At 44.3% G+C, this 71,371-nt stretch overlaps 3 protein-coding genes across 4 annotated transcripts; all 3 read left to right on the forward strand.

The window, feature by feature from the left end:
- Window positions 1-734: 734 nt before the first annotated feature.
- Window positions 735-5,538, forward strand: Ap5s1 (adaptor related protein complex 5 subunit sigma 1). The gene is made up of 3 exons (XM_004661485.2): window positions 735-976; window positions 2,122-2,313; window positions 4,962-5,538. The coding sequence occupies exons 2-3, from the start codon at window positions 2,138-2,140 to the stop codon at window positions 5,386-5,388; spliced, it is 603 nt and encodes a 200-aa protein (XP_004661542.2). The 5' UTR covers window positions 735-976; window positions 2,122-2,137; the 3' UTR covers window positions 5,389-5,538.
- Window positions 5,539-12,374: 6,836 nt separating this feature from the next.
- LOC123462914 (non-histone chromosomal protein HMG-14-like) lies at window positions 12,375-13,559 on the forward strand. The gene has a single exon (XM_045157210.1). It carries the CDS (start codon window positions 12,463-12,465, stop codon window positions 12,766-12,768), a length of 306 nt encoding a protein of 101 aa, XP_045013145.1. The 5' UTR covers window positions 12,375-12,462; the 3' UTR covers window positions 12,769-13,559.
- Window positions 13,560-22,000: 8,441 nt separating this feature from the next.
- Mavs (mitochondrial antiviral signaling protein) lies at window positions 22,001-41,435 on the forward strand. Of its 2 annotated transcripts, XM_004661444.2 has the most exons (7): window positions 22,001-22,058; window positions 27,952-28,120; window positions 29,901-30,078; window positions 31,516-31,685; window positions 32,359-32,515; window positions 36,736-37,244; window positions 38,003-41,435. In XM_004661444.2, the coding sequence occupies exons 2-7, from the start codon at window positions 28,004-28,006 to the stop codon at window positions 38,429-38,431; spliced, it is 1,560 nt and encodes a 519-aa protein (XP_004661501.1). In that variant the 5' UTR covers window positions 22,001-22,058; window positions 27,952-28,003; the 3' UTR covers window positions 38,432-41,435. The 2 variants fall into 2 exon arrangements, with proteins under 2 accessions (XP_004661501.1, XP_045012888.1); XM_045156953.1 differs by lacking the exon at window positions 22,001-22,058 and having other exon boundaries at window positions 31,537-31,685.
- Window positions 41,436-71,371: the final 29,936 nt, after the last annotated feature.

The raw sequence follows: 71,371 nt of genomic DNA on the forward strand, positions 1-71,371 counted from the left end.
CGAACACCTTTGGGCCATGCCTCCAAGTTAGGTCTTGACCTGGACCGCTGGTGCTGAGCACTTCCTCGTTCCAATTTGTTATAAATCCTTTCACTGCACCTTTAGTGCCTGCCCTGCAAGGAGTCATGCAGGAACCTTGGAAGCCAAAAACAGCCTAAACATTTGCCCAGGTTGTCATTCTGTGGGGCTTCACTGGGCTCCAGCAAAGTTGACTGACCTATGTCATGGACATACAGATATAACGGGTGGAACCAGAGCTGGATTCCTATGTCAAAACCGGGTCAAGCTTTATCCTGCTGAAGAAATGCAGTTGAACAGTTCAGAAACTACGTAAGACTGCCTTCATAGGCACAGTCTTCATTTCCGGAGGTAAAGCTATTAATGTGCATTTTTAGCAGGCGGGCTGGAGCTACTCGTGCTCTGTGATTAGTCTGCGAAGTTAGGCCAGCACCCTTGCGCCCCCTCGTAGCTGTTCCACCCGAGCCGAGCCTGCCAGGATGTTGGCAGGAGAAGCGGAGAGTCTGAACCCTGCACTCTTGCGACACTCGGCTAAGGGCCCCTTCCGGAACGGCCTGGCAGGTTGGCGTCGGGCCGCTGCGCCTCCTGGAGGCCTCCAGGGAAAGTGATGGGGCGTCTAGTCCAAGGCTGGGAGCGGGAGCTCCGCCCACGAGCACGTGGAGCTCGGTCGCCCGGCTCCGAGCAGCGCCTCGCATGGATTGCCGTGCAGCTCCCGGAGCCGTACGCCGCGGGATCCCGGAGAACCGCGCGAGACTCCGCGCGCCGCCATAGCTCTTCCGCAGCCGAGTGAGTCCGCAGTGGTCGGAGTCTGCGGGAGGGAGCCAAGGTGGAGTGCGACGTCGGACGACGGCTGCGGGTGCGGCTCACGGAACCGCGGACCCGTTACGCCCGGCTGACCGGCACCAGGAACTACAACTCCCAGAGTTCATTGCGCCGCGGAGCTGTGTTAGACAGTGACGTAAGAGGCTTTGGCCGCTACCATTTTTCTAGTGGGGAGTGGACCTGCGGCCGGGTTATGATGAGCTTTGTTTGTGGCTGAAGGGTTAACGGAGAGCAGTTCCTGTTAACCAGCGTTCCGTTCTCCCAGCGCCTTTGCGAGCCTTCCTGTTGTATAACTTTGAATTCACGCTCTGTTTACCTTTAACCATGGCTACCTGCTGACTGGGTACAGAACCTTTAAACCCGCAGCCGCTACTCAGTCAGCCAGATACCACTAACATTTCGTCGTCTTTTGTTGTTTTTAATATTTTTAATTTATTTGCAAGCAGAGAGACAGAGAGAAGGGGCACTCAGGGCAAACGAACTCCTGATACATCTGGTTTTATGTAGGTCCCCGAGAATCGAACCTGGATTCGCAGGCAAACGCCTTAACCGCTAAGCCATCTCTCCAGCCCCGCTTTTTGACATACGGTCTCATGTAGCCCAGGCTGGCGCTCTACTTCCACCTCCCATATGCCGGGATTATGGGTGTGTGCACCGCCATCTTTATTTTGAAATAATTTCAGTCTACTTTTGGTTCCATTTGGATAAATTTCATCAGCAAACATCTTTTGCCCAATTTGATGTATCATCTCACTTCTCTACCTCACACACTATTAGAATCAGTTGCAGATAAGTATTTCCTTGCTTCTATATTTACAGATATATCATTGTGTATTTTCCAAGACACTTTTCTACGTTCAAAATCAAGTAACATTGATCATGACTTTTCTGTCCCGTAATCCATATTTAAGCTTATCCAGTTGTTCTAATGATGCCCTAAATGGAGACTTTCTCTCTGTCCAGGAGCAGGCCTTGTGTTCAGCTGTGGTCTTTAGTTTCCCTGGAACATCTCCTCAATCTTTCTTTCACTTTCATGACACTGACACTTTTGGAGACTTCTGGCCAGTTGTTTTGCAGAACTGTTTATACTGAACCTTGTCTGTCATGTAGATCAGCCACTATATTATTTAGAGGAATCTAGGTGGATGGGAGTACCAGTGTCTAGCCACAGCCAGCCTCTGACATACTGTCAGACCCTTACCTAGACCACACCCTTCCTGTGGGTTCCTCTTTTGCAGGGCTTTTCATTGTCTTCCCTCTGGGTCTCTTGCTTCTCTGTAGCACCCATCCTGGAGCCATGGTCCATGCCTTTCTAATCCATACTTTGAAGCCCCCAAATCTGGAGGATGCAGGCCCTTGCCGAGTGCTTTACTCCTGTGTCTTTGGCACTGAGAAGTCACCGGATGATCCACGGCCACATGGTGCAGAGAGGGACAGGCTCCTTCGCAAGGAGCAGATGTTGGCAGTAGCCAGGTAAACACATAGCCCAGCCTGACGCTTTGACAGACACAGGGCTGGTTATGATGGGCATTGGAGTTGGACAGGAAAGCAGAAATTATGATAGTTATTATAGTTGGTATTTATTGGGCCTGTGAGTATATTTTGGACATTTCATATATATGAAATCACTTAATCCTCACACAGTCTTTTGAGGTAGCTATAGTTATTATTCTCATGTTATGGATGAGTAAACTGAGGCACAAAGTGTTTAAGAAACTTAATCTACCCAAGGCTATGCAACTAGAAAATAGCATAATTGAGAGTTGAGTGTAGAAAGGCCAGCCCCAAGGAAGAAACATATTTTACATTTCAGGACTTCTGTGGGCCTTTAGTATGCATCTCTAAGGAAGAGTGAGAATGCAGTGTAGACGAACTATTTACACTCATCACTTTCTGAATGCCTGGGACTCAGAGCAGTTTCCAAAATACTGTATAAGTCTGGGGGTGGTGGCACACACCTTTAATCCCAGCACTTGGGAGGCAGTGGTAGGAGGATCGCAGTGTGTTGAAGGCCACCCTGAGACTACATAGTGAATTCCAGGTCAGCCAGGGCTAGAGAGAGACTGTACCTCAAAAAATAAATAAATAAAAGGTGGTGGCTGTACAAGCTTAATGACCTCTCTCTGAGTTCAGAACCCAGAACCCATTAAAGCATAGTACTAAGCACCTGATCCCAGCCCTTCTGTGACAAAATGGGAGGTGGAGACAAGAGGATCCCTGGAAACTCACTGGCAAATGCAGTGGTGAACAACAACAAAGGCCCTGCCTCAAATGAGGAAGGTCAGGACCTGCCCCGGCCAGCGGGGAGTCGAACAAGGAAATGAGGGGAAAATTAACCTGAATGAAAAAAGGCAAACAGACACAAGGAGACCATGCTAGATGTTTGTCAAGGCCTCCAGCGTTTATTCTTACATGTAGGTTTATATATGGTTTTAGGGGGAAGGGGACATGGCCAGGGCAAGGAGTTGTCAGGAAACCTAGAGGGGATGTAATTAGGTGTTCATCTAATCTTGCCTCACTGGCTTAACATCCTGACTGTACCAGGCTTCATATCCTGACCATAAACTGGCCTTTTGCAAAAGATAAGATTCTGTAAGCAGTCTGCTGACCAGTTCCAGAAGTACCTAACAGAAAGCTGGATGGACCAGCTTTCTGAGTAATGAGTCAGCTTATGAGCAGGCCCAGGCAAAATGGAGAGGCTTTTGCTCTATGGCTCCCGACATCTCCTCCTTTCTCTTATACCAAAGAGGGGGAGGCCTGCTATTCAGTGGTGGGCTGCAATGCCTTTGTTTCTTCATCAGCTACTGATAGCATGGGGGAGTATTCAGCCAAGCATACGATCCCCTGGTAGTTGAATATTAGGTGAGGAAGTAGAAACTTAACTTGTTATATGGCGGTTTCTGTTAACATGGCCTAGGTTTGAGTCATAGCTCCCAACAAGGACAAATACCTGAAATTATTCTCTGACCTTCATACACACCCTATAGTAATGTGAGCCCACACTCGAGAACATGCTCACCTGCCTGCACCCTCCCCCCAACAAATATATATTTTTTAATTAAAAAAATTTTATTTTTTAGAGTCAGAGGGGCGGGGGGGAGGTTGGAAGCGAGAGTGAGAATGGGCACGCCAGGGCTTCCAGCCACTGCAAATGAACTCCAGACGTATGTGCCCCTTTGAGCATCTGGCTAACATGGGTCCTGGGGACTCAAACCTGGGTCCTTTGGTTTTGTAAGCAAGTGCATTAACAGCTAAGCCATCCCTCCAGCCCCTATTCCAAATTGTTAAAAAATATATTTTATTTTCGAGAGAGAGAGAGAAAGAGGCAGGGTCTTCAGCCACAGCAAACAAACTCCAGATGCGTGTGCACCCTTGTACATCTGGCTAACATGGGTCCTGAGGAATCGAACCTGGGTCCCTTGGCTTTGCAGGCAAGCACCTTAACTGCTAAGCCATCCCTCCAGTCCAACAAATATTCGTTAAAAATTTGTAAAAGTAGCCGGGCGTGGTGGCGCACGCCTTTAATCCCAGCACTCGGGAGGCAGAGGTAGGAGGATTGCTGTGAGTTCGAGGCCACCCTGAAACTCCATCGTGAATTCCAGGTCAGCCTGGGCTAGAGTGAGACCCTACCTCAAAAAAAAAAAAAAAAAAAAAAATTTGTAAAAGTAGTCTTGCATGGCCTAAACTGAAAGGGGACTCAGGAAGGAACAGAGGGAGCTTACAAATTCCTTGATAGTCACATGTAAGGTGACTTGGAGAGGGTTGCAGGAGGAACAAGGGTAGAAAGTCACCAGATTGGGTATCATTGTTCTCCTCATGGCTTACTTCTGTGAAGCAAGAGAGGTAGGGTCTTCTGCTCCTGAGGAGCTTTGTTCAGACCCTGCCTTCTCTTGGCCATGTAGAAAGTGCTTGAGAGCCTACAAGTTGGATCCATATTTCTATATATCACTTAATCTCTGAGCCTGTTTCATCACCTGAGATACAGAAATAACGAAGCTTCTAGCTCTCAGGGTGGCCTTGAAGTCATGGTTATCAGGTTAACAGGATAGCAGAAGTTTATGGGTTGCCCTGATAGCCTGGCCAGGCCTGTCAGCTGCTAATCTGACCTCCCCTTCTCTCAGACAGGTGGAGTCCCTGTGTCAGCTACAGCAGCAGGCATCTGGCCAGCCTTCTGTGGACCTGCAGTCCCAGTCCTCAGATGAGCCTGTACCTCTGCATGAGGCTCCACATGGGGCCTTCTGCTTGGCTGCCGGAGACCCTTTCCAGGAGCCTCAGACAGTGGTGTGGCTGGGCACACTCTCACTTGGCTTTGCCCTGGTGCTAGATGCCCATGAGAACTTGCTGCTGGCTGAGAGCACACTTCGGCTGTTGGTCCACCTCCTCCTGGACCACCTCCGGCTGCTGATACCTGGCACCAACTTCCTGTTGCGGGCCGACCGCATGGAGGGTATCCTTGCCCGCTTCCTGCCTCATGGTCAGTTGCTCTTCCTCAACGATCAGTTCATCCAGGGTCTGGAGAAGGAGTTCAGTGCCACCTGGCCCCGCTGACCCCCACTGGAATGGACTTCCAGAGAGGACAGGAAAGGAGGGTAGAGGTTGCACACTGCCAGGAGAAGCATGGCGTCTGCCTCCTGCCCAGCCTGCTCCCCACTTTTTGTTTTGCTTTGTTTTTTCGAGGTAGGGTCTCGCTGTAGCCCAGGCTGACCTAAAATTTAGTCTGTATTATCAGGGTGGCCTCAAACTCACAGTGATCCTCCTACCTCAGCCTCCTGAGTGCTGGGATTAAAGGCATACATCCCTACATCCAGCTATGCTCCTCACTTTGATGTGCTACCACACCTAAGACAAATGGGTGGGACAAGCTGATTGGAAGGGCACTGGGTAGAGGGGGGTACCTGTTCTCAGGTCAGTGGAATTGCAGAACATCCTGAGCCTAGACTTGCCATGTGATCTCTTGTACTGCTGTACCCTATCAGCCACATTTGCCCTTGGCCCTCCCTACCTTTTTTAGTCCTTACCAGCTGCCAGTGTTGGAGAAGTGAGGAGGGTGTGCCAGGGCCTTAGCCCACCTCTGTCCTAAGCTCCTGTTATGTTAACACAAAGGACATCTCTTGGGACTCCCTGCACAGTGGAGGGGGGAACCCTGGTCTCTGCCTTTGCATGATATCACCAAGGATTTTGTCAGCAAGGCCCACTCTGCAAGCAGTTCCACTGGAGTTGAGCTACCATGCAGCAGAGGGATTCTGTAGTTCCTTGGGTACCCTGCCCATGTGTGTACCAGCCAGGCTGAGATAAGATAACCAGGGCTTCCTTCATCTGATGTTTTGTGAAAACAAGAGGTCTGCTCCAGGCGACTCTGTCCTTCTCATTTTGAATTTAAAATGCTGGCCATGTGACTTTGGCCTCTCTTTGTATGAGTTTGATGAACACAGTCTGCCCCTATGATGTGGAGTACCTGTCTGAATATCTCCCAAGCAGGATAATACTGCTGTTCAAATATCCTCCTTGCAAGGCCTCCCTTCCTCCTCCTCCAAGTGTTTCCCTGTGAGCTGCTTCTGGGTAGTGGCACTTGCATTCTCTACTAAAGTATGTGTGTTCTGAGAAGTAGAGTTCAAGGCAAGGATTAGGTGCAAGTGGCTTAAGTGAGAGGAGTTTCTAGAAAGTAGGGAGGGGAGGAGCTCATACTGGTGTGTTGTTAAGCCCATTGTAACAGGAAGGGGAAGTTCAGTATTTAGTCTAGAGACCAATGCACAAATGAATTATCCCAACTAAGAGATGAGGGACTGTGGCAGCTTGCCCATTTTCTTCAGTCTGTGGTTGCCATCCCAGGATGCATACATTCCTGTATTTTTCTGCCTCTAGAAAAAAACCTCAGGCTCTCTAGCAAATAAGTAAATAAATAAATATCAAATATTAAAAAAAAAGAAGCCAGGCATGATGGCACAAACCTTTAATGCCGCACTCAAGAGGCAGAGGTAGGAGGATTGCCATGAGTTTGAGGCCATCCTGATATTACATAGTGAATTCCAGGTCAGCTTGGGCTAAAGCAAGACCCTACCTCCAAAATAAATAAATAAATAAAGGGTTGGAGAAATGGCTTAGCAGTTAAGGCTCTTGCCTGCAAAGCCCAAGGACCCAGGTTCAATTCCCCAGTACCCACATAAGCCAGATGCACAAGGTGGCGCATGTGTCTGGAGTTTGCAGTGGCTAGAGGCTCTGGCATGCCCATACTCTCTTGGTCTCTTCCTCCCTCCTCCCTCAAATTAAATAAATAAGATATATATAAAGGGAAGAGAAAGGAAGGGAAGAGGATACTTAATAGGTTGATATTGTATATATATAATTACAATGAATGTAATGGGGAGGTAATATGATGGAGAATGGAATTTCAAATGGTAAAGTGTGGGGGTGGGGAGGGAGGGAATTACCATGGGATATATTTTGTAATCATGGAAAATGTTAATAAAAATTAAAAAAAAATTAAAAAAATAAGATATATATATGTGTGTGTGTGTGTGTGTGTGTGTGTATGTATGTATGTATGTTTGTTTGTTTGTTTGTTTGAGATAGGGTCTCACTCTAGCCCAAAGCTAACCTGGAAGTCACTCTGTATTCTTAGGGTGGCCTTGAAGTCATGGTCATCCTCCTACCTCTTCCTCCCAAGTGCTGGGATTAAAGGCATGTACTGCCATGCCCTGCATAAATAATATTTAAAGAAAACCTTGTTTACATAAATTTTCATGATTTGCCTGCCACAGCTACTCCCATAGGTGAAGCTTTCTCTGCAGGGGTGGAGGAGGCTTCCCAGGTGGTCAGGTACAGATGTTGGCTCATTGCATGGCTGTCATGGGTCATTTGCCCTTAGACACCAGTACATACTCTTCCACACCCATTTAGGAGGCAGCAAGACCAGCCCTTCTATGTCTGAAGGCCTCCAGCCATGTTGCTCTACCATCAAGTGGTAGTAGTGGTGGAGTCACACTATTCTCGATAGATAGGCCCCTGGCTTCAGTGGAAGAGCCCAAACTTGTCTGCTATGAATTCTTTCTGCCTCTTTCAAACTTAACTTGAAGAGCTTGGGTCCATGCTTTCCTGCGAGTTGTGGGTAGGCATGGTTGGTGGTCTTAGTTCCCATCAGAAGAAACAAACTGATGCAGAGAGAATGGGTCTCTGCTTGTGCCATGATGGCTGCAGAGGTGCCCCCAGATCCTGGCAAGATGGAGTGAGACCAGGTGGCTGCCTAGCAGCAGGATTCAAGCACTCAACTTTAGATTTGAAAGCTGGGTGTGGTGTGTGTTTGTGTGTGTGTCTGTAATCCCAGCACTTGTGAGGTAGAGACAGGAGTTCAAGGTTAGATACCAAGTGTTATATACCTGTCTCAAAAAAAAAAAAAAAATTATCTACAGAAAAATTTGCTTGTACTTTGATGACTTTCCTAGGGACCTTGACCAAGGCCCCTACCCCTTGGGTTTCCTAGAACTGGAAAAGTTGAGCAGCTGATATTAAAACTCACTCCCTGAATGAATGGTAATGGAAGATGATAGGAAGGGAGGTGGTCTACCTCCTCCCAAGTCAGAGGCCTCACCTAGGGGGAGGAGGAAGTCACAGGTTTTGGACCCAGGCACTGATGTCTCTAAATGGTGTGTGTCCCTGGATTGTGGAAAGTCCTGGGAAATAAGCTAGGTCATATCATTCCTTCAGGACAGTTTTTAATTTTAGTCCTGTGGTACACTGCTATCCAGCATCCCCTGGGGCTCCATCATTCCTTTAGACAAATACTCATTTTATTGTAAACACAATTGACAAATGTTTGTTGGATGGAGCATCAAAGCTCTGTATGTTTGTGAATTAAAGTGGCCTTGGGGATTGGAGAGATATCTTAGTGGTTAAAGTACTTACCTGTGAAGACTAATCACCCAGATTTGATTCCACAGTACCTATATAGGCCAGATACACAAGGTGGCCCATACATCTGGAGTTCTTTGCAGTGGCTGGAGGCCCTTGCACATCCATTCTCTCTCTCTCTCTCTCTCTCTGTCTCTTTCTCTCACTCAAATAAATAAAATAGTTTAAGTAGCCTTGACTTTATTTTTTTTTTATTTTAATTAATTAATTAATTAATTTTGGTTTTTCAAGGTGGGATTTAACTCTAGCCCAGGCTGACCTGGAATTCACTATGTAGTCTCAGGGTGGCCTTGAACTCACAGTGATCCTCCTACCTCTGCCTCCTGAGTGCCACATTTTTTTTTTAAATTTATTTATTTTTGGTTTTTTGAGGTAGGGTATCACTCTGGCTCAGGCTGACCTGGAATTCACTATGTAGTCTCAGGGTGGCCTTGAACTCACAGTGATCCTCCTACCTCTGCCTCCTGAGTGCCACATTTTTTTTTTAAATTTATTTATTTTTGGTTTTTTGAGGTAGGGTATCACTCTGGCTCAGGCTGACCTGGAATTCACTATGTAGTCTCAGGGTGGCCTCAAACTCAAGGCAGTCCTCCTACTTCTGCCTCCCGAGTGCTGGGATTAAAGGCGTATGCCACCACGCCCGGCACATTTTATTTTTTTTAAATTGACAAAAACAAACAAAATTTGCACGTGTGTATTTGTGTAGTGTAAATGTATGTGGTATGTATCCATATGTTTATGTATGTTTAAATGTCTTGGGCATACACGTGTGCAGGGGAGATTCCCTCAAGTGCCTTTCACATAATTTACTGAAGCAGTTTTCCACCAAATCCAGAGCTCATGGATTCAGCTAGTCTAGCTAGCCAGCTTGCCCTGGGAGTCCACCTGTTGCCACCTCCCTAGTGCTGGGATTACAGGCCCACACCACATACCACATTAGGCATTTATGTGAGTGCTGGGGTTCCAAGTTTAGGTATTCATGCTTGTGTGGCAGTGACTTTACCTTCTGAGCCATCGGCCTCTTTCCTGTCTTTTTTTTTTTTTTTTTTTTTTTAATTTTTGTAAGGTCTTGCTCTAGCCCAGGCTCTAACCTGGAAATCATTATGTAGTCTCAGACTGGCCCCGATCTTATGGAGATCCTCCTATCTCTGCCTCCCAAGTGCAGGGATTAAAGGGCATGCACCACCATGCCCAGCTTCCTTCCACCTTTTGACCCAGGATTTCTTTGGTTACCACTGCTTCTTGCAAGCTTCTAGATCCCCCCAGCTCCATCTCCTACTGTCATAGGTACCTTAGGGTCACATATACATGTGCTGTTTGTCATCTGGCCATATGTGGGTGCTGAGGAAGATCAAACTTGGGTGGTCAGGCTTACAAGCAAGGGCTTTTAACCACTAAGCTATCTCCCCAGCTCCCTCCTTTTTTTTTTTTCTTTTTTTTTCTTTTTTTTTCTTTTTTTGAGAGAGAGAGAATCTTTCCATTATAGCCTGGGCTGGCTGAAACTCACTGCTTAAACTTGGAATCCTTCTGCCTCAAGTTCCCACATCCTAGATGACTGGTTTCTTACTCTGTGTGTGTTACTGGGGGTTGCACTTAGGGCCTTGCACATGCTAGACAAGTCCCTGAACACTAAGTTGTATTCCCAGGTCTCTCTCTCTCTCTTTTAAATATTTTGTTTCTTTAATTTTTTTTAATTAATTATTTATTTATTTATTTATTTGAGAGCGACAGACAGAGAGAGAAAGACAGATAGAGGGAGAGAGAGAGAATGGGCACACCAGGGCTTCCAGCCTCTGCAAACGAACTCCAGACGCGTGCGCCCCCTTGTGCATCTGGCTAACGTGGGACCTGGGGAACCGAGCCTCGAACCGGGGTCCTTAGGCTTCACAGGCAAGCGCTTAACCGCTAAGCCATCTCTCCAGCCCTATTTTGTTTCTTTATTTGAGAGAGAGAATGGAGAATGGGTGTGCCAGGGCCTCTGGCCACTGCAAATGAACTTCAGATGCATGTACAAACTTGTGCATCTGGCTCTGTGTGGGTACTGGGGAATCAAACCTGGGTTCTTTGGCTTTGCCAGCAAGTGCCTTCACCACTAAGCCAGTGAAGGTGTTTATGCATGGAGCCACAGAAAAAGAAACAGACATAGAGGAGTTGGTGCAGAGGATCTTAAAGTCATGAGCACTCAGATGCTCTAGACTTACCAGAGTTTGCTTTTGTTCACTTCATAACATCATATCAGAACAATCATACTGTGTCACAAACCCAGTTGTAAGACAATATGCTTTGATTAGTTAGCCTGTTGAAATAGAGAACACTCTACAAGAATACTAACTGAATGATTATACTTACAGTGACCTCACTTCCAACGTGCTGTTCTCAAGAATGAGCAAGAACAGGTTTCCTAGGAGGTAGGCCTTTTGCTTACATTGTGTGCAGTGCTTCTTCTGTGCCTTGTTTTCTCGGTGAACTCAAGCTTGGAGGCTGAGAACATATATCATTTATTGGCTGACTACAAGCCATCTCTCTCCAGCCCCGCAGGTCTCTATGTTCTTACTTTGAGACAGGGAGGATCTCATTAGGTTGCCTAGGCTGGATTTAAACTCACTCTGTCCTCAGGCCTTGGAACCAATCCATAATACCAAAAAACCCTTTTATTTAATTTCCATTTATTTATTTATTTATTTTATGGGGGACATAATGACACACACTTGGAATCCTAGCGATGGAAGATGGGTTAGGAAAAGCACAAGCTTGAGACTAGGCTACATAATGATTTCCAAGCTAGCCTGAGCTTTATAACCAGAACCTAGCTTTATTTTTTTTTATTTTTGAGTTTTTGAGGTAGGGTCTCACTCTTGCTCAAGATGACCTGGAATTCACTATGTAGTCTCAGGGTGGCCTCAAACTCATGACGATCCTCCTACCTCTGTCTCCTGAAGACCATATCTTTAAAAAAAAAAATGATATTTTTTTGTTTTTCTTTTTTTGTGTGCCAAGAATCAAGCCCATGGCTTCATGAATGTCAGGCAAGTACTCTATCACTGAGCTACATCCCCAGCCCCATGTTTTTTTTTTTTAATTTTTTGTTTATTTTTTATTTATTTATTTGACAGCAACAGAGAAAGAGACAAAGAGAGAGAGAGAGAGAACGGGCATGCCAGGGCCTCCAGCCACTGCAAACGAACTCCAGATGTGTGTGCCCTCTTGTGCATCTGGCTAATGTGGGTCCTGGCGAATCGAGCCTCGAACTGGGGTCCTTAGGCTTCACTGGCAAGCCCTTAACTGCTAAGCCATCTCTCCAGTCCTCCAGCCCCATGTTTTAAACTTTTCAGGGGCTGGTGAGAGGACTTAGCAGTTAAAGGTGCTTCTTGCAAAGACTGCTTGCCCAGGTTTCAATTTCCCAGCACCCACATAAAGCCAAATATAATAATGTGGTACAAGCACCTGTTGTTCTTTGAAGAAGCAAGAGACCTTGTCGTGCGTGCGTGTACACACACACACACACACACACACACACACACACACAAACACAAAATTTAAAGCTGAGAACAATTCCATTTAAAAAAAAAAAAAAAAAGGCCCCCCGCCCTGGGTCCTAGCAGTTCGGGCGGCGGGAGGCGGAGCGGCGGGAGGCGGAGCGGCGGCGGCGGGCAGGCAGCGTAGCTTCGGGAAGGTTCTCGCGCGCCCCGGCCCGCAGCATCCGCACGCGCCGCCAAGATGCCCAAGAGGAAGGTGAGCTCGGCCGACGGCGCAGCGAAGGACGAGCCCAAGCGCAGGTCGGCCAGGCTGTCCGCGAAACCGGCTCCTGCGAAAGTGGAAGCGAAGCCAAAAAAAGCAGCGGGAAAGGATAAACCTTCAGACAAAAAAGTGCAAGCAAAAGGGAAGAGGGGAGCAAAGGGCAAGCAGGCTGAAGTGACTAAGCCAGAGACTAATGGAGACCTACCCGCGGAGAAGGGAGAGGCAAAGAGCGAGGAGAGTCCAGCCTCTGAGGAAGCGGGAGAGGAAGAAGCCAAGGCTGAGTAGTCATCCACCGTGTCCATCAGCATCCCTGTCTCCTTCTTGTACAATCCAGAGGAATATTTTTTAATCAACTATTTTGTAAATGCAAGTTTTTTAGTAGCTCTAGAAACATTTTTTAAAAGGAGGGAATCCCACCTCATCCCATTTTTTAAGTGTAAATGATTTTTTTTAAGAGGTGAAATCATTTGCTGGTTGTTTATTTTTTGGTACAACCAGAAAATAGTGGGATATTGAATTATGAGAAGCTTTGACTGTCTTGGGTGTCAGCTTAACATTCCATAGGTGGGGGGTTAGTTTTATATCCTACAATACAAAGCATACTAAATGGCAATTTGGAGTCACATTTGTGCATTTAATATGTCTTGAATATTTTCAATTACTCCTAGTCTGTGTTTTTAGTAGAGCCGTTTCCTAAGAAAAAAAACCAAAAACCACTCCTTGGTCACTGCCCTGTTGTCAGCACTGTGTGCCTCTGTGACATCTGTAGTCGTGGTAGTCCAGTGTTCTTAATAATTTTGATAACGTACTGTGAAAGATGAAAAATTTGCATTTGCAGTGTGTATGATACTAAAATTGTGAACCAGTGGGAGTTGAGTAGAGATTGTGAGCATTTGAAGATGTTTGTACACGAGAGCCTAATAAGGAAAAATGCCTCTAAGATTGAAGCTGGGTGTCACTGGAATAACTTCTAAAGAAACAATACATGCTCTTTAGATTTTTGGTACGTGTGTTAAGACTTGTGTACAATTGAAATGTTTGTGTACTGTTCCTCAGCACCAATAAAAGTATGAAAATATTAAAAAAAAAAAAAAAGAGCTAGCCGGATGCGGTGGTGCCTGCCTTTAATCCCAGCACTCAGGAGGCAGAGGTAGGAGGATAGGCATGAGTTCAAGGCCACAGTGAGACTACATAGTGAATTCCAGGTCAGCCTGGGCTAGAGTGAAACCCTACCTTGAAAAAACAAAGATAAAATTAAAAATTTTTTAAAAAAAAAAGCTGGTTGGAGAGATGGCTCAGCAGTTAAGTTGCTTGCCTGAGAAGCCAAAGGACCACATAAGCCAGATGCACAAGGTGGCACATGCATCTGGAGTTCATTTGTGGTGGCTGGAGACCCTGGTGTGCCTGTTCTATCTGCTTCTTTCTCTCAAATAAATAAAAAAAATATTTTTTAAAATGGAAATTTCATACTTAGGCAATAACCATCCACATTTCTTCCTTTGCTCTCTAATCTCAAGGACCCTCATTTCACATCAGACTATTATATTTTCCTTCCATCTTGATTCCAGATCCATCATTTGGTACCATGCCCACTAAAAAAGAGAAAGGAAGACTGCTCTGGACCTCCCTTTAGCAGCTTAAAACACGCTTTGAAGTATGCTTTGAAATCACAAATTCCCATGGAATGTGGTTAAAAGTCAAAAGCCAGGCAAGACATCCTTCCTGGCTGCTGAAGGAGATGGTAGAAAGATGAGTCCTTCCAGAAATGGATTCTATATCTTCTGAAGAGGCAGATCTACCATACTCACTTTCCTTTTTTGCATGTGCTTATTTGAGTGTTGTTTAGGTTAGCGTTTCTTTTTCATCAGGCTATAATCTCCTAGAGACTGCATATGGTATCCTGGTTTGTATTCTGTATTATACTCAATACTGGACACATACCAAACACCTAATATATATTGAACAAATGAATGAATAACTTTGAAATATCACCATATAACAACACTTTTTAAAAAATAATTTTTATTTATTTATTTTATTTGAGAGAGAGAGAGAGAGAGAGAGAGAGAATGGGCACTTCAGGCCTTTAGCTGCTGTAAACGAATTCCAGATGCATGAACCATTTTGTGCACCTGGCTTACATGGATCCTGGGTCCTTTGGCTCCAAGCAAGTGCCTTAACCGTTAAGCCATCTCTCCAGCCCCATATAACAACTTTTGTTCTTTATTCAGTGTGAAGATGGAACCCAGGGCCTTGTTTGTTTGTGCTATGCTAGCTCTACCAGTAAGCTATACCCCAACATAGCTGCTATGCCCTTCTGGGATTCGGGTAGAAACAATAGGCCCTCTTATCTCTCAAGGATGGAACTCCCAGGAATGCAAGTTTCTTTCACAAAAGATAGCCCAAGTTATAGCAAAGGAGATGATATGTACTTACCCTGTAACCTAAAGTGAGTGTTTCTCTATCAGAAGTTACATTGGCTTGCTTTCTGCAGGCTCCTAATGAAAAGGTCCATCATTGTTTTGAATGAGCTCAGAGCTATAATTGGGTTTTGCAACAGGCTCATGATTTCTGCCCTGCAAGAAGGCAGGTAAAAAAGTGGCCAGAAAACTCCTCCCCACTCAGAAACAGTCACCTGATTTAGCATGGCAAGGTCAGAGCCACACTTTCTTTGTTCATCCTAATTATAACCTGACCTCGCCAGCTTTGAGGTCTGCAAGCGTTTAAAGCAACATAGACTCCACCTTCATCTGGAGAGTGAAGGCAAAGTGTCTGAGGATATTGCTTGGGGCTGATACTTAGTGGGAAATAAAAGGACACTAAAGCCCTTTGGCAGGTCTCTCTATTGTGTGGTTCTGGAATGTTCATGTAATGAAAACAAATTAAGTTCTGGCCAACAGAGCAAACTTCTCAGACTCAGACATAAGACAGGGTGTTGATAGCAAAGGGGTTAGCAACAATCAACAATTTCCTATGTCCAAGTGAGCAAACAGAATGAAGGGAAGGATCCCAACTCAGATAAAGACCAAAATATAAATACCTAGAAGGTTGGGGAGATGCCTCTGTTGGTAACATGCAGATTTATGCAAGCATGAGGACCTGCATTCAGATCACCAGCACCCATGTCAATGCCAAGCACAGAAGCATGCCTATAATCCCAGTACTAGGGAGGGAGAGAGGGAGGGAAGTAAGGAGGGAGGGAGGAGGGAGGGAGAATATGGGTGCATCAGGGCCTTCTGCTTCTGCAAACAAACTCCAGATGCATGCACCACTTTGTGCATCTGGCTTTATGTGGGCACTGGGGAATCAAACCCAGATTGTAGGCTTTGTAAGCAAGAGCCTTTAACTGCTGACTCATCTCTCCAGCCCTTGTATCTCTTTCTCTTTGGAGTCTTACTATAGAGCCCCCATTGCCCTTGAATTTGAGATCTTCCTGCCTCAACCTCCCATGTGCTGGAATTATAGATTTAGGCCACCACACCCAGGTATAAAATATGCCTTATTCTCCTAATTTCTTTCCCTTCCCTCCCTTGTCTTTCCCTCCCTTTTCTTCTTTTCTTTGCAATCTTGGGGATTGAATTCAGCACATTGTGTACAGTAGGCTCTACCAATGAGCCTCAGCTCTTATCACCTCTTGATATCTCCCTTTGAAGACATTCCCTGCCTATGTGACCATTTCCTTGCTACCCCTGTAAATCCCTGGTAATCCCTGATTTCAGGTAGCATATGCCAGTGCTTCTCAAGAAGGAAAGATGGAGTGGCAGATCTAACACAAGGCTTTGAGGTTGGATGAGGAGTCCAGGCTGACCATAGGAGCCTGTGGGGATTCAAATGGTAGTGGATGAGACCCTTGAGAAGTAAGAAAGGTTCCTTCTACTTCTGCTAGCTTGAGGTTCTTCAGTATACATTTCTATTTTTTTCCTACATCAGCTACATAAAGCACACACACACACACACACACACAAGTTGTGGGAGTGCCTTAGTGGTAGAACGCTTGCTAGTGTATGAATTAGGATCTGCCCGTAATACTACAAATTAGTTAAATACTTAATAAATAACGCCATTTAATCTCAGCACATGGGAGGCAGAGGTAGGAGGATTGCCTTGAGTTTGAGGCAACATAGTGAATTCCAGGTCAACCTGTGCTAGGGTGAGACCCCCACCTTGAAAAGCCAAAACCAAACAAAACAAAAAAAGCCTTAACAAATAAATACATCCATTTGAAACATTATTTGGAATGAAGTTATAAAGGCAGACATTTTAATGTTTCAGTCTGGGGAAGTTCCCTGAAGGACTTAGCCATGAGAGCATGGTCCATTTTGAGGCCCACTGCCACTATCTTTGGGCCTGACTTCTGTTCTCTGGGGAGAAACATGAGCTAGTTGGTGACTGTTAAGTCATCAAGGTAGTCACAGCCTCTGGAGCCCTGATCTGGAGACACAGGGGTAAGCTTTACTGGGGAGGTTATACTCCAAGCCTCACAGAGGGTGCAGCCTGTGGCATATATCAGTCTTTCCACTAATAAATAGGGAACAATCAATGGATTATATCCAGGAAATAAAATGGGATGTGACAAACAATAAAAGATTAGACTAGAGCAAGGTGTGGTGATGCACGCCTTTAATTCTAGCACTTGGGAGGCAGAAGTTGGAAGATCACTGTGAGTTTGAGGCCAGTGAAGTACTACAAAGTGAGTCACGTCAGCCTGGGCTAGAGCAAGACCCTACCTCGAAACAAACAAACAAAATAAAGTAATATAAGTAGCCAGACATAAATCAAAGGTTATTTCTTCTTTTTCTTTATGGTTTTGAAATAATTTGATTCACAACATGGTTGTAAAAATAATACAAATGTGTCTTATATAATTGCCATCAAAACCAGTACAGAAGCCAGGTAAGGTGGCATATGCCTTTGATCCTAGTACTGAAGAAGCTGAGGAAGGAGGATCACCATGTGTTTGAGGCCAGCATGTGCTACTCAGTGAGTTCCATGTCAGTCTGGGCAGAATGAGACTCCACAGTGACTTGCTCACCAAAAATTTACCAAAGTGCTAAGAAGTAACAGCAGTGTGTTCAGTACTAAGTGAGACATCTTTATGACAGTCTCCAAAATTCAGAGACCATTGCAGAAGAGGTGGTGGAAAGAATGTAAGAGCCAATGGAAGGGAAGAAGTGTTTTGCAATACTGTCTTGCAGACACAAAATGGCCATGGTACTCATGACCTCATGGTGGCTGATGCTACCTACATAAGACCTGCATAGTTGGAAGGGAAAAATGATGACATCAAAATAGAAGAGAGCTGGTCATGGTGGCACCTGCCTTTAATCTCAGTACTTGGAAGGCAGAGGTAGGAGGATAGCTGTGAGTTTGATGTCACCCTGAGACTACACAGTGAATTCTAGTTCAACCCATGCTAGAACAAGACCTTACCTCAAAAAAAAAAAAAAAAAAAAAAAGAAAGAAAGAAAGAAAGAAAGAAAGAAAGGGCTGGAGGGATGGCTTAGCAGTTAAGTCATTTGCCTGCAAAGCCAAAAGACCCAGGTTCGATTCTCCAGGACCCACGTTAGCCAGATGCACAAGGGGACATACACATCTGGAATTCATTTGCAGTGGCTGGAGGCCCTGGCACGCCCATTCATTCTCTCTCTCTCTCCTCTGTCCCTCTTTCTCTGTCAAATAAATAAATAAAATATTTTTTAAAAAATTAAAAAGAAAAGAGAAGGAAGGGAGGTAGGGAGGAAGGAAGGAAAGAAGAAAAAGGGGCGGCCAGTAGGAAAGAAGGGATTTAGTGTGTGGCAGGGGTGGGGGGGTGAAGGGAGGGGATTATCGTCTGGTATACTGTCTATATGTCCAAAGGTTGTCAATAAAAAGTTAAGCCAGGCATGGTGGCACATGCCTTTAATCACAGAACTTGGGAGGCTGAGGTAGGAAGATTGCTTTGAGTTTGAGGCTAGTGTGGGAGTACTTAGTGAATTCCAGGTCAGCCTGGGCTAGAACGAGACCCAGCCTGGGATAGAGCCAGACCCTACCTTGAAAAAAAAGTTAAAGCCCCACCACTACCATAAAAATGCTGGGGGAATCTGGGGAGACACTTGGCAGTTAAAGGCACTTGCTTGCATAGACTGCTGGCCTGAAGTTCAATTCCCCAGTCACTTACATAAAGCTGGATGGGCAGCAGTGGTGCAGCAGCAAGTGACCCTGGCACAGCCATACACATGTGCAAATTAATTAAAAATAAAACACACCCCCTACAAAACTAGAACAGTAGCACTGATAAAATCATTAACATCAAAAGTCTTAATTCAGATGATTTCACCATTTGATCCACTAATGTCTCTTGCTTGTTATTTGATTCAAGATCCAGCACAGGATCCCACACTGCGTTCAGATGTCATGGCACTTTGGTCTCTTTTAACAGGCTTTCCATGTCTTTCATGATCTTGACTTTTTTCTTTCTTCCTCTCCTCTTTCTTTCCCTCCTCCCCTCTTCTCTCCTCTTTTCAATTTTTTTTTTTTGAGGAAGTGTCTCACTGTAGCTCAGGCTGACCTGGAATTTGCTATGTACTTTCAGGCTGGCCTTGATCTCATGCTAATCCTCCTACCTCTGCCTCCCAAGTGTTGGGATTAAAGGTGTGAGCCACCATGCCTGGCATCTAATTTTTTAAATTTATTTTATTTATTTGGGTGGGGGGAGGGAAGAGACAGGCACGCATATAGGGAGAATGGGTGCACCAGGGCCTCAGCCTATGCAAATGAACTCTAGACGCATGCACAACCTTGTGCACCTGGCTTATGTAGGTCCTGAGGAATCAAACCTTAAACCTGGGTCCTTTGGCTTTGCAGACAAGCATCTTAACTGCTAAACCATCTCTCCAGCCCTTTTTGACTTATTCTACCCTCCCCTTCCCTCCCCTCCCGTTCCTTTCTTTGCTATGCTGGGAATTGGACTTGGCATGTTGTGCATACTAGGTAAGTGTTCTACCATTGAGAACCAGCCTTGATATCTACCTTGATATCACCCTCCCCTCCCTTTACCTTCCTGTTGAATGATCCTCTAAATGATCCAAGGCTCCAGGAACATTGTGAAAGAGGACAACCCAAAGAATATAAGAGCCAGAGGATGTGAGGAGTGTTGTAAAGGCTGTTTTCCAGACATGACGTGGCTGTCACTCATGAACTCACAGCAGCTGTGGTCACCTGTGCAAGATTGGGCCCATGAGCATTCCATCATGAATGATGGAAGGGATTATGAGGCCCCAACCTCTCTCTGAGGAGTTCTTGGCAGTTAATATTTGCTTGGTGAGAGGGAGACATTTTCTTCCATGGTGTAGCCAAATGTATGCCAATGCTGGAGCTGGAGAGATGGTTCAGTGCTTAAGAGCACTTCCTGCACAAGCATGAGGGCCTCAGAAAGCCTGAGGCTGCCTGAGTTTAATTCCCCAGCACCCAGGTAAATAGCTGGGTATGGTCACACACACCTATAACCCCAGTCCTGTGGGGAGCAGAAACTGGAGAACGATTCCCCAAAATGGTAAACTCCAGAATAAGTGAGACTCTGCCTCAAGGAAACAAGCAGGTAAGTGATGGAAGAGGGAAACCTGCCATTCTCCTTTGCTTCTGTCTGTACATGCAAGGGGCATGTGCATCTGCACACACATACCACACACACACAAGTTCCCCATGCTCGGGTAAATAAACTCCCATCCATGCATATCCAGGTAACTCTAAACTCAATGGTAGGGGTTCTGAAGGGACGAGAAAAGATAGTGGGGTGAATATGATCAAAATACATTATATAGGGCTGGAGATACAAAATACATTATATATGGTTCAGTAGTTAGGTGCTTACCTGCAAAGCCTAACAGCCCAAGGTTTGATTTCCTAGGGCCCAGGTAAAGGCAGATGCACAAAGTGGCACATGTGTCTAGAGTTTATTTTCTCCAACTAGAGGCCCTTGCACACCCATTCTGTGTGTGTGTGTGTGACTCTCTGTCTCTCTCTGCTTGTAAATAAATAAGTTAAACATTAAAATATATTATATACATGTATGAAAACTATCAAAAATAAAAAAGAGGTTGTAACCGTAAATAGCTGTATAGCCTTCCATCATCTGAACACATCACAGGTCTGTCCATTCATTTTAAAGATTTTAAAAATTTTTTAATTTTGTATAATTAACAACTTCCATGATTATAAACAATATCCCATGGTAATTTTCTCCCTCCTTCCATTTTCCCCTTTGAAACTCCAGTCTCCATCATACCCTCTCTCCATCTCAATCAGTCTCTTATTTTGATGTCATGGTCTTTTCCTCTTCTTATGATGGTCTTGTGGAGGTAGTGTCAGGCACTGTGAGGTCATGGATATCCAGGCCATTTTGTGTCTGGAGGAGCACATTGTAAGGATCCTACCCTTCCTTTGGCTCTTACATTCTTTCTGCCACCTCTTCCACAATAGACCCTGAGCCTTGGGAGGTGTGATAGAGATATTGCAGTGCTGATCACTCCTCTGTGACTTCTCAGCACCATGATGCATTCTGGGTCATCCCATGGTCACTGTCATCTGAAAAGAGAAAGTTCTCTAACAAAAAAGTGAGAGTAGCATTAATATATGGGTATGAACATTAAGAGAAGTGCTTATTGTGTAGTTTGATGAGCATAGTATATATATTTAGTCAGACAGCAGTGGACATTACACCCCTAGGGCTCATGACTACCCCTGTTGTAGGTTTTCAGTATCAGGGATATGGTCCTTCCCATGGAGCAGGCCTCCAGTGATGACATTTTAATTGCTTTCAGAATTAACTAGAACATCACTTAGTGTGTATGTTTCTTAGCTGTAGCTCCAGGAATGGAGTTGCCTGGTCATGGCATGTATTTTAACGATAGTAAGAACTGTTAAGCATTTCCCTAAATATTTTCATGCCTTTAAAACAGCAAGAATAAACCTACTTTGACGACTCTGACAGTATTGAATAGGCCCTGAAGTGTAAATATCTAAGACCTGTCTTTGGAACACAGTGGGCACTGGCAAGGTCTTCTCAGAGGACGGACTTGGTTCATGGCAAGCACTGTAGAGGGACTTGCCCCAGACCGTTGCAAAGAAAAGGCATGCAAGCCAAGGCCTACACTCCGTGAACCCGTAGGCTAACAACCTAGGTGTGCCTTCCTGCCCTACCCATCCTCAACCTCCCACCCCGGTCCAGCTCCCAATGTTTATGGGCCAGGCCCTGGGGAGGCAGGAGGACCCTCTCTGATACAAGCATCTGGTTGGAGGAAGGGCTGCTTCCTTTGGGGACCACGAACAAGGAATTCCAAGTCCGCCACGCCAATCACTCTGGGGAGGGACGCTCGTGGAGGTTTTGGACTTTCCCTGGAAGTTATACAAGAGCAAAAAGGAAGAAACTAATTCCCAGACGCCCCAGCTGGAAACTAACACCCACCAGCCAACGATTTCTCGAGGCCCCGCCCCCCAAATCGACCAATGGCCGCGCGGGCTCGGCTGGCCCCGCCCCTCGCTACGGGGTCGGTCGCGGGCGACTGCCGTCCACGGTCTCCCGGACGTGGCGCCTCTAGGTAAGCTCGCGGTGCGGGGGCTGAGCACGCACCGACGCCCTTCGAGGAGGTGGGCTGCAGCCGGAGCCGAGCAGAGCGCGCGGGGTCCGGGAGGGCACAGAGCGCGGGTCTAGGGGCTGGGGACGCCGGGAGCTCCGCGGCCGCCCGCCGCACCCGCAATGCAGGTGGGTGGCTCGTCTTCTCTTTGCCGTGGCCGGGGGAGAAGTTTGGGCCGGAAGGACAACCACTAGGCTCTTCCGGCCTCTCGCAGGCCCAGGGTGACCCTCAGGGAAAGCGGAGCCCTAGTGCGCCGACCAGTGGCTGTCGCGCCTGGGAGTGGACGGCCGGCTGCGGCCTGACTCTGGGTCTGGTTGGTTCTCGGTAGAGACACCTGCTCAGGACAGCTTCCCCGCCCTCGTGGGACCTTGGCCCCGCCCAGGAATCCTGTCTGTGGCTGTGGGACCTGTCCTTCGGGAGGGTGGACATTTCTTTTCGTCACGTAATCAGAAGCTCTGTAGCAGTCAGATCGGAAACTTTGCCACCTCTGGGACACCCTGCCACCCCACCCCCCTTTCTCTGAGATTGGAAGGGACTGCCAGGATAGGATAGAACCGAAACAAACAAGCATGATGTTCTCTGGATACCGCGATGTTCCAAGAACATGTTGGAGGACTGTCAGCGACCTGGGAGCTCAGGCTGATGTTAATGAGAGCCGAATTAATGTCCTCAACTGTGTTTTGAGATTTCCATTTCTGCCAAGAGCCTAAATATCGCCGCCTCCTCGCCATCCTGAGGCAGTGACTGGTTTCTTTACCGGCTTGAAAACCGTGCTCTCTGGCTCTCCTGCTGTACAGGCCTTTATATTGGTCAGGGTGGATAGCCAGCTGCAATAACGCAAGTCTTGGGTTCAAATCCTGCCTAGACTGCTGGCCAGCTGTATAACTTGGTGTCACTTCTTCCTTGGAATTGTGTCAGGGATTAAGTAAAAAAGTCTTAGAATGCCTCTGTCTACAGTGCACCCTCAATAAATGTGAACAAATGTGGGCTTCCTTTGCTCTTGTGGGATATTATTAACACCTGCCCTCAATCTTCTATTAAAGCTTAGGCTGGAATTCAGAAAAGTGTTCACTTGACTCCTTTCTCATACCTTTCTAGTTGCCTTGGGAAGGGAAGTGTAGTGCTTTGAATCAGGTGGCCCCTATAAACTCATGTGTTTTGAATACTTGGTTCCCAGCTGATGGCAACTTGGGAGGTGGATCCTTGGTGGAGGAGGTGTGTTATTGTTGGTGGGCTTATGGATGTGATAGCCAGCTTCCTCTTGCCAGTGTTTTGGCTCATTCTCATTCTGGGGTGTTCTACCTCCTGTGGCAGAGGTGATGTCCAGCCTCTTCTCATGCCATCCTTTTCCCTGCCATCATGGAGCTTCCCCTCCAGCCTATAAGCCAAAATTCTTTTTTCCTTCCATCACCTGCCTTTGGTTGAGTTCTTTGTTCCAGCAATGAGAAGGTAACTACAACACGAAGGAAAGGAAAAGTGGGTGCATGAGCTTTAACACAGATGTTCTTTTTCATCTCCTGAAGGTTTAGAAGACTGCCCCTCCCCCACCTCACCTCTGTGATTGCCTGACTTTCCATCACTAGTTCTCATCTGGAATGTGGCACTTGGCAGTGTGAGTGATGTAGCATCGGGTTGTGAGGCCACCAGACTGGGTTGCTGCTCCATTTCCCAGTGTGGCAAAGGTCTGTTCCCAAAGCAGCAGGGGGTGCTCTCCACTGTGTAGCATGTCACAGAACTCTTATGTACCATGACACCCGCTTGGTCCCCTCTTCTCTACTTCTCTTCCCAACAGTGCTCTTGGAATCCAACAGCATCTTACGTTTCTTTTGTTCAGAATAGTTTTGGTGCTCCCTTCCTTGTTAGAGTTCCTTCCCAGCTTCACTAGCCTGGTAAATGGCACCTTCTTTTCCCAGCACCCAAAGAGTAGTGCCTGATTTTTCACTCCCTCTCATGTCCTACTTCTAGGAAGCAGTAGGAATGCAGCCACTCCTTGTCACCTGTGTAGTTACTATCCTGAGTCACATGTATCATGTCTCCCGTGCTGTGGCCTCTTGGACTTCTCATCCTCTTTCCACCCTGGCCCCTCCAAGGGCCTCACAACCACCAGAGTTTTTGAGCACAGTCAGAATCTCTCTCTCCTTTCTTCCCAATGATTCCCTGTTTGACTCTTAAGTAAAATCCAAAGCCCTTTCCATAATACCCTACCTCAGTGGCATGTGCCATGCCCAGCTTAATTCACTTTTTTTTTTATGGGGACTTTATTTTTTTTTAATTTTTATTAACATTTTCCATGATTATAAAATATATCCCATGGTAATTCCCTCCCTCCCCACCCCCACACTTTCCCATTTGAAATTCCATTCTCCATCATATTTTAATTCACTTTTAAGCAAATTATTTGAGAGCCTCTGGGATCCAGTCACTAATAGCACAGAATGCTTAAAGAAGTGAAAGGTTAAGGAAAAACAAAAACCAGAGGTTTGAGGGCTGGGGAAATGATTCAGCTGTTAAAGGTGCTTACAAAGCCTGTCAGCCTGGGCTCAATTCCCCAGTACCTTCAGATATCAGACATAGAAAGTGGTGCATGCATCTAGAGTTCATTTGTAGTGGCAAGAGGCCCTAGTGTGCCCATACCCAATCTCTCTTGCAAATAAACAATATAGCCAGGTGTGGTGGCACATGCCTTTAGTCCCAGTACTTGGGAGGCTGAGGTATGAGGATTGCTGTGAGTTTGTGGCCACCTTGAGACTACATAATGAATTCCAGGTCAGCCTGGGCTAGAGCAAAATCCTCCCTCAAAACACAAAGAAACAAAAAGACCCCAAAAGATAAAATAAAAATATGGCCTGGTGTGGTGGCACACACCTTTAATCCCAGCACTTGCAAGGCTGAGGCAGAGGGATCACCATGAATTCGAGGCCAGCCTGAGACTACATAGTGAATTCCATGTTAGCTTGGGCTACAGCGAGACTCTACTTTGAAAAACTAACTAAATGTATATATATATATTTTCACACACACACACACACACACAGAGATCGCACACACGCTCAGAGAGAGGTTAAGGCACTTGTCTGCAATGCCTAACAAACTGGGTTCAACTCCCCATTACCCTATGTAAAGCCAGATACAAAGTGGTACATGAGTCTGTAGTTCATTTGCAGTGGCTAGATGCCCGACACACCCAGTTTTTCTCTCTCTCTCTTTGCAAATAAATAAATAAAATATTAAAAAATAAATGAATACCCTGGTGTGTTGGTGCATACTTTTAATCCCAGCACTTGAGAGGCAGAGGTAGGAGGATCTCCATGAGTTTGAGGCCAGCCTGAGACTACATAGTGAATTCCAGATCAGCCTGAGCTAGAATGAGACCCTACCTAGAAAAAAAATTCTACATGAATAAATAAATAAAAATATGCCAGGCATGTTGGCACATGCCTTTAATCCCAAAAGATAAAATAAAAATATGGCCTGGTGTGGTGGCACACACCTTTAATCCCAGCACTTGCAAGGCTGAGGCAGAGGGATCACCATGAGTTTGAGGCCAGCCTGAGACTACATAGTGAATTCCAGGTCAGCCTGAGATAGAATGAGACCCTACCTAGAAAAAAAATATCTAAATGAATAAATAAATAAAAATATGCCTTTAATCCCAGCCCTTGGGAAGTGGAGGTAGGAGGATCACAGTGAGTTTGAGGCCAGTCTGAGATTACAGAGTGAGTGCCAGGTCATCCTGGGCTAGAGTTAAGACCCTACCTTGAAAAAGAAAAAAAGAAAATAAAAATAAATAATTTGTTTTGGAAAGCAGATTGTAAAAGGTGAGAGAGAATTGCTGTTGTAGTGAGGATCACTTTGCTGGCATAAACTCCCTGACCAAGAGCAGCTTGTGGGAAAAAGGGTTTATTTTGGCTTAGAGACTCGAAGGAAAGCTCCATGATGGAAGGGGGAAATGATGGCATGAACAGGAGTTGGACCATAGCAACAGGAGAGTGTGCCAAACACTGGTAAGAGGAAGCTGGCTATAACACCCATAAGCCAGTCCCCAACAATACACCACCCTAAGGAAGCTTTAATTTCCAATTGCCATCAGCTGGGAACCTATCATTCAGAGCAGCTAAGTTTATGGGGGACACCTAAATCAAACTACCACAATCTGCCCCTGGCCCCCATAAATTGATAACCATCCATGATGTAAAATGCAATGCATTCAGTCCAACTTTAAATGTCCCCATAGTTTTATAAATCCCAATGATGTTTAAGCATTCCCATTGTCCAAGATCTTTTAACTGAGCCATAACACCAAAAGAAGAAAACCCATAATGGCACAGAGTAAACATTTATACTGCAAAAGATGTCATTGGGCATAGCAAAGAAATATTCAGCTAATATAAGATTTAAAATAACCAGGGCAGACATCAAACTCTGTAGCTCCAAATCCAACAACTCTAGCCAATGACAAATCTGCAAGTCTGATAATTCTAAACCAGCAACAAGTCTCTGGAGTTCAAATTCTGCCCCTCCAGCTAGGCTACTCACAGTCCTGGAAAACTTCATTTGAGGCTGGCAGCTCACTGTAGCAGCCATCTCCTGGTCCTGGCATCTCCACTGCACCCCACAGTTCATCCTCATGGCTCCATTGCATATCCATGCTGGCAAACCAGCAAACCTGCTTAATACTGCCCATGGCTGTTTCCAAAACACAAGACCATGTTGCAAATTCAATGACCCTCTCTTTCCTGCATTTCTTATACTCTACAATATCAGGTAGGGTGCCAGTTTGTTAATCCGGGGGGAATAAAGCAGACCTTGAGCACTCAGACCCCTTCAAGAGTCTACATTCTTCCTGTTGCCCCAGTACAGGTCAGAGGACCCAGTCTCAAAGGTTGTAATCTCATATAATTGAAGCTGAATGGGTAAAAGTTTCAGCCCAAAGGTTTCATTTGCACACTCTTCTGTTGCTATTGCCACCTTATGTTGGCCAGGAGGTGATGTCCACCCTCTGCTCATGCCATCATTTTCTCCTATTATCATAGAGCTTTCCTTTGCATGCCATATCCTTCTGCTTATACCAGTCCATTTCTGCACAAAGCAACTCTGCACAAATTCTCAGGACAGGCCTAACAGCAAGCCTATCACATAAACTGCTTCTAGCCCAATCCAGGCAAAGCTCTTTCTCACCCTCAAAAGCCAAACCTCACAGTCCATAGTTCTTACTGCATTCAGGTCTTTCAACTCTGACCAAAATAGTCCATCAGGCTGTACTTACAGCACTGCAAGGCATCTCTTAGGCCAAGGTTTCAAATCCTTTCAATATTCCTCTTGAAAATCAGCTCCAAAAGGCCAAAGCCACATAATCAGGTGTCTAGCAGCAACGCCACTCTTGGTACCAACTTTACTGTTGCAATTAGATTTGCATTGATGGCATAAATCACCTGATCAAGAGTAGCTTGTGGGGAAAAAGGGTTTATTTTGGCTTACAGACTCAAGGGGAAGCTCCATGATGACAGGGGAAAATGATGGCGTGAGCAGGGTGGGCATCACCCCCTGGCCAACATAAGGTGGCAATAGCAACAGGAGAGTGTGCCAAACACTGGCAAGGGAAGCTGGCTATAATATAATATAATATAATATAATATAATATAATATAATATAATATAATATAATATAATATAATTAATATAATATAATTAATATAATATAATGTATAGCCTGTCCCCATGGAGGCTTTAATTTCCAATTGCCATCTGCTGGGGAACCTAGCATTCAGAATACCTAAGTTTATGGGGAACACCTGAATCAAACCACCACAGTTGCCTTCATTCAACCTCCCTCTGTTGCCCCATGTGATCTCTTCCAGTACATCTCTCTTCAGGCCATCCACCTTCCCAGAGCCAGAGTGCTCTCCAGCCATGACATTTGCTGAGGAGAAGACTTATAAGTATATCTACCGTAATCACAGCAGATTTTGCCGTGTTAATGTTATGGAGATTCTGCCTCTCCTGCCCTGCCTCACACAAAGTGACCAGGTGAGCCAGGGAAGAGACTGCTGGACACTGCACTCCCAGCATTTCACCCAGGCCATGGCCAACTCCTTCCTTCTTTCCTGTACTTGGCCTCTTATGCTGCTTTTCTAACTTTAGAGGGAATGTGGTTCACTGAGGCCCTTCTGACCTTGCCAAGCACTCTCTTGTGGTGTTCTGTGCTAAAAATACCTCGCTCCTGCAAATTGCCTAGCTCTACTCCCCTACTTTTCTGAACCTTCTGTTTGTCTACCTGGTTCTGCTCATTTTGTTTTTGTTTTTGTTTATTTATTTGGGGTAGAGAGACATAAAGAAAAATGGGCACCCAGGGTTTCTAGCCACTGCAAATAAACTTCAGACGCATGTGCCACCTTGTGTATCTGGCTTTATGTGGGCACAGGAGAATCAAACCTGGGTCCTTAGGCTTTGCAAGCAAGTACTTTTTTCTTTTCTTCAAACAAGGTCTTGCTTTGCAGCCCACTTTGGCCTCATTCACAATCCTGCCTCAGCTTCTCTAGTCTTGGGATTACAAAATGATTGCTTGTTTTTAGTGGGAACTTGGTTGAGATTAAAAACTGCAGTTGCCAGCCAGGCGTGGTGGCACACGCCTTTAATCCCAGCACTTGGGAGGCAGAGGTAGGAGGATCACCGTGAGTTAGAGGCCACCCTGAGACTACATAGTGAATTCCAGAACCGCCTGGGCTAGAGTGAGACCCTACCTTGAAAAAACAAACAAACAAACAAAAAAACTGCAGTTGCTCTCATGTTTCTTTTGCCTTTTTTTCCAATTTCTTTTTTTGGTTTTGCAAGGTAGGGTCTCACTCTAGCCCAGGCTGACCTAGAACTCATTATGTAGTCTCAGGGTGGCCTTGAATTCACATGATCCTCCTACCTCTGCCTTCTGAGTGCTGGGATTAAAGGCGTGCACCACCACGCTCTTTTTTCACCTGGCTCTTTTTTCTTTATTATTATTATTATTATTTCCCCAGAGGTAGCATCTTACATTAGTCCAGGCTGACCTGGAATTAACTATGTAGTCTCAGGCTGACCTCAAACTCACAGTGATCCTTCTACCTCTGCCTCCCAAGTAACTTTCTTGAGTCTCCCTAGTACTTTCACCCCCATTGTTTCCCATCCCACCACCCCCCCATTCCTCTTTGACCCCTTTCATATTATTGTTGCTGGAACCCTTTTCTGTCTGTGCTCATCCAAACTTCCCTTTAGTCATGGGCTGTGTAACCTAAGGCTTTGGATTCTTTGTCCCATTGCAGTAGGACCTCCGCTGCTTTGTTTCTATTGAGCCTCCATTTCCTCACCTGTAAAAAAGGGATAACCTAACATTAAATGGGATACTTCCTACAAGCCTTGACAAAGAATCTGGGACAGAGTCATAGCCTTTCTTGACACCTGTCTTACTGTTTTGTTGCTAATTGCTTTCTTTAAAATTAATCTATTTATGTGGGGGGGGGGAGCATTCCAGGGACTCTTGCCTTTTGCAAACAAATGCTCATTCTGCTTTATGTGGATGGCTAGGGAATTGAACTTGGGCTGCCAGGCTTGTAACAAACTCCTTTAACTGCTGAGCCATCTCCCCAGCTCCACAAATTGCTTTCCTTCACTCCAGACTTGGTCTTCCGCCCTTTCCTTGTCCTGGACTCTCGCCTACTTTGGGATGGCTGTCTCCTTCCTTGTGGCCTTCTTGGGTCTTCTTTGTAGTAGCCTTTTCCGGGTGTCCTCTAAGAGGCTAGATTGCCTGTCTTGAGAGAGTGGCTCTGCTGTCTTCCAGGACCGACTGCGGGCATCCTATGCACAGCAGGGGAACCAGGACACACTCTGGGAACTCTTCAACAGACTCCAGCGTCGTACTGGCTGGGTGGTGCTCTTCATTAGGGCCCTGAGGACCTGTGAGTTTCTTGACCTCGCTGATGAAGTGGCTGGAGTCTACCAGAGCTACCTACCTCCTGGTGAGCATCCTGGCTTGGCCCCTTCCCACTTCTTTGGCCTGCATTCTCCCTCTTACCTTTCTCCTTCCTTCACTGTCCAGCCAAGGGCACACCAGGGTGTAGATCTAACTGAGCCACTGACTAGTGGTGTCCCTTGGGATAAGTCCCTTAATTTCTTGAGCCTCAGTCTTCTCTGCACAATGGCGCAAATGGAGTACCATGTCTGTTGTGAAGGGCTGCAGTGGCTAGACATTGCAGGACAATGTCTGTTGAGTGCTTAGCTGGAGTTTGGCACCTCTTATGTGCTTAGCGCAGGAGAACTACTAGTCTCATGTTTGTGGATCTGGTGTTTGTCCCCTGACTTGTCTTCATGCCCTCTCTTGTCTTTTCTCCCCTACCAGTTACTCACTCCCCCCCCCCCCGTCTCCATTTCTCTTCTCTTCTCCCAAGTTTCCCTGAAAACATTCTGGTTTCCAGCCCCAACTTAGGCACCCAGTTCTTAATTTTTCTCAATACCTCTGTCAAGTTTTACCCAGAGGGGATTTAGTGGGAGGAGACCCAGGAAGAAAAATCAAGCCAGCTCTGTTTAGTTCAAACCAGAGTCATCCTCAAGATCTCTATCAGGTTTACAGTCTTGAAACATACCATGCTTGCTTTTATTTCTTTTTTCTTTTAACATTATTATTTATTTATTTGTGTGTGTGTGTTTGTGTGTATGGTTCTCATGGCATTGCAAACAAACAACAGACTCATGCACCACTTTTTGGATCTGACTTTACATGAGTGCTGGGGAGCTGAGCCCAGGCTGACAAGCTTTGCAGTTGGGTGCCTTTAACTTAGAGTCATCTCTCCAGCCACCCCACCCCCTTAAACATATTTTATTATTTATTTGAGAGAGAGAGAAGGGTCATACTAGGGTCTCCAGCCACTGCAAACAAACTCCAGATGTGTGTGCCAACCTTGTGCATCTGGCTTTATGTGGGCCTTGGGGAGTCTAACATGGGTCCTTTGACTTTGTAGGCAAGTACCTTAACTGTTAAGCCATCTCTCCAGCCCCCATCTTTCTTACTTTTTTTTATTCCTCCATCTTTTCCTAACTATTCTCTTCATTTGTCAAGGACACTAGTGATATCTTGGATACAAATGGCTAGGATAGGGCCAGAGGTGGGTTGAGGCAGGGTCAGCTGAGGGTGACAGCTATGAGGAGGGGAAAAGCCTGGGGACAGAAAAAGGGGGACTACTGAAACAGCCTGGGTGATGTGAGGTTTATGAGACCCCTCCACTCTCTTCTTCCCCCTTACTACCTCTCCTTCCCACTCAATCAATGCTTGTTGCCTCTGAGGAGTGCATGCTACATCAGGTCAGCTTTTAGAGCTATGGAAGGGAAGCACCCAAGTCTCTCCTCTCACAAGAACATCCCTGATTCCTTCCTGACATCACTATATCTTTGTCCTCCAGGGACTCCACCCTTCTCTCTAGTCCCACAGGAGATGCCAACAGTTCCTGCCAAGGTTTCAGGAACCTCTGCATCTGCTCTATGCCACAGAATCCCCCACAATGGCTACCAAGAGATGCAAAGTTACCCTATGCCAGTCCAGGATACCCAACCACCAAAGTCCCCAGGAGAGGTAGGTCCTTACAGTCTACCTCAGGTTGCCTACTTTTTTGTTTCTGACTGCCCACTTCTGCTCACTCAACCTTCCAGAAGTCCTTTCTTGCCCCCTACAAATCATCTCTGCTAAGAACCGCAGGGCTCCCTCATTAGAGACTAGCTCAGCCCAGCTCCCCTACTGTGTGTCAGGCTTGTGGCAACCCTAGTTGTTATCATCCAGCTGGGAGGCCACAGTTTTGATATCTTTTTTTCCCTCTCTCTGTTTGAGAGAGCAAGAGAGAGAGAGAGAGACAGAGAATGGGCACATCAGGGCCTGCAGCCACTGTGAATGAACTCTAGATGCATGCACCACCTTGTGCATGTGGCTTACATGGGTCTTGGGGAATCGAAGCAGGTCCTTTGGCTTTGCAGGCAAACGCCTTAACTACCAAGTTCTGAGATCTTTACAATGGTCATGTGAGATGTTGACCTAAGTGAAGTGACTTGGGGGTGCCTAGATTTGAGGATATGAAGGAACAGCCATGGTATGTGAAGGTCACCTGTGACCAGAGTAAAGAGAAGGGCTCTGTGGGATCCTGGCTTCTAAGTCATGGGCTGTGTTCGCTAGAAGATACCCCATGAACATTAACTACCCTTTGCCAACTCTTGGGAGAGTCAAGTGCCTTAATTCCCATTTTTCCCTATTGCAGAGTTTGGAGCAGGTACCTCAGACATTCAGCTCTGGAGCTGTGTTGAGGATGTCTGGTGGCTCCTTGGAGCCCTCACCTAACCTGACAGCCCCCAGCCCTCTGGCCTCTGGTGGGCATCATGAGCAGGACTCAATACTGGGCAGCATGCACCCAAGAGGTATGTATAGAATGCTGTAGGGTTTTTTGTTTGTTTGTTTTGAGACAGGGTCTCATCCTAGCCCAGGCTGGCCTTGAACTCACAGTGATTTTCCTAATGCAGCCTCCCAAGTGCTGTTATTAAAGGTGTGAGCCACTTCTTGGCTAGAATATATAGAATAATAGAGCCTCTTTGGTCTTCCAAGTGAGGGTTAGGATTAGAGTTAACCCTTGGCCTTCCTTTGACAGGAGGCAAGGTGGGAATAAATGATTTTTACTCTCAGGAGCAAAACAATTTCTTAATGAGCATATCAGTTAGCATTTTCTGCATAAAAATCAATCAGAAATACATTTAATGGGCTGGGGACTGGAGAAGATGGCTTAGAGGTTAAGGTGTTTGCCTGCAAAGCCAAAGGACCCCGTTTGATTCCCTAGGACCCACATAAGCCAGATGCACAAAGAGGCGCATGCATCTGGAGTTCATTTGCACTGGCTGGAGGCCTTGGCTCTCTCTCTCTGTGTCTCCCTCTCTATACCTCTTTTTCTCTCTCTCACTCTCAAATAAATTATATATATATATATATTTTTTTTTTAATTTTTTGTTCATTTATTTATTTATTTATTTGAGAGCGACAGACATAGAGAGAAAGACAGATGGAGGGGGGGAGAGAGAGAATGGGCGCGCCAGGGCTTCCAGCCACTGCAAACGAACTCCAGACACGTGCACCCCCTTGTGCATCTGGCTAACGTGGGACCTGGGGAACCGAGCCTCGAACCGGGGTCCTTAGGCTTCACAGGCAAGCGCTTAACCGCTAAGCCATCTCTCCAGCCCAAATAATATATTTTTTAAAGGGACTGGGCATGTAGCTCAGTGGCAGAGTGCTTACCTAGCATAGTGTGCAGGAGGCTCTAATATGAAAATTAAAAAGTTCACAGAGCTGTGAGAATCTATTATGGGCTTCCTAGTCTGTTGGGAGACCTTCCAAAGGGGTTTCCTAAGGAAGTGACAGAGGTAGGCTGAAGTGGAGGGCCATTCCCTGACATTGGCCACTTGGGGGTATACATGGGAGAACTTGGGCTGGGGCCCAGGCTGCTGACCCAACTCCTGGGCTTTCCCCAGAGGCTGGTCCTCCCTTCTGGCTGCCCAGCTGCACATCTCAAGGAAAAGAAGACTCAAAGGGGCTGGAGAATGGCTCAGCAGTTAAGACACCTGTGCAGCCCAAGGACCCAGGTTCGAATCCCCAATACCAACGTAAAGCTAGATGCACAAAGTGGTACATGCATCTGGAGTTCATTTGCAATGGCTAGAGGTCCTGATGTACCCATTCTCTCTCTCAAATAAATAAATAAATAAAATATTCTAAAAGAAGAAAAAAAATACACTTAAGTCTGCATGGTGGTGCATGCCTTTAATCCCAGTACTTGGGAGGCAGAGGTAGGCATATCACTGTGAGTCTGAGGCCACCCTGAGACTACATAGTGAATTTCTAGGTCAGCCTGGACTAGCATGAAGCCCTAGCTCAAAAAACAAAACAAACAAACAACAACAACAACAAAACATTTAATGGGGCTGGAGAGATTGCTCAGTGGTTAAGGTGCTTGCCTGCAGAGCCAAATGACCCCAGTACCCATGTAAAGCCAGATGCACAAAGTGATGCATGCATCTGGAGTTCATTTACAGTGGCTAGAGGCCCTGGCATGCCCTTTCTTTCTCTCTCTTTCTTTCTCTCCCTCTCTCTGGTCAAATAAATAAATAAAAGTTTAAAAATACATTTAATAGCTTAAAATCAAATAATTAATTAGCACATGGTTCAATTGTGCAGCCCTTCCAGTTTTGGCTGATTTTTTTTTTTTTTTTTTTTTTGAGATAGGGTCTCACTCTAGCCCAGGCTGACCTAGACTATGTAATCTCAGGCTGGCCTAGAACTCACAATGATCCTCCTGCCTCAGTCTCCCAAGTGCTGGGATTGAAGGCATGCCCCACCACACCTGGTTTAGGCTGAATTCCTCTTATGTATTCACGGCTTTGCTTTTGTCCATTGGCTGGGCACTTTCATCCTCTCCCATGTGGTCTCTCATCTTCCAGCTCCATCTAGTGGCAGCTGGGCAGGGTTCTGAGTGAGTAAGAGGGCTTCTGAGGCAGAATCTCGAAACTGGTAGTGTCCTTAGCTGGGCGTGGTGACGCACGCCTTTAATCCCAGCACTCTGGAGGCAAAGGTAGGAGGATTACTGAGAGTTCGAGGCCACCCTGAGACTACAGAGTGAATTCCAGGTCAGCCTGAACTAGAGTGAGACCCTACCTTGAAAAGCAAAACAAAACAAAACAAAACAAAACTGGCAGTGTCCCCTCCTGCTCCATTCTGTGGGCCAAAGCAAGTTAAAGAGAGCTATCCCAGACTCCAGGAGTGGAGAAGATAGTCATATTGCAGAGTATAGTTGCCATGTAGGTATTACTGTACACTGCTGTGGGTGGGTGTGTAGGGGGTTGGAATTAGGGCCATTTCTGCTCTCTGACAAAAGAACCCAGAATTTTGTAGGAGTCAGCCAAGGTCTGAGGAGAGGGAAGGACATTACAGGGCTGGCTTGACTATTGTGAGGGAAACCTTTATGTACTACTCTGCCTCAAAGGAGTTTCTAGTTCCCAGCAAATCACTAATAAATTATCTCAACCCTAGAGGTATTAGGGGCCTGGGCCCCACAGAGGCTTGGTGCTCTCTCTTAGCCACATACTATCCACCTGGGTCTGATCCCCACAAAACTTGGTGCTCCCCCTTAGGAACAAGTACTGCTCACCTGGACCTGATCCCCACAGACTTGGTGCTCTCCTTCAGGGAGATGCACTGCTCATCTGGGCCTGATAGCCAAGTCTCCCCTTAGAGATACACACTGTCCACCTTGGCTTCCCAAGCTGGCATGTTTCTCCTCCACTTCCCAAACTCTCTTATATGACATTGGTGCCTGGGAAACTTTCAGTGCCCTGGGATAGCAGTGTGAACAGTTAAGAGGTTGGGGGAAGTCATCTTAATGGTCCCTACTTCTGCTTTCAGCCTCAGATGGCTACAAGCAGCTGTTTGTACTTTTCTTTGTCAGCTAATCCTTCAGCAATATCTTTTCTTAAAAATTTTAATTAATTAATTTGAGAGAAAGAATGAGCATGCCAAGGCTTCCTGCTGCTGCAAATGAACTTCAAACACATATGCCACTTTGTGCATCTGGCTTTATATGGATATTAGAGAATTAAACTCAGGCTGGCAGAGTTTGCAAGCAAGTGCCTTTAATTGCTGGGCCATCTCTCCAGCCCCAGCAGTATCTTCTACAAGGTAGTACTGTGGACCATAGAGGAAAAGGGTGCTTCAGTTTCAGTATATTTGTGAACACAGGTGCCATGAGATTCTGTTAGGTTTAGGGGAGGAGATATCAGACATCACTCTGATCTTCATCAGCCTTGGGGCTTGGCATGTGCATCCTCAGTTCTGTGGAGAATACGGATGCCCACACCTTTATGTGCTCACTACCTGCTACTCCCTGTTTCCCCTAGGTCAAGCTTCCTTCACAGGACTACTAGGTACTTATCCCTGGGGATATACCTTTTGGTTCCAGTTGACTGGTATTAGTGGTTCTATTGAGCCATCCTGCTGCCCCTTACCCTGTTCCAGGATTGCTCCTGCTAGGGTGCAGCAGGGAACAGCAATGATAGGAGTGTCTAGGATTCTACCATGCTCATGACAAGGTAGAAGAGGCATAAGTGAGAGAAGAGGGAAGTGTCCTGGATAGGAGAAGAAAAATTAAAGAAAATAATTAGTAATTATCTGCAAGCCCTTAGCTAGAGGTAAAGACCAGTGTTTTTTTTTTTTTTTTTTTTTTTTTTTTTTCGAGGTAGGGTCTCACTCTGGCTCAGGCTGACCTGAAATGCACTATGTAATCTCAGGATGGCCTCGAACTCTCGGCGATCCTCCTACCTCTGCCTCCTGAGTGCTGGGATTAAAGGCGTGCGCCACCACGCCCGGCAAGACCAGTTTCTTTTGTGATAGGACAGACTTGGGTTATAAATCAAGGGCTGAGGGCAGCCATTGTACCTTCAGACCTGAGATCAATGACCAAAGACTATGGAGTCTTTTCCATGGTCAGGAAACTGGGAAACCTGTATGCAGTGAGGACAATGCAACCTGGTACAGAGGATACCTTAGGGTAAAATGGTCCTTAGTGTTTGTGTTTCTGCTTTTGTTTCCTCACCACCTTTAGGTGCTGCTTCCAGTCTCACATCACCCTGTGGACCTTTGTCTCCAACTGTCTCTTTCCAGCCCTTGTCCCGTCCCACCTCCAGGGCAAGACATTCACCTGGACCCACCATGTCAGCTCTACCTCCTGAAACTTCCTTCTCTTCCACCACTGGCTTGACTTTTGGAAAAGGAACTTATGACCAGGCTAAGGGTGCCATCGGCCCCAGGGATGCAGTGGTACCCACCAGCTCTGTGACTACCAGCTCAGTGCCTTCTCCCACAAACTTGATACCTGTAAACACCATGTCCTCCAAAGTGCCTGCCAGTCCAGAACTTGTCAGCACCATGCCACCTAAGTTGTCCACCATCTCAAAGCCCCCTGAATCAGTGCTGTCTAATGTGCTCACCCATCCAGCACCCTCCAAATCACCCACTAACTTAACATATGCTGACACAGTACCATCCAAAGTGCCCACTAGCATGGTGTCCAGTGTCAACTCAGTGCCCTTCAGGAGCAGCAGCAAAGCCAAGGTGAGACTGTATACCTTGTAACATTGACTGAGACCCTTTCCTAGGACAGCTGGTCCTGTAGGCCCTATCCTCAGACCTTCCAAGTCCCTCTGCTATCTCTAGCCTGGGCAAGTCCAAGAATGCTCCCAGACGATGTAGGAACAGTTGAGAAGCAGTCCCTATGCTTTGTGATGAGAGCTTCTAAGAGTGGACCCTCACTCTGGAGGGTCAGGCATGGGGCCAACCCCTGCTGGCACATACATTACCTTACCTGGCCTGTCGCAAAGGAATGCAAAGCTTCAGTTAAGCTTAGCAGTGCTGTTTTGCAGATGAAGAAGCAGTGAATTCTTCTTCACTCACCACCAGCATGTTTGGCTGTCCCTCCGTGACTAGGCTTTATAGATAGCAGTCTCAGACATCCAGCTAAGGGGGAGCCTATCTGACCCTATGGCTGCTCTGTGGCCCTCAGGCCCAGGTAGGACAAGTTCCACCCTAGCAAGGGCTCCATAGCAGTGGTGAGCTTACAGACAAACCAGAGGGGAGAGAGGTGCTCTGGAAGGGGCTTCCAGTCATGCACTATAGGGCCCTAGATCTCTTCCCCAGCTGCATCTGTACCACTAATGGGTTGAGTCCCCAAGAGGGAGTGGCCTAGGGCATTATGGGCTGGAAACTGAGATACTAAGCTGCTAATTCATACTCTGGCCAGGGAATGGGACCACCCATCCTAGTTGTCTCCCCACCACCCTGAACCCTTTCCTGTCCTCTCTTTGCTTTCCCAGGAGAAGCAGGAGGCTCCAGCAACTGCAGTCACCATTGGAGGCAGCCTACCTGGACCAGATAGCAGTTCCAGAAACTTGCACTCAGAACCAGAGCTGAGCAAGCCAGGCATGCTTCTATCCCGGGAGGATAGTCAGCTATTCTCGGGCTGCTCTGATGACCTTGCCATTAGCCCAAGCAACTCCTTATGCTCAGAGCCCAGACATGGCCCAGAGGAGAATGAGTATGTGTCCATTAGGGTGCAGGTGGATGAGAGCTCCAGCACTGACCTTATGATAGGAAACCCTGGGCTGCCAGCCACCCAGCAGCCTGCAGAGGAGGAAACATTCACTGGTGGGCTGGTGTTCTGGGCCCAGTGGTTTGGGGCAGCCAGTTCACTCTTGGCTGTGCTCTTGGCAGTGATGTTGTACCGCAGGCGCCTGGCCCAGTGAAGCCTTACCTGTTTGCCACTCATTCACTCAGTTATACCATGTACTCTTCTCAGGGCTGGGACCGGTGGGGCTGCCAGTGGAGTTCAGGGGCCAGGGTAGCCTGGGAGGTACATGTATAGGATTCCACCAACACTTGGGGGATAGCATTTTCATCCTAGCTCACACTCTCTGCTTGTCCTTCACCATTCTCAGCTTTTTGTTTGTTTGTTGTGTTTTTTGTTTTTGAGGTAGGGTCTCTCTGTAGCCTAGGATGTAGTCTTAGGGTGGCCTTGAACTCATGGCAATCCTCCTACCTCTGCCTCCTGAATGCTGGGATTCAAGGCGAGTGCCACCATGCCTAGCCTGTTATCAGCTTTTTAAGACTCTGGTTAACCCCCATTGTTTCAGATTACCCACTTGGACACATAGTTTGCCATGTTGTATGCTCTTGAGGATGTGTCCTTACCAACCTCATGCTTGTTTGCCAAGCCTGTAGGTCAGGAAGTGCTCCAGGGCACTTCAGGTTGGGAGTGGTCTAGAGGTCCACTGTGTACCCCAAGGAGGCCAGAAGCAGTTGTTAGGCCTGGAATGCCCTAGGAACCCCCCTTTACCTTCCTTGCCCCACCTCTTTCCCTCCTTGTTGGTCTCCATTCTCTTTGGCTTCCTGAGGAAGGAACACCTATTGGGCTGAGCTCAACCCAGACTTGAATTTCAGCTCCACCTTTTCCAGGCTTGGCAGATGCTCAGTGTCTCTAGTCTTGTTTCCCCATATGGACAGAGAATAGCCCATCCAATAGGGTGCCACCACTGAGTGCTGCTCCAGGCTCCCTCCTGCCCAAAGAGGAGGAGACACATAAGCAGCTAACTCCCTGGAGATCAGCCATCCTACTGCTTCCCCAGCTCCAGTGCCAAAGCTTCAGGGTGGGCTGCTGGGGGTGACCTCGAGGTTTTAGGAGATCCCTCCCCCACTATACTTGCTTCTGAGTCTCAAGAGACCCAGACATGATGAGGCGCATTGCCAACCTGGAGTGCGCTGGTGGAGCTGAGGGCACGTAGTGTTAAGGGCTCACTGTGAAGGAGTGCAGCTTTGGCCTGTGTCCTGTCTGTGCCTGTCACTGGCTCTGTGATCTCAAGCAAGGCACAGACCTCTATGTTCCTCTCTTTTCTCCTGTTAAATTAAGTGGGAGTGAATTATATATATTTTTTCTTTTTTTGTCATGAGAATTAAATGAGGTCATCTGTATAAATCTTAGAATGAGTTCTGCATTTCCTTAGGATTAGATGCATGCTATCATTATTAAGTGGGAAAGTTCTGGAGCCCTTGGCAAGACCTTTAGAAATATACTTAGAACCTACTGCCTCCAGCCCTTATTTGCCCCTTCTACTTCCTGTGTCTTTGGGAAATTGTTGAGGGTGAGGGCCTGCCCTCTGGGTAGCTGTGCAGGATGTCCACCTGTGTATTCCTGCTACCTCCATAGGAAGACTAGCTACATTTCCTTCAGAGACACAGTGGTGAGGGTATCCTCATGGGTTCTTTTCAAGTGCCCTCTGCTGCATGTCTAGATTTTAAGGAACAAGCCCTGGGAGAGATCAGGAGTGTGACTTGCTATGGTTCACCCCTTAGTTATCAGCCCTAAGGAAGCTTTCTGAAGAACTTCCCTAGGGGACTTCAGCAGCCTAATGACCCTTAACTTCTGAACTTCAACCCACACTTCAAACCCAGAGACCTGTACTCTGAATCCATGTGTGAACTGTCCCCCAAGCTGACACTCTTGATTCTAACCAATCCATGGACACCTCCTCCCTCCTGGGGGCCATGCTGGCCATGCTATTGCAAGGGCACTAATTTTAATGTGTTAGCCACACATACTTTTTTCAAAGGTAGCTTTGAAAAAAAAATGATTCTCAATAATACAATGTGTAGTCCCATAGAATGTAGTCCAGATGGTGAGATTTCAAACACTAACTGGCCACTAGGTGATACTCTAGCTCAGGTCTGTGTGTGTGTAGGAAGTGTCAAAGGGCCTTCCTCTCTTGCACTTCTCAAATTCTGACTGGTCCTGCATGAAAAATATTCCCATCTCAGCTGGTATCAACTTGAAGGTGTTTTAGATGCTACTCTCAAGAAGAGGTGTATATGTGCTGGGAAGATGACATAGTGGTTAAAGGTACTTGCTTGCAAAGCCTATTTGCCCAGATGCACAAAGTGATATGCACATCTGGAGTGTGCTTATAGTGGCAGGAGGCCTTGGTGTGTCATGCTTTCTTTCTCTCACACACTCTGTCCTCACAAATAATATTTTTAAAAAGAGGTGTGTATTTAGTACCTTCTTGGTATAGGGACAAATACATGTTAAAAATCAATTTAAGGGCCAGTCTGTTGGGCTTACCTCAAAAAGAAAAAATCCATTTAAGAGAGGAGGGATTTATTTCAGCCTACAGGTCCATGTTACAGTCCACCATGGTGGGGAAGGCATGGAGGCAGAAGCTTGAAGCTGAGGAAGCAGAACAAAGCCAGGAATGCTGCTGCTCAGCCAGCTGCCGCCTTTTCATACAGTCCAGAACCCTACCCTCAGTTAAGATGGGTCCTCTCACCTTAACCTAACTTCCTTGGTGTCCACAGTCAACCTTTGGATCACCCCCAGGGTGAGAGATTATCTTGATTAGGTTAGATTCTGGGTCTGTCAAGTTGACAGTAGAAACCTTCACAAGGTGGGTTTAGTCATTGTTAGGTCTCAGGAATCCTGGGTTCATATGTAGCTTTCAGCTGCAGTAGGAGTTGTGGAGTTTTTTTTTCAGGGGGTTGTGCATGGAGTGTGGGCATGTGCCATGGTGCTCATGTGGAAGTCAGAAGACAACTTTCGGATGTTGGTCCTTATCTTCCACCACTGAGGCAGGGTTCTACATCATTCACTGCTGCCTTTTCACCAGGGAGGTTAGACCATGAGCTTCTGCTGGATTCTCCTGTCTTCACCTCCCTTTTTGCCCAAGTGTGTGACTGTAATTACAAATGTCTGCCATGGTGTTGGTTTTTTTGTTTGTTTGTTTTTTTGTATAGGTGCTGGGTTCTGAACTTGGGTACTCATGCTTTACACAGTGAGCTCTTCATCTACTATGCCATCTCTCCAGCCCCTGCAGGAGGATTTTAGTTGCATAGGAGCAGAGACCAGGCAGTTTACCCTTATAGCTATGGCCTGGACAAGCTGGAGTCCAGGACCCAGGGAAGAGAGGAAGCACCTCTATGGGGGGTCTGGCTACATGTACTTAGGGACTTGAGGAGAAAAAAAAACAAAAACAGCAACAACAAAAAAACAATCTTACCTGCCAGCTGGGTGGGCTAGAATAACCAGTGTCTTTAAAAAAAAAATTTATATATATATATATATATATATATATATATATATGTATATATATATATACACATACATACATACATACATACATATACACACACATACATGCAGAACTTAGGTAAGAAATGTTCTATGCTATGTAATCACAAAGATATTTAGAAACAAAGATATAGGAAGGTCATGGTACACTGCATACAGGGATCATCCCATTCCTTACACATTCCATTTTCCACTGAGACCCTGTAAAGGAGCAGGAGGGAGGTGGGCATTGGTGCTGCACGCCTTTAATCCCAGCACTTGGGAGACAGAAGAAGGATGATCAGTTCAAGGCCACCCAGAGACTACATAGTGAATTCCAGGTCAGCCTTGGCTACAGTGAAACCCTACCTTGGAGGGAGAGGGGAGAAAAGAAGCAGGAGGGTGTTACCAATGTCACCTGTGAAAAAGCAAGAGGGAGCTACCAGCGATCAAACAGTCAGCAAGGACCAGTTTGCTGCTTGCAGATGCTGAGAAGTGCTTCTGCTTGCTCTGCCCTACCTGTGCCAACAAGAAATAGATAGGAAATTTCTGGGAGGGGTTCACCCTATTCACACCAGCCTTGAAAAATAACCCGAAGGAGAGGACAATGGGGACCTGCTGAGCAAGTCCAGAATATCTCAAGGCAGCTTTCCACAACCTTCCCCCCCGCCCCCCCCCCCCCCCCAACAGCAGAGAAGCAGGAGAGACTCAGATCTAGAAAGGAGGAAACTGACCAGAATCCTGTCAAGGCACCCATGTCCTGGGTCTGTGTCCCTGCACATCAAGCTGGTGCGGAGCTTCAGGAGCAGAAACCAGGTGGAGGGATTTGCCACCCACATCAGCCTCCTTACAAAGTCAAGAAACCTGAAGAAGACAGCATAGACCAGCTGAGCAGCTCCAGTCCAACTCTAGGCATCCTGCAGTCTCCCATCCCCTAACTACCAGTGCCATTGCGAACCACCTGAGAACTCACTCAGCATAGCTGATCAAAGCACCATATCTACAGCACAAGAGAGAGGGATCCAGGTGGTCAGTCAGCTTTGGTGAGATTGGAAACCATCCCAAAAGGTAACAGGGCCTGCTTAAGTACTAGAAGTGCTAATCTCTCTTTCCATGTCAGGGCAGGTTATGTGTTACATATTCTTTTATTTATTTATTTTTTGCTGTCCAGTGTATTTTAAAAAGTTTTTATTAACAACTTCCATGATTATAAAAAATATCCCATGGTAATACCCTCCCTCCCCGCCCTTTGAAACTCCATTCTCCATCATATTCCCTCCCCATCTCAATCAGTCTCTCTTTTATATTGATGTCATGATCTTTTCTTCCTCTTATGATGGTCTTGTAGAAGTAATGTCAGGCACTGTGAAGTCATGGATATCCAGGCCATTTTGTGTCCAGGGGAGCATGTTGTAAGGAGTCCTACCCTTCCTTTGGCTCTTACACTCTTTCCACCACCTCTTCCGTAATGTGTTACATATTCTTGGTTGGCTTCGCCATTTGCAAATAAGCTGTATTTTTGTATTGACTATTGTTGCCTTAGATGCTTCCTGATGGTTAATAGGGCCTTTGTCTTTTTCTTTTGTCATTATTGGGGGCAGGGTCTGACTCCATACTAGGCTGGAGCCCATTTCAGACCAGAAACCACAACCTCCCAGGTTGACAGGATTAAGGGTGTGGGGCAACACACACCCTAAGGAATTTTGGTTTTATTAGATTATCTGTTTGTTTTAATCCCCACAAATGTATAAATATTCTGTGCTGGTTTTGATTGAATGGGCATATTGCTCAGTTAAATTTTAGAATTTTTTAGTAATTTGCTCCATCCAGTCTACTAGAATACTTTAATAACAGGCAATCTCAATACCTAGGGTCATGTCTGCTTCTCTTGGAGTAGAAGAGCTACACTTGACACCTTAAACTCCTATCGCAAAGATATATAAGGATTTAATGGCTAAGAATGCTATAGATAATTAGAAAATCCAAGTATCAAATTAACTCAAGATGCAAAAATCTCTACATTATCCAGGTGTGGTGGCACATGCCTTTAATCCCAGCACTTGGGAGGCAGAGGTAGGAGAATTTCCATGAGTTCAAGGTCACCCTGAGACTACATAGTGAATTCCAGGTGAGCCTGGGCTACAGCAATACCCTATTTGAAAAAGAAAACAACAACAACAAAAAAATGTATCTTTACATTAAATAAAAGAAGCACACAAAAAAATCTAAACAATACAATCCCAGCAAAAATTATAAATCTATCAGAAATGACCTTCACTGAAACTGTTTTAAATAAAATGCCTGACAAAGATTTTTAAAAATTGATTATATCTATGCTCAAAGAAATCTAAGAAGAAATCAAAGGAATTAAGGATGAAAACAAACTCCTGAAGGAGAACACAGGAAACCAACTTAATTAAATAAGGAGGTCAATACAAGACATGAGTAAGGAAACAGAAATAATGAAAAACATACCAATCAGAAATATTACAAATGAAAAACAGAGTAAGAAACTCTGTAGAAAGTCTCACCAGTAGAATGGATAATGGAGAGGACAGAATATCTAAACTAGAAAACCAGGTGGCAGATTTAATACAGTCCAACAAAGAGAAAGACAAACTAATAGGAAGGCATGAATGGGAATTTCAGGATATTATGAAGAGATCAAACATAAGAATTCAGGGCATAGTAAAAGGAGAAGAATTTCACTACAAAGGCATACCAGGTATTTTCATAAAATCATAGAAGAACTTCCCCCAAATATGGAAAGTGATGCCAATACAGATACAGGAAGCCTATAGAATGCCAAACAGACAAAATCAGAAAAGAACCTCTCACGGTCATGTCATAATTAAACTACAAAACACCCAAACCAAAGAAAATATACTGAAAGCAGTTAGAGAAAAAAGTCAAGTCACATACAAAGGCAAACCAATTAGGATAACAGCAGATTACTCAACACAAACTTTAAAAGACAGAAGGGCTTGGAATGAGTTATTCCAAGTTCTGAAAGGTAACTGTTGGGTCAGGACTTGCACAAACAATGAGGTAGGACTGCTCAAGCTCAGGGTCTAATGGGAGGGGGTAGAACATAGATGAGCCTAAACAATGGTACCAAACTGCCTGTATTTGCTGAAAAGAAAACTAATAAATTAAATTTAAAAAAAAAACAGAAAAAGTTTATTATAGCCAAAGCAAGACATAGCTGATCAATCAGGGATGCAGCCAGACTCGGGAGCTGGTACTACGACCCCAAAGGAGAGGCTTACGGGCTTTTTAAAGAAAAATCACAACCAGGAAAAACACAACCAGGTACTAGGCAAACAATGTACAGCCAGGGGAGAAGTAGGGTGACCTTTAACAGGATTGGTGGGTTCCAGGTGGAGAAATACATTGTAACTATGTAACTATAGTTAAGGAACTAGTTGCTTTAGTTCCAGGATGTTGACAAACATAGAGGGTATTCAGAGAGGGGGTCTGGCTTTTCATTGGTTGGCTCATTTACAGGGAAACACCTTGTTGTCCCTGGAACTGAGATCAACAAGAGTACATGAACAATATGGAGAGTGTTTAACAAAATGGAGTTTACAAACTGGAGTTTCTATGGCTAGGTTAGTCCTTTTAGTAACAACTGTCAACCAAGATTACTTTATCCAGCAAAACTATTCATCCAAATAGATGGAGAAATAAGGACATTCCACAACAAAAACAGGCTAAAGGAACATATAAACACTAAACCAGATCTACAGAAAATACTTGAAAAGATCCTCCATGCTAAAGAGAAAGAAATGTACACATATTGTATATATGTAAGTACAATGATTGAGATGGGGAGGTAATATGATGGAGAATGGAATTTCAAAAGGGAAAGTGGGGGGGGGGAGGGAATTACCATGGGATTTTTTTTATAATTATGGAAAATGTTAATAAAAATTTTAAAAATATATTAAAAAAAGAGAAAATCACCCAGACTGCACACCTAGAGCAGCCCCTCTTGCACCCCGTGAAAGGACGCTCAGGACAGTAACCCTTGGCCCCAGTGCTCTAGGCAAGCAGCCTACTGTTCCCTTGCAGTGTATATTCCTGTACTTTGTCTTAGAATAAAACTTCTTGTTGCTTTCAAGAAAAAAAAGACTGGCAAAAATAAAAAAAAAATTAAAAAAAGAAATGTACACATATAAGTTACCAGGAAAAAAATAAACCATATTCAAATACTAGTTAATACAAGAGAGTAAAGGAAAAACCAGAAGAACTATAAAACAAGAAGAATGGCAAGAATAAATATACATCTTTCAGTAACAACTCTTAATGTCAATGGCCTCAGCGCCCTAACCAAAAGACACAGGTTTGCAGACTGGATTAAAAAGTAGAATCCTTGCCAGGCATGGTGGCACATGTCTTTAATCCAAGCATTTGGGAGGCAGAGGTAGGAGGATCACTGTGAGGTCAGGGCCACCCTGAGACTATATAGTAAATTCCAGGTCAGCCTGACACCCTACCTCAGAAAACAAAAAACAAAACAAAACAAAAAAGTAGAATCTTTCTATGTGTTACCTCCAAGAAATTCATCTTTCCAAAAAAGATGGGCACTATTTTAGGGTGAAAGGGTGGAAAATGGTATTTCAAGAATGGACTTAGAAAATAAGCAAGTTGTTACTATCCTAATATCTGACAGGGTAGACTTCAAATCAACATGAGTTAAGAATGATTTTTAAAAAAGGTCATTTTAAAGCTGGGTGTGGTGGTGCACACCTTTAATCCCAGCACTCGGAAGGCAGAGGTAGGAGGATTGTCATGAGTTCGAGGCCACCCTGAGACTCCATAGTGAATTCCAGGTCAGCCTGGGCTAGAGTGAGACCCTACCTCGAAAAAAAAAAAAAAAGTCATTTTATATTGATTAAACCCTTAGCAAATCTGACCAAAAGGAAGAGAGAAGAGACACAAATAAATAAAATTAGAGATGAAAAAGGTATCATTACAACAGATACCAAAGAAATTCAGAAAGTCATAAGGACACATTTAGGAGCATATACTCCACTAAGTTTGAAAATCTGAAAGAAATGGATGATTTCTTGATTTAAATGAACTACCAAAATTAAATCAAGATGAGATTAACCACTTAAATAGACCTATAAAGAATACAGAGATCCAAATAGTTATAAAATATATCCCAACTACTGAAAAAAAGCTTTAAGAGTCACTATGGGGAAAAAAAATCACCGGTGAATTTTACCAGATCTTCATGGAAGACCTAACACCAATGCTTCTCAAACTTTTCTATTGTGACAGTTTGAATAGATGGCCTCCAATATATTCAGCATTTTATTACACTTTGTAATTTAGATCTGCAGCCACCTGGCTGGAGGTTTCACTGGGCTGGATTTTAGGATCCAACCCTAAGGTGTGGTGGTAGATTTGAAATTCCAACCTAAAAATATGCAAAATGCCTGGAGTTTGCGAAGTGTGCTTGCTGTGTGGTGGCTTTTGGCTTGGGGCTTTCTCTCTTTGCTTGGACCTGTGAAAGCAGGCCAGCTTCTGCTGTCATTACGGAACTTTCCCTGGATCTGTAAACTTCAATTAATCCCTTTTTCCATAACTGTATTTTGTCTGGAAGTTCATCTCAGCAACATGAACGTGTTTGTTGCATCCATGAAATAGGAAAGGAAGGAATCCTACCAAACTTCTCCTATGAAGTCAGCATTAGCCTGATGCCTAAACCAGACAAAGACAGAACAAAAAAAAAGAAACTTACAGACCAAACTCCCTCATGAATATAGACGCAAAAAATTTCAACAAAATATTGGCAAAGAGAATACAAGAATATATCAAAAAGATCATTCACCCCCAACTAAGTAAGCTTTACCCAGAGATGCAGGTACGGTTCAACATACACAAATTGATTTTTTTTTTTTTTTTTTTTTTTTTTTGTGTGTGTGTGTGGTTTTTTTGAGGTAGGGTCTTGCTCTAGCCCAGGCTGACCTAGAATTCACTATGTAGTAGGTGGCCTGGAACTCTTAGCAATCCTCCTATCTCTGCCTCCTGAGTGCTGTGATTAAAGGTGTGCACCACCATGCCTGGCACAAATCCATAAATATAATACAATATGTAAATGGACTGAAGGACAGAAAAATCACATGATCATCTCAATGATTCCAGAAAAGGCATTTGACAAAATCTAACATCCCTTCATGATAACAGTTCTACAGAAACTGAGAATAGAAGGAACATATCTCAGCATAATAAAGGCTATTTATGGTAAGCTTACAGCCAACATAATAGTAAATGGGGAAAAAAATTGAAACTTTTCCATTAAAATCAGAAACAAGATAAGGGTATCCACTGTTCCCACTTTTATTTAATACAGTACTGGAAGTCTTGGCTTAGCAATAAGGCAAGAGACACACATAAAAGGAATACAAATTGGAAAGGAAGAGATAAAATTATTATTATTTGCAGATGATATGATTTTTGACATAAAGGACACTAAATACTCTACCAGTAAACTATTAGAGCTGATAAACACTTTTAGCAACATATCAGGATGCAAAATAAGCACACAGAAACCAGTAGCCTTCCTTTATGCTAACAACAAACATGCGGAAGATGAAATTAAGGAAACACTCCCATTCACAATTGCCTCAAAAAAAAAAAAAAAATTAAAGTACCTTGGAATAAATCTAACCAAGGAAGTTAAGGATCTCTACGATGAAAACTTTAAAACACTCAAGAGAGAAATTGCAAAAGACACTAGGAAATGGAAAAACATCCCATGTTCTTGGATTGGAAGAACCAGTATTGTGAAAATGTCATTGTTACCAAATGCAATCTGCACATTTAATGCAATCCCCATCAAAATTTCAATGGCATTCTTCACAGCAATAAAAAAAGATCCTAAAATTCATTTGGAAGCACAAAAAACCTTGAATAGCCAAAACAATTTTGAGCAACAAAAATAAGGCTGGTGGTATCACCATACCTGATTTTAAGCTATGTTACAAAGCCATAGTAACAAAAACAGCATTGCACTGGCACAAAGACAGACATGTAGATCAGTGGAATAGGATATCCAGGAAGCTACAGGCATCTGAGTTTTGACAAAGATACCAAAAATATTCACTGGAGAAAAGACAGCCTCTTAAACAAGTGGTGTTGGGAAAATTGGATATCTATATGTAAAAGGATGAAAATAGATTCTTGTCTTTCTCCATGCACAAGAATCAAGTCCAAATGGATCAGGGAAATTGACATCAGACCTGAAACTCTGAAACTGCTAGAGGAAAAGTAGGGGAAACACTTCAACATATTGACATAGGCAATGACTTTCTGAATATAACCCCAGTTGCTCAGCAAATAAAACCACTAATCAACCACTGGGATCTCATGAAATTGCAAAGCTTTTGTATAGCAAAGGACACTGTGAATAGAGCAAAGAGACAACCTACAGAATGGGAGAAAATCTTTGTCAGCTATGCATTTGACAGAGGATTAATATCCACAATATACAAAGAACTCAGAAAACAAAACAATAAGTAATCAAACAACCTAGTTAAAAAATAGGCAATGGAACCAACTAGAGAGTTCTCAAAGGAAGAAATACAGATGGCATATAAACGTCTAAAACAATGTTCTCCATCCTTAGCCATCAGGGTAATGCAAATTAACACTACTTTGAGATTCCATCTCACTGCTGTCAGAATGGCTATTATCAAGAAAACAAATGACAATAAATGTTGGCTACGATGTGGAAAAAGGGGAACCCTTCTACACTGTTGGTGGGAATGCAGTCTGGTACAGCCATTGTGGAAATTAGTGTGGAAGTTCTTGAGATAGCTGAAAATAGATTTACCATATGATCCAGTTATAGCACGCCTAGGCATATATCCTAATGACTTTTCTCACTACCTTAGAGATACGACCATGTTTATTGCTGCTCTATTCACAATAGCTAGTAAATGGAACCAGCCTAGATGTCTCTCAACAGGTGAATGGATAATAAAGATGTGGTACATTTACATGATGGAGCTCTATTCAGTGGTTTAAAAATACTGAAATTATGACATTTGCAGGGATATGGATGAATGGAATGGATTATACTAAGTGATGTAACCCAGGCCTAGAAAGCCAAATATCACATGTTCTGTCTCATTTGTGGATCCTAGCTACAAATGTTTGCACTTGTGTGTGAGCTGGAACCAAAAATCATTAGCAAGAGGCCATTAAGCTAGAAAAAGGCTGTAAAGGAGGGAGTTAGAGAGAAGGACTTTTGGGGATGATATTATATAAATATGCAAGAAGAAGAACAAATTACAGGAGTGGAATGGCCTAATTGAGGTCAAGGGAAGAGATTGAGTAAGAGGAGGGTGGGGAGAGGGTCAATCAAATTTCAAGATATTCTGAATAAGACATATGAAAGCCTACTTTTTTGGATAATGGTGCATCCAGAAGCCATAGATTGCTACTAGAAAATTTTCAGTGCCAGGGATGGGATATCTTCCAGTGAGTTCTTGGCCAGGGAGTTCCCTGTTGCCTCCAAAATATTACAGGCTATTGCTAAGGCCCTTGGTTTCCCATAAGTAACAGATTGTATGACTCTATTGCTGAAGACTCCACATGCCTGGACAGCAAGGTCACTGAGAAATCAAGCTGGTGCTGAGCTGAAACCTTCTCCCTGTAGACCAGCCAACTGAAAGCTAGAAAAGGCTGTATTGCATGCAGCCCTATGGGAGACAAAAGTCATCAGCAGTGAAAACAGTGGACACTGGAAGCCTCAAGTTTTGCCAGACAGGCCAAATGAGCCAACAGGTGGCATGTCTGCTCTGGGGGAAACCAACTGCTCTCTAATTGGACTGGAGGCCTGCTATATGAGAGGGAATACATGCCTGGTACTAAAAACCTGATCAAAAGCTTATGGCAGGGGAGGTCATGAGACTTAGGGGTATAAAGCCTGCTCTTGTCTGGCTAAATGCATATATTATTCCCACTAAACTTCCCTGAAAGCACTACACTTAATGTTCATATTCATATATTAATTCATATGTTAATCATTTTTTGTTAGAGAAGCTTTTTGTTTCAGGTGGCAGTTACCACTGGGATGACCCAAAAGACAACACAATTCTGAGAAGAAGTGACATAGGACTGTCCAGCACTGAAACATCTATATCACGCCCTCCAAGGCTCAGGGTCCATTGCAGAAGAGATGGCTGAAACAATATAAGAGCCAAAGGAAGGGTACTACTCCTTACAATGAAACTGTCCAGATATATGACCCAGCTATAGCACTCCTAGGCATATATCCTAAAGACTCTTCTCACTACCTTAGAGATTCTTGCACAGCCATCTTTATTGCTGCCCTATTTACAATAACTAGGAAATGGAACCAGCCTAGATGTCACTCAGTTGATGAGTGGGTAATGAAGATGTGGTGCATTTACACAATGGAGTTCTATTCAGCAGTAAAGAAAAAAAATTATGCAATCTGCAGGGAAATGGATGGATCTGGAAAGGATTATTCTTAGTGAGGTAACCCAAACCCAGAAAGCCAAGCACCACATGTGTCTCATATGTGGATCCTAACTACAAATGTGTAGAGCTGTATGTGAGTTGGAATAAACTGTATCAGAGACCCATAAGCTAGAAAGGACTACAAGGGAGAGAAGAAAGGGAAGGACCTAAGGGGATGGCATTGTATATAAGTAGAAGAACAGATTACTGGGATGGAAATGCCTAAAATAGGTGAGGGGAAGAGATTGAGTAAAGGAAGGGTGGGGGGAGGGTTAATCAAAATCTAAGAAAGGAATGGTGGTGCACGTCTTTAATGCCAGCACTCGGGAGGCAGAGGTAGGAGGATTGCCATGAGTTCGAGGTCACCCTGAGGCTCCATAGTGAATTCCAGGTCATCCTGGGCTAGAGTGAGACCCTACCTTAAAAGACAAACAAACAAACAAAAAATCTAAGAGGGGCTGGGCATGGTAGCTCACGACTTTAATCCCAGCACTTGGAAGACAGAGGCAGGAGGTTTGCTGTGAATTCAAGGCCACCCTGAGACTACAGAGTGAATTCCAGACCAGCCTGGGCTAGAGTGAGATCCTACCTTGAAAAACCAAAAAGAAAAAAAATATAAGAGGGTATGAATAAGTCATATGGAAATCTACTCTTTTGCACAATTGCACACCCAGAAGCCAGAGATTGTTACTAGAATATTTTCAGTGCCAGGGATGGGCTACCTTCCAGTGAGTTGTTGGCCAGGGAGGTCCCTAATGCCCCCCAAACATTATAGGCCACTGCCAACACTCTTAGTTTCCCACTTGAAATAGATGGTAAGACCCTATTGCTGAAGACTCCACGTGCTTGGGCTACAAGGTCTGAGAAATCTTGCTGGAGCTGAGCTGAAAACCTCCCTGTAGACCAGTTGGCAGAAAAATGGAAAAAGCTACACTGCATGCAGTTACATGGGAGGGAGAGAAGTCATCAGTGGGGATAAACAGTGGACACTACAATTCTTAAGTTTGGCCACCCAGGCCAAATGAGCCAGTGTGTGCAACAGTGACATGTCTGTTATGGGGGAAACTAATTGCTCTCTAATTGGACTGGAGGCCTGCTCTATGGGAGGGAATACATGCCTGATACTGAAAAACCTATGACAGGGAAAGTTATGAGCCCTAGGGACTTAATGTCTACTGTCTGGCTAAATGTATATATTATGTTCACCAAACTACCCAATAAGCACTTCTCTTAATGTTTATACCCATATATTAATGCTACTCTCACTTTTGGTTAGAGAATCTTCTCTTTTCAGATGGCTGTGACCTTGGGATGACTCAGAAGGCACCATGGTGCTAAGAAGAAGTGACATAGGAATGCTCAGCACTGAAATATCTCTATCACACCTTCCAAGGCTCAGGGTCTATTGCAGAAAAGGTGGCAGAAAGTATGTAAGAGCCAAAGGCAGGGTAGGGCCCCTTACAATGCACTCTTCCTGACACAAAATGGCCTGGATATCCATGACCTTGCAGTGCTTGGCACTATCTACACAAGACCAGTATAATAGGAGAAAAATATGATGACATCAAAATAAAAGAGAATAATGGAGAGGCATAGGGGTTATGATGGAGAGTGGATTATGAAGGGGAAATTGGGGGGAGGGAAGTAGCATAATTTATTGCCTATAATTATGGGAGTTGCCAATAATAAAACACATTAAAAGCCAGGTGTTGTGGCGTATGCCTTTAATCCCAGCACTTGGCAGGCAGAGGTAGGAGGATTGCTGTGAGTTTGAGGCCACCCTGAGGCTACATGACAAATTCTAGGTCAGTCTGAGCTAGAGTGAGACCCTATCTCAAGAAAACAAAAATAAATAAATAAATAAATAAAAATAGCAAATATTTCAATAAAACCAAAAAAGAAAATTTCCCCAAATTAAGGAAAGTGGTGCCAGTACAGATACGGGAGGCATTTTGAACACCAAACAGACAAGACAAGAAATTTTCCTCATCTATACTCAACAGTGGACACTGCAAGCCTTATATTTGGCCAGCCAGGCCAAATGAGCCAATGGGTGCAATAGTCATGGTGGAAACCAACTGCCCTCTAATTGGACTGGAGGTCTGCTCCATGGAAGGAAATGCATCCTTGATACTGAAAACTAAAAACAGGGGTAGTCATGAGCCCTAGGGTTGTAATATCTGCTGCTGTGTATAAATGTATATACTATGCTTATCAGACTGCCCAGTGAGCACTTCTCTTAATGTCCATACCCTTATTTTAATGCTACTCTCACTTTTGGTAGAGAATCTTCTCTTTTCAGATGGCAGTGACCTTGGGATGACTCAGAAGGCATCATGGTGCTCGAAAGAAGTGACAGGAGTGCTCAGCACTGCAATATCTCTATCACACCTCCAAGGCTCAGAGTCTATTGTGGAAGAGGTGGCAGAAAGAATGTAAGAGCCAAAGAAAGGGTAGGACTCCTTACAACGTGCTCCCACCAGACACAAAATGGCCTGGATATCCATGACCTCACAGTGTCTGACACTACCTACACAATACCATCATAATAGGAGGAAAAGATCATGACATCAAAATAAAAGAGAGACTGTTGAGATGGGGAGGGGATATGAAGGGGAATGGAGTTTCAAAGGGGAAAGTGGAGGGGGAGGGAGGGCATTACCATGATATATTTTTTATAATCATGGAAGTTGTTAATAAAAAAAATTAAAAAAAGAAATTCTCACCATACTAAATTACTAAACATACACCACACACACACACACACACATGAGAGAGAGAGAGAGAAAGAGAGAGAGAAGTAAGGCTATCAGAATAATGACAGACTTTAAAAGACAAGTTCTGAAAGATAAAACTTACCAATCCTGATTGTTTTATTTAGAAAAGCTACCTATCATCCTTGAAGGAAAAGGAAGAATATTTCATGATAAAAACAGGTTAAAGAAATACATGATCACTAAGCCAGCTCTACAGAAATTACTTGAAGGGATCTTTCAAACTGAATAGAAAGAAAAGCACATACATGAGACAACAGGAAAGAATAAACCATTTTTAGATCATACTTAGTGCAAGAGAAAAACAAAAACAGCAAGCAGTAGCAAATCAAGAAGAATGACAGGAATTGATACACACCTTTTAACCATAACTCTGAATATCTATAGTCTCAATGCTCCAACCAAAACACACAGACTTGCAGAGTGGATTAAAAGGCAGGATCCTTCTGTTTGTTGCATCCAAGAATCTCACTTCTCTATAAAAGACAGGCACTACCTACAGGTGAAAGGATGGAAAATGGTATTTGAAACAAATGAGACTAGGAACCAAGCAGGTGTCATTCTTCTAATACCTGACAGGATAGATTTCAACATTAGTCAGAAAAGAGAAAGAAGGTCACTTTATACTAATTAAGGGAACAATCCAAGTAGAGGATATTACAGTTTTAAACATGTGTACACTAAGAATGAGTATACCCAATTTCATTAAACAAATGTGAGAAGGCTGAAGCTAGCTCAGTGATAGAGTATTTGCCTAGCATGTTCAAAATCCTGGGTTCAGTCCCTAGCACTGCTATAAGATAAAAGCTAGTTCGTCATGGTGGTGCATGCTTCAATCCCAGCACTTGGGAAGCTAAGGTAGGAGGGTTTCTGTGACTTGAAGGCCAGCCTGGGACTACAGAGTAAGTTCCAGGTCAGCCTGGGTTAGAGTGATAAAACCAAACCAAACCAAACCAAGACAAAACAAAACAAAAAACATGTCAGCCTGGGTTAGAGTGATATCCTATCATGAAAAACAAACAACCCTTCAAAAACCACCCAGAAATTTCTCTTTCTTCCTTCCTTCTTTTCTTTATTTCTTTTTTTTTTTTTCTAGGTAGGGTCTCACCTTAGCTCAGGGTGACCCTGGATTGACTGTAGTCTCAGAGCAGCCTCAAACTCACGTTGATGCTCCTATTTCAGCCTCCCAAGTGCTGGGACTAAAGGTGTGTGCCACCATGCCTGGCCACCCAAAATTTCTATCTGGAGGGAGAGGGAGGGTCTGGGACCTTTTCTCTTTTCCCTCCTGACATCTTTCTTGGGATAGGGACATTCATAAGCTCCTGGCTCTGAGGATACAGCAAATTGTCACCTCCTAGGCTGCTCAGTGGCAAGGAAGGAATCAATCTAGGGGGGATTAGTGTTTCCCCTGAATTTTCACCTTCCGTATATCTAGTCACTTTAAAGATTTTTTTATTTTTTCTTTTTCAAGGTAGGGTCTCACTCTAGCCCAGGGTGACCTGGAATTCACTATGGAGTCTCAGGGTGGCCTTGAACTCACCGCGATCCTCCTACCTCTGCCTCCCGAGTGCTGGGATTAAAGGTGTGCGCCACCACGCCTGGCAAGATTTTTTTTTTTAATTTTATTTATTTATTTGAGAGCGACAGACACAGAGAGAAAGACAGATAGAGGGAGAGAGAGAGAATGGGCGCGCCAGGGCTTCCAGCCTCTGCAAACGAACTCCAGACGCGTGCACCCCCTTGTGCATCTGGCTAACGTGGGACCTGGGGAACTGTGCCTCGAACCAGGGTCCTTAGGCTTCACAGGCAAGCGCTTAACCGCTAAGCCATCTCTCCAGCCCCTAAAGATTTTTTTTTTGTCTTAATTACACAGGTATTATATAAATACATGTAAAAAATTAAAATTCCAAATTTTATAGCATTACCATAGGGCAGTTTGTCAAACTTCCATATATACATAGGATCCTTTGTGGATCTTGTTAAAAAGCAAAATCTAGCCAGGTGTGGTAGCACATGCCTTTAATCCCAGGTTTTGAGAGACAGAGTTTGGAGGATTGCAGTGAGTCTGAGGCCAGCCTGAGATTACATAGTGAATTCCAGGTCAGCCTGGGCCTACCTTGAAATATTGAAGAGGGTGGGGGAGAAGCAGGTTCTGACTTATTGAGTCTGAGGTGGGGCCCAAGACTTTTCTGAATACAGATAAAGAGCAATGATGAATGAAAATAGATGCCCCCTCCTCCTTTTTTTGTTTTTTTGTTTTTACTCCTTTGCAATTTTTTGCAGGTGGGGGCAGTTGGAGATAGGGTCTCACTTTGTAGGCCAGGCTGTTCTCAAACTCATAAATATTCCTGCTGTAGCCTCACAAATTTTGGAATTATAGATATGATCCAACATACCTACATAATCTCTTTTCTTTTTGGTGGACACCATGGCTTTTAAAATGTACTTCTGTAGCACTTTATGATTCTGACCTAATCTCATTCTTGACTTGGGGCTGGTGGCTCTGAGGTCCTGTTTATAACAGTGAAGTGCAAGGCTTCTAATCTTCTATGTAGTTCCCTGTAGTACCTCACAAAGCACTTTTGCTAAGCTTTGTTTAATTGAATTTAGCTTTCAGTATCAGGGATGTATTCCCTTCCATGGAGCAGGCCTCCAGTCTAATTAGAGGGCAGTTGGTTTCCCCCATAACAGACATGCCACTATTGCACCCATTGGCTCATTTGGCCTGGCTGGCCAATTATAAGGCTTGCAGTGTCCACTGTTGAGTATCTTCACTGGTGATTTCTCGTTCTCACATTGAACTACATGTACAATGGCTTCTTCCAGCTTTCTGTCAGCTGGTCTACATGAAGGAGGTTATCAGCTCAGTCCAGCAAGATTTCTAAGTGGCCTTGCAGCCCAAGTATATGGAGTCTTTAGCAATAGGATCTTACCATCTATTCCTGGTGGGAAACCAAGGGCCTCGGCAATGGCCTATAATGTTTTGGGGGCATCAGGCCAACAACTCACTGGAACATATCCCATCCCTGGGACTGAAAATTTTCTAGCAACAATCTGCAGCTCCTGAGTGTTCCATTGTCCAAAAAAGTAGGATTACATATGTTTTATTTATATCCTCTTAGATTTTGATTAGCTGTCCCTCCACCTTTCCTTTACTCAATCTCTTCCCCAGACCTCATTTTGGACCTTTTCACCTCCATTAATCTATTCTTCTACTTACATATATACAATACCACCCTATTAAGTGGCCCCCTCCCTTCCTTTCTCTGCCTTTTCTATCTCTTTTCTAGCTTACTGGCCTCTGCGACTGAGTTTTTTCCTTCTCACACAGAAGCCCAGGATACTGAAATCTTAAAACAGTGGTGAGCCTGTTTTAAGTCGTGAGCCTTAGGGGTGTAACGTCTGCTGTTGTCTGACCAAATGTATATACTAAGCTTATCAAACTGCCCAGTAAGCACTTCTGTTAATGTTCACACCGTTATATTAACACTACTCTCAGTTTTGGTTGAGAATCTTCTCTTTTCAGATGGCAGTGACCTTGGGACGACTCAGAAGGTATCATGGTGATGGAAAGAAATGACCGCAGTGCTCAGTACTGCAATATCTGTATCACACCTTCCAAAGCTCAGGGTCTAATGCGGAAGAGGTGGTGGAAAGAATATAAGAGCCAAAGGAAGGGCAGGACTCCATACAACATGCTCCCTCCAGACACAAAATGGCCTGGATATCCAGTGCCTAATACTACCTGCATAGACCATCATAAGAGTAGGAAAAGATCAAGACATCAAAAGTAAATGAGTGACTGATTGAGATGGGGAGGGGGTATGATGGAGAGTGGAGTTTTAAAGGGGTAAGTGGGGCTGGAGAGATGGCTTAGCGGTTAAGCGCTTGCCTGTGAAGCCTAAGGACCCCGGTTCGAGGCTCAGTTCCCCAGGTCCCACGTTAGCCAGATGCACAAGGGGGCACATGCGTCTGGAGTTCGTTTGCAGAGGCTGGAAGCCCTGGCGTGCCCATTCTCTCTCTCCCTCTGTCTTTCTCCCTATGTCTGTCACTCTCAAATAAATAAATAAAAAATGAACAAAAAAAATTAAAAAAAAATAAAGGGGTAAGTGGAGGGAGGGAGGGTGTCGCCATGGGTTGTTTTTTTTTAATAATCATGGAAGTTGTCAATATTAAAAAATTAAAAGTAAAACAATTGAAACCAAAAAAATGCAAACAATTAGGTCATTATTTCCATGGCTCTAAATCTTTCACCATGTGCAGGATGAATTGCCTAAATTACTGGTGAAATGGAGAAGAGGGCAGAGCCAGAGCTAGAATCTGACCCAGGGCTACTCAAGGCCAATGACCAACTGACAGCATCATGAATTGAAAACTACTGCCCCACGGTAATCTGGCACCATTCCTAATACAACCTGTGTGAAGGCTGTATCAACCAGCTTTCTGTCATTATAATGAAATATTTATAACAATTATAAAAAAGAAGGGCCTGGAGAGATTGCTCAGTGGTTAAAGCACTTTCCTGCAAAACCTAATGACCTGAGTTTGATTCCACAGTACCCATGCAAAGCCTGATGCACAAAGTGGTACATGCAACTGGGGTTCATTTGTAGTGGCTGGTGGTGCTGGTATTGTCATTCTCTCTGTTGCTCTTCTCTCTATCTCTCTATGCTTGCATAAATAAACAAGTTAATTAGAAGAAAAATTAAAATAAATAAATAAAAGGATTAAGGGCTAGTGTTACAGTCAGGTTTGCATTGCTGGCAGAAAACACCTGGCCAAGAACAGCTTATAGGAAAAAAAAAAAAAAAAGGTTTATTTTGGCTTATAGACTTGAGGGGAAAATCCATGACGGCAGGGGAAAACAATGGCATGAGTAGAGGGTGGAAATCACCTCATGACCAACATCAGATGGACAACAGAAACAGGAGAGTGTGCCAAACACTGGCAAGAGGAAGCTGGCTATAACACCCATAATCCCACCCCAACAGTATACTGCCTCTAAGAGGCTTTAATTCCCAAATTGCCATCAGCTGGCGGGGGTGTGGGGCGCACTAGCATTCAGAACACCTGAATCAAATCACCACATTTTGCTCTTGGCTCCATAAGCTAAACAACCCATGATGTCAAAAGCAATGCATTAGCTGGGCATTGTGGCGCATACCACCTGGGAGGCAGAGATAGGAGGACAGCCATGAGTTCAGGGCCACTCTGAGATTACATAGTGAATTCCAGGTTAGTCTGCACTAGAGCAAGACCCTACCTCAGAAAAAAAAAAAAAAAAAAGCAATACATTAAGCCCAACTTTAAAAGTCCTCATAGTTTTTTAATCAATCCCAATGATGTTCAACCATTCCCATAGTCCAAGATCTTTTAACTGAGCCATAATATCACCCCTTCCAAAAAAGAAAAACCATAATAAGCACAGAATAAACATTTACCTTGCAAAAGATAGCACTGGGCATAGCAAAGAAATAGTTAACCAAAACAAGGTTTAAACAGGACAAACATCAAACTGTGTAGCTCTAAGTCCAACAACTCTAGTCAGTGAAAACTCTCCAAGTCCAATAATTCTAACCAGTGACAAGTCTCTGGAGTTCCAATTCCACCCCTCCAGCTAGGCTACTCACAGACCTGGAAAACTTCATCTGGTGCCAGCAGCTCTTCTCCCCCCCCCCTTTATTTATTTATTTTCCTCAATTTTTATTAACATTTTCCATGATTATAAAAAGTATCCCATGGTAATACCCTCCCTCTCCCCCCCACTTTCCCCTTTGAAACTCCATTCTCCATCATATCCCCTCCCCATCTCAATCAGTCTCCCTTTTATTTTGATGTCATTGTCTTTTCTTCCTCTTATGATGGTCTTGTGTAGGTAGTGTCAGGCACTATGAGGTCATGGATATCCAGGCCATTTTATGTCTGGAGGGAGCACACTGTACAGAGTCCTACCCTTCCTTTGGCTGTTACATTCTTTCTGCCACCTCTTCTGCATTAGACCCTGAGCCTTGGAAGGTGTGATAGAGATGTTACTCATTACTCCAGTCACTTCTTTCCAGCACTATGATACCTTCTGAGTCATCCCAAAGTCACTGCCATCTGAAAAGAGAAGATTCTCTACCCAAAGTGAGAATAGCATTAATATAAGGGTATAAATATTAAGAGAAGTGCTACTGGGCAGTTTGATAAGCATAGTACATACACTTTTCCAGACATCAGCAGATGTTACACCCCTAGGGCTCATGACTACCCCTGTTTTAAGTTTTCAGTATCAGGGATGTGTTTCCCCCCATGGAGCGGGCCTCCAGTCCAATTGGAGGGCAGTTGGTTTCCACCATGACAGAGGTGCCACTATTGCACCCGTTGGCTCATTTGGGCTGGCTGGCCAATTATAAGGCTTGCCCATGGCCATTTTCAAAATACAAAACTGTGTTGCAAATTCAATAACCCTCTATTTCCAGAATTTATTATATTCCATAATACCAGGTAGGTTACCAATTTATTAATCCAGGGGGGAATAAAGCCGACTTTGAAGAACAGGACATTTCTTCAGCATTCATGCCCCTTCAAAAGAGTCTGTATTCTTCCTGTTGTCCCAATGCAGGTCAGCTGGTCTGATCTCAAAGACTATAATCTCTCATATGATTGTAGCTGAATAGGCAGAAGTTTCAGTCCAAAGATTTCATTGATGTGTCATATCCTCCTGCTCACACCAGTACATTTCTAAGCAATGCAACCCTGCACAAGTTCTCAGGACACAGGCATAACAGCAAGCCTCTCACACAAATTGCCTCTAGCCCAGTCCAGGCAAAGCTCTTTCTCACCCTCATATGCCAAAACTCATAGTCCATAGTTCTTACTGCATTCAGGTCTTTCAACTCTGACCAGAATAGTCCATTAAGCTGTAATTACAACACTGCAGGGTATCTTTTAAGCCAAGACTTCATATTCTTCCACATTCCTTCCACAAGTCAGTTCAAAAAGCCAAAAGCCACACAGTCAGGTTTCTAGCAGTAATGACACCACTTCTTTAATCCCAGCACTTAATCCCAAGAGGCAGAGGTAGGAGGATTGCTGTGAGTACAAGGCCACCCTGAGACTACATAGTGAATTCCAGGTCATTCTGGACCAAAGTGAGACCCTACCTCAAAAAAACAAAAATAAATAAATAAAAAGTTAAAATGAAAAAAAAAATGATGGCATTGGACATAGAAAGAAAAGACTGGACCAATGCAAGGTCAAAGAAAACAGGGAAAACATCAACTCCTAAAGTTCCATGTTCACCTGAAACTCACAGTGAAGTCTCTGGGGTTCTAGTTTTGTTCCTCTAGCTGAGCTGTTCACAGCCTGGGGAAAACACCATCCTAAACCAGCAGCTTTCCTTGGCAGTCAATCCTGTAGTCCTGGCATGTGAGATCCTGGAGTCTCCACTGCAATTCACAGTTCACCTATGTCATGGCCCTCATGGCCTCTATTCAGGGACCCCTCTACATTGCCTAGGGGCCAAATAACCACATTGAAAATCCAATGACTCTTTCTTTCCTGTATTTGCTATACTCCCATAGTACTAGGTGGACAACCAAATTAATAATTCAAGGGGCAGGGGAATAAAACTGACTTTGAAGAGCAAGAAAACTCTTTCAGAATTCTGGCTCTCCTGCTTTCAAAAGCGTCAGCAAGGCCCGCTGTCCCAGCACAGAACAGCTGGCTCAAGCTCCATGGTGGAGATCTCTCAAACAATTATGGCTGAAGTAGCCTGCAGTCTGTAGCCTGACTCTCATTTCTTTCTGCACCATATCCATCTGCTCATAGCAGTCCATTTCTTTTAAATTTAACCTTGTTCAAGTTTTCACAACACAGCAAGTCTTTCACACAAACTGCTTCTAGTTCAGTCCAGACAAAGCTCTTTTCTGTGTCGCCCCCCCCCCCCCACTTAAACCATGACTCACAGTCCACAGTTCTTACTGCATTTAGGTCTCTCAAATTCTGACAAGAATAGTCCATCAGACTCTACTTATAGCACTACAAGACATCTCCTAGGTCATTTCAAATCCTTCCACAGTCCTCCCATAAATTAGTTATGAAAGTCCAAAAATGGGCTGGAGAGATGGCTTAGCAGGTAAGGTATGTGCCTGAGAAGGCTCAGGACCCATGTTCAACTCTCCAGCTCCCACGTAAGCCAGATGCACAAGGTGATACACATGTCTGGAGTTCAATGGCAGTGGCTGGAGGGTCTGGCATGTCAATTCTCTCTCTTGCACATGTGCTCTTCCTCTCTCTCTCTCTCTCTCTCTCTCTCTCTCTCTCTCATTAAAAAGGCCACAGAGTGAGGTCTAGCAACAGTGACCACACTCCACTAGTTCCAATTCTTTTTTGGTTGTTGTTTTTTAGTTTTTCGAGGTAGGGTCTCTCTCTAGCCTAGGCTGACCTGGAATTCACTATGTAGTCTCAGGATGGTCTTGAACTGACTGTGATCATTCTACTTTTGCCTGTTGAGTGCTGGCATTTAAGGTGTGCACCAACCACCCCTGGCTCCCAATTTTATTTTATAGTTACCTTTTCATTGCTGGGTATAGCACCCAACTGAAAGCAGCTAAGGGCAGGAAAGTTTATTTTAGCTTACAGTGTTGAGGGGAAGATTCCTGACGGCAGGGAAAGCATGGCATGAGCAGAGGCTGGACAAATACTTCTGCCAGAGGTAGAAAACAGCAGCAGGAAAGTGAGCTGAACTCTGGCAAGAGGGAGCTGGCTAGAATGCCCCCAGAGCCTACCCCCAGGAGGCAAGGTTCCACTTCCAAAACTGCTACCAGCTGAGGACCAAGTACCCAAAACATCTGAGTTTATGGGGGGCATAATTCACAGCACCACACCCAGCAATGAGAAAGTACTACAGGGTTCATGGTTTTTGTTGTTGTTTATTTTTATTTATTTATTTGAAGCGAGCGCACGAGAGAGAATGGGTGCCCCAGGGCCTCTAGCCACTGCAAATGAACTCCAGATGTGTGGGCCCCCTTGTGCATCTGGCTAAAGTGGGTCCTGGGAAATGGAGCCTCAAACTGGGGTTCATAGGTGTCACAGGCAAGCACTTAACCACTAAGCCATCTCTCCAGCCCTCATGGTATTTTTTTTAGGTTCCAGTCTATAACCAAGTAGTCCCTGTTGGTTTGGTCCTGTGGTCAGATGGCACATCATGGCAGAAGCATGCATCAGAGGCCCCACCTCCTAAAGGTCTACAGAATATCCCCACAGTGCCACCCTAGGTGTGATGGTTAACCTTGTCAACTTGAGTCAAGAGCTTCTGTAAAGCATCTCTGATTATATCTGTATATTAGTTACTCATCTCATTGCTGTGACAGAAGCATCTTAAGAAAGGGAAGGTTTGGGCTGGAGAGATTGCTTAGTGGTTAGGGCATTTGCCTGCAAAGTCAAAGGGCCCAGGTTCGACTCCCCAGGACCCACATAAGCAGATGCTCAAGGTGACACGTGTCTCTGGAGTTCGTTTGCAGTGGCTGGAGGCCTTGGCGCACACATTCTCTCTCTCTTCCTCTCTCTGCCTCTCTCCAATAAATAAAAATATTTTTTTAAAAGAAAGAAAGAGCAGGCTTATTTTGGCTCATGGTTTGATGGTACAGTCCAACATGGTTGGGAAGTCATGGTGGTGAGTGTAAGGAAAAAGTTTGCAGGTGACTTTGGAATGAAGAAACTGACCACAATCTCAATGACAAAGAGCAGGCTTTAATTAGAGTATAGGGCTTGAGAGGTTGATGTCTATGGTTCCAAAGGCACCATGGAAACAAGAGTGCATGCTGGTGGCATGTGTTGGGAAGTTATATTAGCCTTGGGGTTGGGGATAGGGAAGTTATAGTTGCAAAATGAGGAAGGAAAAAGTGAGGACAAGGGAGCTGCAAGCTGTCTGAACTGCAAGTTGTCTAGTTATTTTAGTTTTCCTGGGGTGGCAAGTCAGCAAGTGGCTTCTTGTGGCCTAAGAAGGGGGCAGCTGGTTATCTCTGGGCCGAGTGTGGCTCAAATTTGCAAATCTGCCATTTCTGGTCACATCCACTGGTGTCTGTACAGGGCCTGTTTGCTGACTTGAGTGGGAGCTTGAGGGTGACTGGTCCTGTTGTACCTGCAGCCTGGAAGCAGAGAGAGATGAGTGCTGGCGCTCAGCCAGCTTTCTCCTTTGTGCTCACTTGGAGTCGCCTCAGCCCATGGGATGATGCCACCCATATTCTGAGTAAATCTCTCTAGAACCGGGTCACAGACACTGCCAAAGGTGTCTTTCCTAGGTGATTCTGTACCCAGTAATGATGACAATAAAGATCAGCCGTCTGTGTGGTGGTGAGTGTTTCCAAGGAGGACTTACTAAGGGTGTGTATATAAGATGTGGCCTCTGTAACGTCTGCTGCTGTCTGGCTAAATGTATATACTATGCTTATCAAACTGCCCAGTGAGCACTTCTCTTAATGTTCATACCCTTATATTAATGCTACTCTTTCTTTTGGTAGAGAATCTTCTCTTTTCAGATGGCAGTGACTTTGGGATGACTCAGAAGGCATCATGGTGCTTGAAAGAAGTGACCGGAGTGCTCAGTACTGTAATATCTCTATCACACTTTCCAAGGCTCAGGGTCCAATGTGGAAGAGGTGGCTGAAAGAATGTAAAAGTCAAAGGAAGGGTAGGACTCCTTACAATGTGCTCCCCCCAGACACAAAATGGCCTGGATATCCATGACACTACCTACACAATACCATCACAATAGGAGGAAAAGATCATGACATCAAAATAAAAGAGAGACTGATTGAGATGGGGAGGGGATATGATGGAGAACCGAGTTTCAAAGGTGGAAGTGGGGGGAGGGAGGGTATTACCATGGGATATTTTTTATAATCATGGAAGTTGTTAATAAAAATTTGAAACAAACAAACAAAAAAAGATGTGGCCCTCCAAGGTGGGGAAACTATTGGCAGGCATCTTTTCTAAAAGATATTTTATTCATTTATTTTTTTTTAATTTTTTTGTTCATTTTTTATTTATTTATTTGAGAGCGACAGACATAGAGAGAAAGACAGATGGAGGGAGAGAGAGAGAATGGGTGCGCCAGGGCTTCCAGCCACTGCAAACGAACTCCAGACGCGTGTGCCCCCTTGTGCATCTGGCTAACGTGGGACCTGGGGAACCGAGCCTTGAACCGGGGTCCTTAGGCTTCACAGGCAAGCGCTTAACCACTAAGCCATCTCTCCAGCCCTTATTTATTTTTTTACATGCAGAATGAGACAGAAAGAAGAGAGAGACAGGAAGAAAATGGACATGCCAGGGCCTCTAGCCACTGTAAACAAACTCCAGATGCATATGTCACTTTGTGCATCCAGCTTTATGTGAGTACTGGGAATTGAACCAGGATCATTAAGCTTTGCAGGCAAGCACCTTAACCGCAACCCATCTCTCCAGTCCAACTATTGTCATGTTTGTCAGAAGCAGCTTCAACCACTTGTGAGGGACTCTCAAGATTGGGCCTGTTGCTATCGACATTCCCCCATAGAATGAGTGGGGTGGGGTCAGCAGCTCATCATCTGAGATCCTGTGCCAGCTGTATGAAGTGATGTACAAAGTTTTATGACCTCAGGGGGAGATAGAGTGTATAGGCATGAGGAGTGTGCAGTTATTGGGGTCACCATTCAGGCTGGGATGATACATTTTTATTTATTTATTTATTTGAAACAGAGAAAGAGAAAGAGAGAGAGAGAAAGAGAAATGGGCACATCAAGGCCTCTAGCCACTGCAAATGAACTCCAGATGCATGCACCACCTTGTGCATCTGGCTTATGTGGGACCTAGAGAATCAAACCTGGGTCCTTAGGCTTCATAGACAAGTGCCTTAACCTCTAAGCCATCTCTCCAGCCCTGGGATGATACCTTTTAATGCTGAAGCTGCTTTGGCATCTCTATGTACCTGTAAGTAACTCCTCCCCTATTGTTGTATAACAATTTCTTTTGAATTGAAACATTTCCTCCTGAAGTGGAAGGGAATCAAGAAATCAAGTAGTAGGGCTGGGGATATGGCTCAGCTGGCCTTGAACTCATGGTGATTCTCCCACCTCAGCCTCCTAGGTGCCAGGATTATAAGCATACACTACCACACCTTTTAAAAGTGTGGCTACAGAAATATTTTATTACTCATTTGATTTGCATTATATTTTTCATTTAAAATATTTATTTATTGGGGGGGGGAGAATGGGCATGCTAGGGCCCCTAGCCACTGTAAATGAACTCCAGACACGTGTCACCTTGTGTATCTGGCTTATATGGGTACTGGGGAACTGGGTCCTTAGGCTTCCCAGGCAAGCGCCTCAACCACTAAGCCTTCTCTCCTGCCCCATTTTTCCTTTGTTTCCAGGTAGAGTCTTGCTCTAGCCTAGGCTGACCTGGAATTCACTATGTAGTCTCAGGCTGGCCTCAAACTCACAGCAATCCTCCTACCTCTGCCTCTATAGTGCTGGAAGTAAAGGTGTGTGCCACCTCACTTGGTCATATTTTTTCTTTAATTGTGCTGGATTCAAGCAATGAGAGGAAGACAGCAACAGAAAGACCATTATAATTAAGAGAAGGAAAGTGAGCTGGACATGGTGGCGTATGCCTTTAATCTCAGCACTTGGAAGGCAGAGGTAGATCACCATAAATTCAAGGCCAGCCTGGGAATATATAGTGAATTCCAGGTCAGCCTGGGCTGGAATGAGACCCTAACTGGAAAAACCAAAACAAAGAGAGAGAGAGAGAGAGAGAAGGAAAGTGGGAAAGTGATAAGTGGGCCTATTAAGAGAAGACAATATTTTGGAAGACAGATGACTCTATAAATAGATTGATTTGGGAGTGAAAATAATACCAGCCATCAAGCTTTCAAAGTAGAACTAGTTCTTCTTCATTGCAAATAATAGGCAAGTAATTTTTAAAGTACTATTTATTTATGCACGTGTGCACGTGCACACGTGTGTGTGTGTGTTGCTGCAAAGGAATGTGAGATGCATGTGTTACTTTTTTTTTTTTGAGGTAGGTCTCACAGTAGCCTACACTGATCTGGAACTCACTATGTAGTCTCAGGGTGGCCTCAAACTCATGGCGATCCTTCTACCTCTGCCTTCCAGTTTCTGGGATTAAAGGTGTGCACCACCACGCCCAGTGCATGTGTTACTTTTTGTGTCTGCTTTACATTGGTACTGGGGAATTGAACCCAGCCTGGCAAGTTTTGCAAGCAAATGCCTTTAACCACTGAGCCATGTCCCCCAGCCTGGCAAGTGCTTTTATATTCAGAGAAGAATTTCTCAAATTGTGTTCTGGGGAATAGTAAGTTCTATGGAAAGATTTCAGTGGTAAAGTACATTTGGAAGATAGCTATATGCGCTCAAGCATCTTCTTTCTTCTTCTTTTGGTGGATGTGTGGGCAGGGGTACACAAGCCATGGCACACATGTGAGGTCGGACAACTCAGTGTTGGTTTTACCTTCCACCTTGTGTGAGGCAGGATCTCTCTTGTTACCACCACTGCTGCTAAAGGCTACCTGGCCCACAAGCTTTCCTTTTCTTTCTTTCTTTTTTTCTTTTTAAAGAAATACATAGATCTATTTTCATTAATATATTTAATTCTAAATTTTCCTTCAGGATTTCCTTCTTCTGAGTTCATGGTCACATGCTTTGATTTGGAAAATGAATTAGTGTTCTGAATAGAAACTAGCATAATAAAATGCATTTTAATGATTTATTACATAATATAGTAAACAAAGTAAAGATAATTTTTAATATCATTAACGATCAAATACCTTCATTAAGAAGTAACACTGTAATAATTAAGATGTACAGGCATGATAATTTAATTGTAATTATAGGAAAAGTGGAACTTTCATAGACAGAAAAAGAACAATATAAATATTTAACCATCACTGTAACATCTTTGAAGCTGTTTTCTGAAAACGTATTAATTGGTGAGTGATCTTGGGAACTTCTCTTAGAAATAATGTATCTTTCACTTGCCTATATACTTTTGCTTTTATGGTTATTTTTATTAATAATATTTATCACATTAGGTACAACTAATTATTTTATCCATGTAACAAATTTTGTATATCTAACAATCTTGTATATAGTTGTACCCTCAAAAAGCTTAAAATTGGACTGGAGGGATGGCTTAGTGGTAAAGGCATTTGCCTGCAAAGCTGAAGGACCCTGGTTCGATTCTCCAGAACCCATGTTAGCCAGATGCACAAGGGGGCACATACGTCTGGAGTTCATTGTAGTGGCTGGAGGTCCTGGAGTGCCTGTTCTCTGTCTTTCCCTCTTTCTCTGCCGAATAAATAAATAAAAGTAAAATATTTTTTAAAAAGCTTAAAATTAAAAAGTTATTTACTAAAGTAGGTAGTTTCAGTGTTTAATCATCTGAGATTAAGAATGCAGATTTTGAAGATGAAGGCATAGAAACCACGCCAAAGCAGCCTAGGGGAGAAAAAGACAAAGAAAACCCAGCAAAATACACACTTTTACTAAAAAGTGAGGTATATGTGAAATTATAATGGCCTCAGAGAAGTAGGAGAGTCCCAGAGCTTCCAAAGCCCACGCAGGCAGGCCAAAGCAGCTCCAGCAATGGCGCCCCGGTTCTGGCAGTGGAAGGGGCAGTGAAAACCTTGGCTGCAGCTCCAGCAGCAAAAGCAGCAGCGCCTGCACCGGCACCGGCACCAGCAGCTCCAGCAGTGGCAGCGGCAGCTCTAGCAGCAGCAGCTGTAGCAGCTGCAGCGATGGACCCAGCAGTAGCAGCTTCAGCAGCAGCAGCAGCGGACCCAAGAGCAGCAGCTTCAGCAGCATTGGCGGCAGTTCCAGCAGCAGGGGTGCCCATCTGCAGGGCCACAGGTGCCAGACTCTGTTTGCCCCGCAGGAAAAGCCAGTGCCCAGCTCCAGAAAACAGAACAGCGGTCCAGCGACCCAGCCAGCCTAATTGACTGAGACCAAAATCATCCAAAAAGGTAACTGGCATTGCACCAGGGAAGGGTCTCACTTGGTCACAAGCTGACTTGGATCCCTCAACAAACCAGAAATCTTAACCTCTTTGTTGATAGAGGATCTGGTTGTTATAACACCTACTCTTGCATAAACACTTGGTGCTGTTGTTGATTGAATGTGTACAGTGTTTAATTAAATTTTAGAATCTACCTGTATTTTGTTCCACTCAGCTTACTTGAATACTCCCATAGAAGGCAAACTCAACCCCTAGGAACACTTTTCTAGATACTCTGAAAGTGTTAAGAGCCACACCTAACATCTTAATTTCCTACACTGAAGATATATAACATCAGGTCCATTGATACAGCTAAGAATACCCAGCAAACTAGAAAATCCAAGCATTAACTTAATCTAAGATGCAAAAATATATACATTATAACACAAGAAACACCAAAAATCAAGACAATATAAATCCACCAAAAAGTGTTAATGCATCAGAGATGACCTCCAGTGAAAACAAGTTGGAGGAAATGCTTGAGAAAGATTTCAAAAGAATGATTGTAAATATGTTCAAAGAAGTCAAAGAACAAATCAAAGGAATCAAAGAGGAAATCAAAGGAATCAAAGAAGATGGAGGACACCAATTTAATGAAATAAAGAAGGCAATGCAAGACATAAATAAGGACATAGAAATAATAAAGAAAAACCAGTCAGAATTACTAGCAATGAAGAACACAGTTAATGAAATAAAAAACTCTGTAGAAAATCTCACCAGTAGAATGGATGAAAGAGAAGACAGAATATCTAAGCTAGAAGACCATGTGGCAGATCTAATACAGTCCAACAAAGAGAAAGACAAACTAATAGAAAAGTATGAGTGGGAATTTCAAGATATTCAGGACACTAGGAAAAGATCAAACATAAGAATTCAGGGCATAGTAGAAGGGGAAGAATTTCACTCCAAAGGCATAGTAGATGTCCTCAACAAAATCATAGAAGAAAAGTTCCCCCAAATTGGGAAAGAGATGCCAATGCAGATACAGGAATCCTTTAGAACCCCAGCCAGACAAAACCTGGAAAGAACCTCTCCTTGCCATATTATAATCAAACTACCAAACACACAATCCAAACAAAAAATATTGAAAGAAGTCAGAAAGAAAAATCAAGTTACCTACAAAGGCAAGCCCATCAGGATTACAGCAGATTGTTCAACACAAACTTTAAAAGCCAGAAGGGCTTAGAGTGATGTATTCTAAATTCTGAAAGATAACACCTGTCAACCAAGGTTACTTTATCCTGCAAAACTATCCATTCAAATAGACGGAGAAATAAGGACATTCCATGATAAAAGCAGGCTAAAGGAGTATTTGAAGACAAAACCAGCTCTATAGAAAATAATTGAAAGAATCCTCCATGCCGAAGAGAAGGAAAAGCACACATATAAGGAACCTGGAAAAAACAAGCAATACTCAAATACTAATTAACACAAGAGAGCAAAAGTAGAACCAGAACCACACACAAAAAAAGGCAAACATAAATACATACCTTTCAATAATATCACTTAACATCAATGGCCTCAATGCCCCAATGAAAAGATATAGGTTTGCAGACTGGTTTAAAAAGCAGGATCCTACAATTTCTTGCCTCCAAGAAACTCACCTTTCTACAAAGGATGAAAGGGTGAAAGGTTGGAAAACAGTGTTTCAAGCAAATGGGCCTAGAAAACAAGCAGGGGTTGCTATACTAATATCTGACAAGGTAGACTTCAGTCCAAATTTAGTCAAGAAAGATAAGGAAGGTCACTTTATATTGATTAAGGGCACACTCCAACAGGAGGACATTACAATCCTAAACATATATGCCCTTAACATGGGGGAACCCACATTCATCAAACAAAAACTATTAGTACTAAGGTCACAGATAACACCAAACACAGTGGTAGTGGGTGACTTCAACACCCCACTCTCATCAATTGACAGGTCATCCCAGAAAAAATAAACAGAGAGGCATCTGGACTAAATGAGGTCATAGAAGGAATGGACCTAACAGATATCTACGGGACATTTCATCCAAATGCTGCAGAATATACATTCTTTTCAGCAGCACATGGAACATTCTCTAAAATAGAACATATATTAGGACACAAAGCAAATCATAACAAATACAGGAAAATTGAAATGATTCCATGCATTCTCTCTGACCACTATGGAATCAAACTACAAATAAATAACAAGAAAAGATATAGAGCATACACAAAGTCATGGAAACTACACAATACACTACTAAATGTTGAATGGGTCAATGAAGAAATCATGACGGAAATCAAAAAATTTA

This window comes from Jaculus jaculus, chromosome 8 (assembly GCF_020740685.1).
Source record: "Jaculus jaculus isolate mJacJac1 chromosome 8, mJacJac1.mat.Y.cur, whole genome shotgun sequence".
NCBI classification, from domain to species: domain Eukaryota; kingdom Metazoa; phylum Chordata; class Mammalia; order Rodentia; family Dipodidae; genus Jaculus; species Jaculus jaculus.

Excerpts from the sequence above, each read along its gene's own strand:
- LOC123462914 (XM_045157210.1), top strand. The coding sequence starts at position 12,463 with ATGCCCAAGAGGAAGGTGAGCTCGGCCGACGGCGCAGCGAAGGACGAG.
- Mavs (XM_004661444.2), top strand. The coding sequence starts at position 28,004 with ATGACATTTGCTGAGGAGAAGACTTATAAGTATATCTACCGTAATCAC. Across the intron at positions 28,121-29,900 it reads GCCTCACACAAAGTGACCAG|GACCGACTGCGGGCATCCTA; the intron begins GTGAGCCAGGGA and ends GCTGTCTTCCAG. Across the intron at positions 30,079-31,515 it reads CCAGAGCTACCTACCTCCTG|GGACTCCACCCTTCTCTCTA; the intron begins GTGAGCATCCTG and ends TTTGTCCTCCAG.
- Ap5s1 (XM_004661485.2), top strand. The coding sequence starts at position 2,138 with ATGGTCCATGCCTTTCTAATCCATACTTTGAAGCCCCCAAATCTGGAG. Across the intron at positions 2,314-4,961 it reads CAGATGTTGGCAGTAGCCAG|ACAGGTGGAGTCCCTGTGTC; the intron begins GTAAACACATAG and ends CCCTTCTCTCAG.